General features: G+C 31.7%; 2 protein-coding genes across 3 annotated transcripts in view; both read right to left on the reverse strand.

Annotated features, from left to right (window-relative positions):
* Positions 1–1,104: 1,104 nt before the first annotated feature.
* LOC107446147 (putative inorganic phosphate cotransporter) lies at positions 1,105–43,279 on the reverse strand. Of its 2 annotated transcripts, XM_087160609.1 has the most exons (10): positions 43,111–43,278; positions 37,012–37,235; positions 31,245–31,478; positions 20,810–20,993; positions 18,545–18,672; positions 17,095–17,244; positions 14,461–14,593; positions 8,356–8,511; positions 7,099–7,184; positions 1,105–1,580 (listed from the first exon to the last, which is right to left on the reverse strand). In XM_087160609.1, exons 1-10 carry the CDS (start codon positions 43,121–43,123, stop codon positions 1,386–1,388), a joined length of 1,503 nt encoding a protein of 500 aa, XP_087016735.1. In that variant the 5' UTR covers positions 43,124–43,278; the 3' UTR covers positions 1,105–1,385. The 2 variants fall into 2 exon arrangements, with proteins under 2 accessions (XP_087016735.1, XP_087016736.1); XM_087160610.1 differs by lacking the exon at positions 8,356–8,511 and having other exon boundaries at positions 43,111–43,279.
* A 3,567-nt stretch (positions 43,280–46,846) lies between these two features.
* LOC110282098 (putative inorganic phosphate cotransporter) overlaps positions 46,847–72,089 on the reverse strand; it is a 33,234-nt gene continuing 7,991 nt past the window's right edge. Inside the window, exons 4-10 of the mRNA XM_071186065.2 lie at positions 71,006–71,189; positions 70,782–70,909; positions 68,420–68,569; positions 66,723–66,855; positions 64,299–64,454; positions 58,855–58,940; positions 46,847–47,190 (exon numbers count right to left, since the gene is read on the reverse strand). Coding sequence (XP_071042166.2) covers positions 47,002–47,190; positions 58,855–58,940; positions 64,299–64,454; positions 66,723–66,855; positions 68,420–68,569; positions 70,782–70,909; positions 71,006–71,189 — 1,026 coding nt within the window. The 3' untranslated portion in view covers positions 46,847–47,001. The remainder of the gene's footprint in view (positions 47,191–58,854; positions 58,941–64,298; positions 64,455–66,722; positions 66,856–68,419; positions 68,570–70,781; positions 70,910–71,005; positions 71,190–72,089) is intronic.

Raw genomic sequence — 72,089 nt, forward strand, 5'->3', positions numbered from 1 at the left:
GCTAGTTTGGCAACTATATGTATAAATATGTCAAGACCTCATAATGTTAAACATATGCGCGATGTCATTATAGGCGTTACATATTTCCTAGCTTTTAAAACTTCTTTAATTTCTTAAATGAAAATTTTTTAATCATTCTCAATCTAATTTTAATTAAATTAAACCAATTATTAAATTACATTTTCAAGAAGAAAAAAAAAACAAATATAAATATTTTATTCTCTTTTTAATAATCAATGTAACGGCTAACTTTTTCTTTAATTCAATGCAAATGTATTACTTATTAATTCACTGTCACTACTAAATCGAACATCAAAATCTATTTTTAACTCTTTATTCCTTCTGCTACTTTCAGTTACAGGGTTACATTAATTCTTAAGGTCCTTTTGGTGATTAGGCTATAGCCAAATTATGTTAACTTTAATATTAATTATGCAAGGTTAGCTTTGTTTTTGGCTGTTTTATCTTTCGACAAATCGCCAATTATGGATCTCTTTCTATGTTTCTGAGTGACCATTAGGAACAATGCAATCACTTTTTAATTTCAAATTTTTAACTTTAGGACTGGGGGGTTTAGTTAATTTACACAGTTAGTTTGCTAAAAGCAATTCTATCTCTTTGAAGATGTACCTCAATTATACGCATTTGAAGCTTACTATTTTCTTTTGCTTAATTTTATGATGGAAAATATGATTTAAATTACAGCATTTGGTGTTTGATATATTGTTGGACTATCAATTCTTCCCAGGAGCAAATTACTATAATCACGCCTTCATAAATCAGTTAGAAAACATGATTCCTTATCACTGGACTAAACACCTAAATCTGGACTAAACACCGCCATATTACTAATTACCTGTGTGTAATTGTTCATCATCTAGATGATCATAACATAAATTCAAAATGTATGGTTGGCCATTAATGTATTTATATTCAACTAATTTTGGCGTTGCAAAATAGTAAATTAAGTTAATACCAAAGAGAAAAAAGTTTATACTATTTTATCTACTCTGTCACTCTTATAATAGCTTTTCATTGAAATCACGCTGTAATTCTTACTAAATTATTACAAGATATTTAGGACAATTAGAACAAACTAGGCAGTTACAAGAAGATATTATTTAATTTATAAAAACATTTATACACTAATTTCTCAGAGACAGTACTTCTGTACCTACAATTAAAATTAATCAAAGTATAAAGTGTTGACATTTAAAGATTTTTAAATAGTTCAAGCAGAGGTTTATGAGTTGAAGTTTGTGCCAAAATTTCTGTTAGAATTTTTCTGCTGAAAATAACTTTTTGCAGAGTAGAAGATATATGTGGATTAGATTCTGTCTAACTTCAGTTGCAAATTCCACTTGTTTTGATTGAATGAAAACTAGCTATAGTTTCGTCTGTAAACTCTTAATATTTATTTCCATGGGTTTCTTTACTGGTTGCTTTTCTATCTTTGACTCATCATTGACAATCGCCCATGGCTGTATTTCAGCTGATGCAAATATCACGAATATCGAACCAGTAGTTATATATACAGCAGCAGTCGTGTAGAAGACTTTGCTCCAGTTTGCAAGTGTAGCCTGAAAAAAAAATGGATAAATTTTATTTGCAAACAAATTCACACAAAACTTAAATGATTAATCTATATACTAACATAAAGTTTGAACTGACGAGGGTTTGTTGATTTGTATTATCCTGTGCGAACACATTAACTGAGTTGACTAGTCAGAAAAATTCGTAAGGAGTTAATCTGCAGACGCTAGTATATAAGAGAGATGAGGCAAAATTTTAAATGCATTATATTCTGATTCTGATTAAGAAATATATAAATCTACATGTAATTTTTTTAAAAAAAAAACTTTGCAACTCCAACAAAATTCTCCAACACCACCATTAAACGGAGATTATCTGCTTTATGATTGGTCAGAAATAGTTCTATCTAATTTAGCATTAGAAGGCAAACTGGTCACGTGACAAGAAACGTTCGCAACGCTACAGTTGAGTCAGGAATCAGATGTGTTTACAAAGAAATCGAGCAGAAACCACTGGTTCGATCGAATTTTGTTTCAGTTGCGTATGGGTCCTAGTGTGCGAAGATCCGATAAAAACTTATTCAGTATTTTATTAAGTCAATTTTTTATGCACTATACAATTTAGGAGTTCCTAAGTGATTTTGTCTTGAACTGGATTCGGATCCCAGCGATGACTGGTCAATACGAATTTCGCTCCTGGCTCGCTCCGACCACAGTGGGACGTTTTCATGGGTTAACTCTCCATTTAACTCAAATGCGAGTTAGTTCCATCAAAAAGTCCTCGACGAAGGCAAATTTCTCTCACCACTTGCTCCAGTATTTCCCTTGTCCAGAGATGCCAACTGCTCCGGACACGCCAAAATAATTAAGAAAACTGTAAATAACTACAAAATTTATTTTGCAAATATTTGACTATTTTTGCTTGCTTTTTGAAAGGTGTAGCAAGCGATTTCGGCCAAACGAAGGTGAATTATATAAGCCTATGAATTATTTAAAATTAGTGGTGAATAAAAATCTACTAAATTGAATTTATTAAACCAAGAATTACAATTGATAAACTACCACTTTAAAATATATATTTGCTGTCCGGAGCAAGTAGGCATCTCTGCTTGTTTTCTGGATTGGGTTCTAAGGCTACGGACATTAACTAGTAGTTGAAAACCCAGAAGCTGGGTTGGCTGTTCAACAACTTTACAATATAGAATTTAGTGAACTTATTTCGAAATATTTTCCGCATCTACCTTCATTATAAAAATGGTAGCAGATACTTATTCAACTTTTCTAAACTGGAAACTTTATGTCATGCTAACTGATATAATTTTAAAAGATTTATAACTATATATTTATTTTGAAAAGTGGTACATTTTAAGATTTAGTATTTATTTTTCTTAAAATATCTCCACCATTAATATAAAGAAGTCAAAACAGAGAGGACGTTTCTGTTTATTATGCTGGTTTTGACCACCCTGTGAATATGTTTAATATTAAAGGGCTGCCATAACAGAGATGCCACCTGCAGTCGGTACCACCTGCAGCACCACTTTCAGCGGGTTGGATTTGAGATGTCGTTCTCACAAACATGAGTCCAGCGCCCAACCAACCAACCAGGAAGATTTATTCTAATAAGTTCGTATCCTACAAAATTTAAAAATGAGTATATTGATTAACAAAATCAGAGATTTCGAAGTTTCAAAATAAAAGATAACTAAAAGGAATTAACAACTTCTTTTTAGCAATAGTGGCGAGACTTTTTACGAGTTCATAAAAAATTTCAAAAAAATGGCGCTACTGCAGTAAAATAATACAATTCGTCGTAAGGCTTTTACTTCTGATTTGACTGAAGCAAACAGTACTGCATTTTATAAAAGTGTCCATAGATTTTTGAAAAATTATGATAGAACAAATCAATTTGTAGGCCTGTATTACAATATGTTACTGCGAATGACCGAAATTGGTGGTTGTTGACTTCAACCGGTGACTGTTGGTAAGGTCTGAAGCATATCGTAGGTCTAGTTAAGTGCCATTTCCTGGTATACATTTGTCCCGTATGCCTTACACCAAAGTTTGTTTAAGGTTCAGTGCCACTTACTCGTATACAATTGCCCGGTATGCCCTACATAAATGTTTTTAATATCAAGTGCAACAGCCCAATAAGCATCTAATCGGTACTCTGAACACTGATGTCTCTCCTAATCTATCTTCAGCAGATATTAAAATATCGAATAAATATATTAATATCATTGAATAAATTAATATCAAATCAAATATAACAAATATTACGGATATTCACCAAAGCGACTATGTGATTGTTGACATTCACCGGTGAAAGTCGACATTCTCTGGATTTCGGTCATTCGTGGTAAGATATATACCACGAACTCAGTCATGTTTTTATAACTCGATTGGGCCCTGTGAGAGAATTTTACTACCTAGTATCCGACCCGTGTTTTTAGTCTCAAGACCCCGTACGTGGTACACGTACCAGCCCTAATCTATCATATATTCACAGTCAGGTAACACACATTTATATTCGACTATAGTAACCTTACAACTATTCATCAAAATAATATTAGTTTTCGAAAACCATTAACCCTTTGCACTCGAAGCTCTTTCAGCTGTTAAAAAAATGGACGCAACCACTAACATTTTGAAAGAGTTTTTTACAAACTTACCTTAAAATACCCGGAGATCACTAAATGAAGTGGTAACTAAATATTAAGGTGAAAAAAATGTCACATTTAGGGTGGTGGGTACTTTACAGGTGACAAAGGTGACTGACAGTCACCTCTCGAGTGCAAAGGGTTAATTTCATCAGTTTGCTAATAATAAAACCGAAATTATTGGTTTAGGTACGACATATTTTGCTCTATAGCTCAAGAAAAACTTTGGTACTTTGTTTCTTTTTACTTTTGAAACGTGTCTGCGAATGATAGGTAAACGCTTACAAAAAAGACATCTGAATAAATAAAAAATCTGATGGTAAGAACTAAACTATCTTAACAAGAAAAATCCACTCAAAAAATTAATATTTGTAAATATTTATTGTTTTATTTATAATAATAAAACAAATTGAATTATTAAGCTGTGCATTTCGTTCATAATTTTTAAAGTACGCAATTTTATATGGCAAACTACAAAATTTGAATGAAATCGGTTGAATAGTTCTTATGAAATAGAAATTTAAAAAAGTCGTATATCTAATAGCTTAACTCGTGTAAGTCGTAATCAGATAACTGCAATAATATGCTTTTCTTATTTGTGTTTGTACGCTTAGAATTTTATTGAAGTTGGACAACAGTTGAAAACATATTTCTTACAAATATGACATTAACTATTTTATTGTTAATATTAATTTAGAAATCATCGAAATATATTTTTCTCTCCAGAAATAAAAGATAGTTTAAATCAACTAGTTGTTCCAACCAACATTTATAAGTAAAATCCGCAAACACCACACCCATTCTTTTCCTTACTCTTTCGCCTCAAGAATATTGTTGTTAAAACGTTGAGTACCACGCTAATTTTACATGGCTTGCCCATCTGGCCACGGTAAATAACTACAAGCTAAATTTGCAAATATTAGACGAATTTTGCTATTTTTTTAGAAGCTTTATCATGACACATCAGATGAAAGTTGTGAATTATATAAACCTACGAATTATGTAGAAATAGCGGTGGATAAAAATCTACTAAATTGAATTTATTAAGCCAAGAATCACAATAATTAAGTAAAGTTTGAATACATTTTCTGCAAGTCCATAAAAGAGTATAAATTTTATAGTTCTAATCGTGTTATACGCTGTCAGCCAGCTGTTTTTCACGGCTTATGTTAAAGGTCTGTGTCAGCAAGCGGTGGCAGACGCAGCCTGAATGTAATTGCAGTTTCAGCCACCGGTGGTTGACGCGGCTCTCAACATGTTAATTTATAGAACGTTCTCATAAAAAATGGCTTTGCCTAAAAATAATAAAACACAAAACTATGTTTTTTTAATATATTTTCTGTAAAAAAAGCTCTTATACAATTTTTTACTAAGAACACTTTAAATGCAGCACTTATTATGAGGAAAAATATTCAGAATGCAAATATTTTCTCTTAAACACTTCTCATGGTATTCATTATTCAAAAACAAAACTCACGGTAAAAACGCAGTTCATAGTGACACTTTTGACACACGTATATTTGTCGTTGTCCAAATGTTACATAGCAGTAAACAAAAAGGGAGAGCTTTTATTTCCCAAAAGGAAAGAACAATGCAGCACAAGTATTTATCTACTTTGTAAATGCCAGTTCTACCAGTTTTTTCATATATCTATTTTTATACGTTGACTATTTTCTTGACAGGGCATTATTGGGTTAAAAAATGCTTTAATTAACTTGTTATTTTACTACAAATTTGAACAATATACGGAACTAGATCTATGGATATATAACATCTCCGCTAGGGCTCGACCCCATAACCATCATCAGCTCAACCAATCCCTGAAATTAACTTATCTCAACTTCTATCTCAAAGCACAAAGGATAAAAGCGAGTAGACCGGGACCTCTTCATCACTTTCAACTCAACGCGTTAGGACTCGATGAAAAACTCCAATCCAATAAAAAGTTGAGGCGAAATTCTCAAAAAAGAAAAAGAACCCCTTTTAAAACTTCCACGAATTTTCTTTTTCTTGCTCCATTTTGACGTGATTCATCTCCGAAATCTCATTGAGCTATATAATAGACTTATAAATATTATGGGGCTAAAAAAATTCAATAATGAACTCTTTAGTGGGCAGAAACATTCGAAACAATATTTTTTTCAGTTCAACTTCCCATGAGGTGAACCGGGTTCGAATCGCTGCAATGGCTGGTTGATTCGAATTTCGCATCCGGCTTGTACTGACCACAATGCAGACGTAAAATATCCTCAATGCTAGGCGGATGATGCATTAAAGCTAAGCGCGGGAGGCTGTCTCTCATTTGTGAATTACGAAATTATTCCATAGTTATTTTTGGCACCCATATATATTTCCAAATAAATATTCAGTGTGCGTGAGTGTGTGTGTGTGTGAGAGAGAGAGAGGGAGAGAGAGAGAGAGAAAGAGATAGCTTAAAGCATTTCACTTTTGCTACCACTTTAAAAAAAATTTGCAACCTAGGGAACCCAGCAGTTGGCAGGTGTGTCTAGACAAAACTTATTTAAACTAATGAACATCACTAATCCCAATAGTGATACCTGGGATGCCTCAGACGACTAAAAGTATAAAAAGTGGTAGAAACTCAATTCCTTTTTATTTATTTATTATTTATTTATTTATTATTTATTTATTTATTCAATAATAATTATCACTATGACTTACATTTCAGATTATTTGTATTTAAAATGAAAATATTATGCGTGTTCACTTTTAATAGTAAACTGAAAAAAATATGCAATATGAAGTTACTAATTTTAATCTCGTTTAGTATGATTTTGAATTTTATTAGTTACCACTTATTGCATTTTTAGTCATCCGTAGCGATCCTGTGAAACATTTGTGCTGTTTTTGAGAAGGCTGTTAGGTTGTAAAAGATGAATACTTACTCCTTCAGCAGTATATATTCCAACACTCAATGGACCTAAAGCACCAGCAATGTTTGCTATTGAGTTTGTTATTCCAAATAAAGTTCCTGGAAAAAAATTGACAATATAATATATGATACACCGGATTAGAGTTACCTACCCAGAAGAAACGGCTCAGGGGACAGAGCGTTTGCTTTCTTATGAAGTGAACGGGTTTAAATCTCACTAATGGTTGGTCGATACGAATCCGCATCGGGCTTGCACCGGTCACAGTGCTGGCGTGAAATATCCTAAGTGGTTGACGGATCATGGGTTAGAGTCCCTTTGCCGTCAGGCTAACCGTAGGGGTTTTTCCTCTCCTTGCAAAGCAAGTGTGGGTTAGTTCCATCAAAATGTCCTCCACGAAGGCAAATTTCTCCCAATACTTAATCCATGAATTCCCTTGTCTTCTGGATTGGGTTCAAAATTACTAGGTTACGGAGTTGATGATAAGTAGTCGTAGACCCAAAAATTGGGTCGGCTGTTCATAATGATATGTATGGCTGTGCATAATGTATAATGGCTGTGCATAAATAATAAACGAATAAAAACAAGTTTTATTATGAAATTATTTTAATTATAAAATTACTTTTATTTAAATATCTAACTTTAAGCAGATTTTAAAGTAATTAAAATGTGTAAAAATCTTACTCAAAAACCGTCTTCGCTCGAAAATAATAAAATGATTAAATATGTATTTATTTAATAAATATATATAGAAAGTGTACGTTATCACCGCCCCTAATATATATGCCATATGCCTTATCCAAATCTATGAAGTGAAAAAATGTAGCCATATTAGTTTTTAAAATTTCCGGTATAGTTTCACAGCAGGTTTTAAATTTCCAGTATGGTTATACTGGTTCTTGTATCATTTTTACTGGTTTTTGATACTGGCATTTTCGAATTCTTTTTTCGAATAGGGTAAAAATTTAAACGAGATCTTTTTTTTCGAAATTCTCATTAGTTCGAATGTTATCTTAAATTTAAGCGCATTTTAATGTTTTTTTTCTTTAAATATTGACGCTATTTATCCACTGTTGTAGAAAATTTATTTTTCCCGCACGAGATCTTTATTCCTTTGTTTTAAAAGCTTTTGCTCGAATCGATGTAAATCAATGGTGACAAAAGAGATAGGGGTTACATGTTGACAGGCATTTAGAGTTATAAGTTTTTGTATACTTCTTACGAATGGCTCAATAATACATAATATTTTTTTCTTAAAAAAATCGAAATTACCTGCAAAATCAGGGCACATATCCATATGCGTAACGTTATATCCAGATAAACCAAATCCACTGAAAGTCATCGCTATACATAGCAGAACTATGATGATTAACGAGTTACAGCCAACAAAAGTTGTAACTATCAAGGTAATAGCTGGACCAAAAACGCCTACACATAAAGGATTGAAAGTTTAATAAAACGTTATAATAAAAATTATTAATAAATAAGTAAAGCACTTCATAAAATTTAAAATCACCTGAATTTAAACTGCCTTTTAACACTGGTTTAATGTTAATCTTATTGGGAAAATAAAATATATACTCCATCTTTATGATCTCGAGGAGCATGACACCTCAGATCGTTCTACGTGAGCTGTTTCATCGTGCACCAGTTACCATTTACTAACCGGGGAGTTGTCGACCGGTTGGATTCGAAATCCCGTTGTAACTAGCATGAGTCCAGCTCCCTTCCAACCAGGCTATCTCGGCTTCAACTTCTTAACGCAGGGATAACAACTGCTCCGCTTTCAGTAAAACTTATAATAAATCGTTAGCGAATTAAATTGTAAACTCAGGGTCATTTTCATTGCATCCATTGACGGACCTGCGAGGATTTGTGCCCATCAAATTCTAAAAAATAATTGTGTCAGAACTGAGTAACTACTTTAAAAAAAAGTTGCACACTACACTAAAAACTACGAAAAAAAAGTAACGAGTACAGTAGTTTCGCTATTTGTAGTGCGCTGCTTTCGACCACTGCTCAAAGGGATGCCAACTGTTCCGCTTTCTGCAAAAGTTTTAACAAATTGGTAGAATAAGAATAATTACGCTCTCTGTTTAGAAGTGTCAACACGGGGGAACTGCAATACTTTAAATTTTTTGATCTGTGGTAGTGAAAAAATAACTATGAATGAAGAATGCCAAACTTAAAATAAATTTTGTAACTACAAAAATATTCTTTTTACAAAGCGCAAAACGTTGGCATCTCTGTACTTAGCTCTAGCCCAAAAGGGCTCTCCGCAGAGAGGACTTTCCGGTAAACCTAATGTCATTATTTTTTTTTTATACTTAGCTACCAGTTACTGCAAGAGAAAAAAGATTTTAGAGACAAATGTGGAATTTAGAATCATTAAAATTAGTTAGAGCCCCTCGCGGGGCTGATGCTAATATAACTACCACATATGAGTATGAGAAAATCATTAACCCTTTCGCGCCGACTGTCACAAATACGTGACAGCAAAAAACCGTATCAATCAGGGTAAGAAGATAAAACTGGTAATTAAAGTATTTCTTTAGCAGTTTATTTGTGGGCGGAGTTATAATTTTTTGATTTATTTAATTCACCATTACTTTGTTCAAAATAAAACTATTTAGTTATACTTTGAATTAACATTGATTATATATATGATTAAACTAACAATAATTAAAATAAAAGCAAAGTAAGTCTGTCAAATTAGTAACGACTACATTTAAGTTACCGTTTTTTATTTAATTGCAACTTGATTCTGATTTTGTACGAATGCTTTTCTGAATCACCCGTCCCCAAGGGGTTAAACTATCAAAGTGGATTAGGCATGTCTTGCTTACCCCACATATTTGTAAACAAGGAGGCTAATAATGAGTTACCAGATTTTATTTTTTTTAATTTAAAAAAGTAATTATGCATCGAAAATGGAATTGTAACGCTTAAATGATAAATCAAATCGAATCCATTATAGAGGCTTCCCTGGTCGAGTGGTATCACCAACAGCCAGACGCTCGGTAGCGTGAGTGTAGCAAGTCGATCGACATCTAAAAAACTATTGAAATTTATAACTTGTAATAATCAAATTAAAATGCTGCTTAAAGCAACCTGAAATAGCACCCAAGCTTCTTATTTCGTGTGTTTTCTTTGGTTCACCGTCTCTTTGTCTGCGCTTACATGGAGAGGAAAACCTTCCTGGATTAGTCCGACTGTAAGGGTATTTTAACTCATGATCCGTCAGCAAGGAAGAATATTTTACATCACCACTGTAGTCGGCGTGAGCCGAGGGTATGCCACCGCTGGGATCTGAACCTGATAAATTTCATTAGGAGGTTAACTGTCTTGGCATGAATTTTTTTTTTTTTTTGAAATTCAAACTTCAAGATTTATTAAGTCGAAACACTAATGTTGCTACCACTAAAAAATTAGTTTTAAATGCCCGAAAATGCTGGCAGCTACATAGATACAAACTGTCCATGAGAATGAAAGATTTAAGACGAGAGTTAAAAATCAACAAAATAGATGAGCACATAGCTGAACTATGTGCAAGTTTCTTCAGAGATGCACTCTCTTGTCATACGTGCAATTACTTCAAAAATTTTGATTTTGAGCTTATCAAAGACAACATAAAATATAGCCCGGCAACCGCCTTTTTCCTATCCGACGGAGTTTTGTCCCGTAAATTTTGCAAATAGCTGTAAATACTTGTAAATAATTTTGCGCATTTATTATGTATTTCCCCTTTTCCCTGGGGCTATGTGGCTACTGTGCACCTGTGAAGCTCGGGGTAATACCTCGAAGGGAGGCGAGGCAGTCTGCCACAAAACCTCTTCTCTCTCTCTCAAAACTTGTTTGTTCAATCTCACTACTTCATTTTAATTTTCTCTCAGTAAAAGATACTGAACCCCAACTTTCACCTCTCAGTTGCGCTTCGGCGATTTATTATTTATTTCCACTCAGATGAATTAGTTGGAGCCCCTAGCGGGGCTGATGCTAAGATAACCAACACATATGAGTATGAGATACAAACTGCTATATTTATTTTTGCCGTGTATGTTTCTTAGTCTAATTTCAGGATGAATGGGAAAAGGGCCGTAAGGCCTGAGACGCCCAGTTTCACTACAGCAAACGAACGAAGGATGCAAACTGCTATGGATTCTACAATATATTTTTAGAAATGGTCAATTAAAAATCGCTGTTTTTCGGTAACTTTTCAAATGGTTTATCCCGTTACAACTGTAATAGAGTGGCTTTTTAGATGATGATGATTTATTTACAAGCAGTGGTGGGTAAAAATATTAATAAATATAAATTAATTTTGCTAAAATAAGAATTATGCTTTCATATTCAAAGGCTACCGCTAAGAAATATTTATCCGCGGTCCGGTGCAAGTTGGCACCTCTGCAAACTGGTGAAGAGGCAGACGTTTGTTTTTTGCTAAAAAATTAGTGGTAGCTAAAACTTAGTGAATGTTTCAAATAAAATAGATTTACCATTCTAATGGTTTGTAATTATTTCAGATTAAGCGTTTCCTGGACTGGAAATTGTGTAAAAGTATGGATCTCCGTATCATTTGATTTAACTATTCGTGTGTGATGTATATTAAGCAACCAAACATTACGAACTTAGTATTTTTATTTACATTGTACCTACCACCACGGAAAATGGTTAGCAGATACTTTTATAAAGTTTTGATAACTTTTATGCTTCTTCATAATACTACGTTTTAAAAATAAATATAATACATATATTTTTTAATTTAAGGTGGTTGGCACTTAATCACATAAATGTATATATATGCATTACGTATACCATTAGAGGGTACGTTTAAATGGAATAGGAAGGAGGGTACGTTTAAATGGAATACGTTAAAGGAATGACGTATGAGTTGATATATCAATAAATTGCTACTTTTTAAAAATTAAATTAATTTTCGCGTAGTTTTACGACTTTATTGCATTGTATAGAAATGGTGCAGGAAAACATTAAGATATTTATTTAAATAGAAATTGACAATATGAAATATGTTTGGATTTCTTTAAAGCTAATAACTTACTGTAACATTAATCTCTATTTTTTCAATAAACAGCAATATATATTTAAATACTGCTTCAAATAAAAATTGATAAAAAAGAAGTATTTTCCAATAAATAATTCTTACTGTTATTCATCATCTAAATTGAAATATTTATGCTCTTTATGAGTTCAATAGTATTTTTTTGAATTCGTTTTTTCCAAAGTACATTTATTTATATTTGCTTTTTTTCCAATTGCATTGTACTATTAACACACGGTTTTATCTTTCACCAGAAAAATATAATTTAAATTCGACGTTACATTAAATTTTCAGCTTTATTGATACAATTTTCTTTTCTGTTGATTAGACATAAAATACAGTTTTTTCACCAGGAGTTGGCACTTGGCTCCGCCTTCATCACGTGGTATCGGATGATACTATTTCGCTATTTTGGGGAGAAGGATGTGAACAAGACTGCTATTTGACGATAGTATGACAAAAATGTTCATTTCGCGATCTTCATGTGCATATTTTGAACATGTGCATTTTATTTCATAAACTTGTTGATATTTCTCTCTTTTTATTGAATAGTTTGTTCTTTTTGAGATATTTTGCTGGGAAAAAGCTTTTTAATATAAATAAGCCAGAATAACGAAATGTATAATAGCTGATGATAAAGTGAAGTAAGTGACTGAAAAAGAATTCACTGTTTGTGTTTGGCCATCACCTTCTATATCAGAAAGCCTCCACACGGTTTCTTATAAGTAGTCTGCGCAGACTATTTAAAAAGTGAACAGTTTGAGTGCATGAAACCAAGTTCTATTTTAAAAGTGACTGAGAGGAATTTGTCATATATATTTGAGAATTGAATCTGTAGTGGTAGACAAGTAAATAAGACAAACTAATCATATTCAAAAATTAAACAAATTATTAGACATATATTTGCTACCACTTTCTTATTTTTACTAGTATTTCTATTAAAGGGCTTTTTCGTAAACTGGTTTACCTTCATAGTGGTATGATCGGACTACCAATAAAAAACCGTGTGGAGGCTTTCAGTTGTAGGAGGCCTTGTATCTCTATAGACAGGTATTTCTGGTAAGTCTAATATCATTAAATTTTTTTTACTTAGCTACCTGTTAGTGTAAGAGAAAAGAGATTTTAGCAACAAATGTATAGTTAAGAATCATTAAACTATCAAAGTGAATTAGGCATGTCTTGCTTGTCCCATGTATTTGTAATCTAGAAAGCTAACAATGAGTTAAAAGATTCTATTTATTTATTTTGAAAAGGTGATTATGTACCGAAAATGGAATTGTAGCGCTTAAATGATTAATCATAACTTACAGAGGCCTCCCTGTCCGAATGGTATCACGCGTAGCCAAACGCTCAGTAGAGGGAGTGCAGCAAGCCTGAATCCCGCCGTACCGTCTCCCATCAAAAACTTTTGATGATTTATGTTGGTTTCAGTGTGATTCATGATGGTTATCATCATCATCCAACATTTTTCATTATGCGTTCATGATTTTTGATATGCCAACAAATTTCCATGATGGAAAATGCTACTTTAATACACTGTGATGGCTAATAATCAAGAAAAAGTTGAATTCTCATGGGCTAACCGTCTATAATGATCCATGATGGTTCAACTGTACATTTCCATGATGGTTTAATGAGAATTCTTGTTGATTTTCAGGATTAAACCATTAAAACAATTTGTTTGTTTTTTATGCTGGTTCATCAAAAATCAGTCCGAATTCCTATATTGCGGTGATGGTGGTTCGTGATTGAGTCAACATTTGATCAAGAAACTATAGTGGAAATTTCTGATATTCAACATGAAAAAAAACCCATCAAAACAAATTGCTATTCTGATGTAGGACCATCATAAATCAGCCCGAATTTCTAAATTTGGGTGATGATTACTTAAGTTGGTTATCATCAAAAAATATAATGGCTTATGATGAAATTATTGACGGTTGCCATCAAGACTGTTTTGGTCGATCAATGGTCAACCATCCAAAATTTTGACTTGGGCTGTTTTTCCCTGAATTATTCTTCTACTCGACAAAGGCTTATCGATCTTATTTGAGCATACAAGCCTGCATATGTTTGGTGTGCTAATAAATAAACTGTTATTTCTCAGAGATTTAGTACCATTCTTCAAACTGTATAGAAATTTAAAAAAAATAAACTACAAATTTTATAATTAAACAATTTCATGTACAAATAAATGTTCATGTCTTTCTCTTACATAAAAATCAGTACTTACAAATCAAACCAGGTTTAAAAGGGATAAGGAATATCTTATATATTTTTACAATTTCAAGTTATTAGGAATCTAAATAAGATCTAACCTATTGAAGTCATCAATTTTCTGATGGCGGTTATGGACATTTTGTTATACTTCCTTAAGTAGTCTGCTATAAACGAGGACACCCATGAACTGGCAACAAAGAATATAAAAGGCAATGTAGAAAGCAACCCGTTCTGCAAAGAGAAAGGTGAATAAGAAAATTGTATATCTTAAAAAATATCTTTTTTAAAAAGACTACAAATCACATTAGATATTTAACTTTAAATTGCACAGGTATTAAAAGTTACAATTAACTTTTAATATTTAGCTTAATTTGTCATGAATTGGCAAAAAAATTTCTAGAAGTAAATGTTAAAAGCAGTCCCTAAATGGAACATACAACAGGCAGGGACGACACATGAGACTAAAAATGATAGAAACTGAATTAATTTTTAGTTTTTATTATCTTTTTAATTATTCAATCGTATCTACCACTATGACTTACATTTAAAATCATTTATATTTAAAACAAAAATACATATTATTAAGGCTACAGCAAATTTAATTGGAAAGATCACGTCAAAACAGTTATCAACAAAGCACAAACAGCCTGCCACAGATTACAAATCCTTCTTCAGAACCCTAAAATGGAACTCAGACTTAAACGTTTACTTTACATCTCGATGATCCGTCCCATCCTGACTTATGCATCTCCAGCTTGGAGCAACATCTCCACATCACTCCTTAAAAAACTCAAAATATGCCAGAATAAAATCCTCAGGAAATTATGGGTATGAATAACGAGAGTAACAATTATGTAGTTGACTTTTTCATATATTCTTTGTTTTATATTTAAAGCGGTAGAAATCTTTTTTTTTTTTTTTTCGCATCTGTGATAAAAAAAATTCATTTTGGTGCGATTCTAATTACCACAACGCAGAAAGAATTTACGCGCATTAAAAATCTTGACAGTAAAAAAAAATATTCTATTTTACATGACTCAAGGAGGTATGATAGTGACTTGGCTAAATGCATATAGTCTAGTTTATATGGACTGCACAAACATTAATCTAGAGAGATGCCAACTTGTTCCGCTCTGCAAAAAGTTTTGTCTAGTGGTAACGAAATTTAAGTTATTTCTAGTTGAGTATTGTCCATTTTAAGTCATTTTCCCCCACTACATATCAAAAATTCACTGTATCACATAAAATGCAACTTTCTTTAATGCAATAAACTATTCGAATATATATAAAAATTAAATGCAGACTTCCGCGATAAAGCAATAAAATGCATCGCAGCCAACTTTAATCAAATTCCAACTTTAATCAACTTCGAAAACTATGAAAAAGACGAAAAACTAAGACCAATAGCCAATCATTTCACCTCCGACGCCTCATATCACAACCATCAGCATAAATAATAGTCTTCAAACCAAAGCATCAATAGTCTACAGCATCAAATACAATACCATTACTGAAATCCTGATCTACGTTACCTCACGTTGACAATCAAACTACAGCCATCTACAGTTTACAGCAGGTTGCTCTTATTATTTCAGTTATACAAGCAAGGTGCTTGTCTCCCAGTAACAGCCACCCCATAGACTGCTGAACTCAAACTGTTTTTAATTTTAAATTTATGTAATATTACATGATATATATATATATATATATATATATATATATATATATATATATATATATATATATATATATATATATATATATATATATATATATATATATATATATATATATATATATATATATATATTTATGTATTTATATATACATGGCAAGGAATGATAATTTCCAATACATTATCAGAAATAATGAGCATACGGATAAGCAAAGCTAAATTTTAACTGTGCGGAGCCGACAAAAATATTCCTGACAATGTGAATAATAATTATAAGAGTAGACTATTATTTGAAGACGATTATACGTTGATTAAAGGTTTTGTACACCATAATTACAGAGGAAAACTTCGATAAATGACATGATGATTATTTATATGTCTATTAATGACTACAAATGTCGATTTATAGAAATTAAGAACAAAAAATGAATTTTTCATCCTCTATTAAAAAACCCATTTTCTTGTGCGCCATCTGTACTCAAACAAGTTAAGTACGAAGTTTACGAAAAGTATATTGAAAATTTACGAAAGCTTTTATAAAAAATTTTTTGAATTACGTGCAATTCAAAATGATCTTGATGCTATCTATTTTTTTTAATAATTAATTTTTTTTCCTTCTGAATTTTGTCCCTAAATAATATTCCGTAAATTTTGAGTCAACACTGTGCTCGGTGCGAGCCGGGTGCGGAACTTGAATCAACCAGGGATTCAATCCCGGGTCACATTATTGGGAGGCGAGTGCTCGATCTCCTGTGCCATCGCGGCCTTATAAAGTACTTTTTAAGCAAAAGTCTGCGATTCCTTATATTTAATTTTCTTCTACATTAAAAAATATTCAGATGATATATTTTTTTTTCACAGTTGCAGTTGGCTATCCTGGTGTAATACTGCAAATTACAAAAAAAGCAATGACTTATATATTTTCGTTACTATAGCAGTTCTAATTACGGATTACAAGACACAACTCTATATTCACACAGTTACCCATATAAATAACTTAGAGATAACGGTGGGGCACCTTTCGCAGTGCAAAAGGGTCAAAACAAAAGTTGCTTACCGATTTTAAATCAAAGTTAAGAGCTGTGTTTAGATAAGTGGGCAACTCTGTCAGTAAAATCAAAAATCCATAATCAAATCCAAAATGTATTATTGAAAGAGCCCATACAGGTACTGACGTAAATATGCTTTTCCAAACTTGTTTCGACATCTAGAAAACATGCAAAATTATGAAACATTTTTATTATAAAAGTAAACATGAATTTGTATGGTTTTAAAAGTACGCGTGAAAGAGGACAAGATGAGCAAGCGTACACAAATATGGACAGGTATGTTTTTAGCAAGCAAAATAATATGAAATAGAAAAACTTAAAAAATTTTGATAGTCAATTATTTAGAAATTGTCCCGTTTTAAAATTCTTAAGTGCCATTTTTTTTTAACTTTGCAACAAAATAGCCAGACATGGTTCTCTTAGAGGGAGGGGAAATAATTAATTCTACATTTCTTTTTAATATGACCTGAAGAGTCTAATTAACGCTTTTTTTCGAAACTCTGTCGTCAAGAAAAATGAAAAAATGCCATAGTTTAAGTGCCCTACTCTTAAAACAATGCGATGATGTAAGACATTCTTGCCGTGAAAAATTGTCTGGGCATTAGAACAAAGAAATAACTTAAATATTTAAAAAACTATTTAACTTTTTTTTAAAAATCGCCAATTTGGCGACATTTTTCCACCTACTTGAAAATTATCAAAATCGCTGTCTTATTCTCAGTGTTTGCTCATTTTAATGAGCCCAAGTAATGCAGCATTGGAATGAGTTTCCAAATATTAAAAAAATAGACCACAAACGCTTTCCCTTTTTTCAAAACTGTGACTTTTCTCCATATAGACGTTTTGCACCGTTTTCTCAATAAGCGTAGATAGCACTGGCTTTAGATAGGCAAAACTTGACATAACAGTAATGAGTAACAATTGCAAATTCACAACACTTTTATAAGGAGAATATTATTCGCAAAAAAGCACCATGTCATATTACGACGGAGCCTTCGAAAAACTGTGATGATTGTCCCCAATTTGTTAGCAAAACTCGTTTTTTCAAAGAAAAACATACTAATTATTTAGGTGACTATATTATATTTATTTACTAAATTGAACAATTTTGTATTTTAGTAATGAGTAAAGAGTAAATCTTCCATATTTTGTTTTTTTAAGCTTAAAATGGCTAATATTTTCCAATTTGGGGTTCTACTTAAAATAACTGAATCTAAATAAAGAAAAAAGTCTTGAAAGCAGTTATGCATGCTAAATTTGAGAAATAATTCTTTGGAAATATTTCATTCATCCGCTGCTCCTTTTATTGCAGGTGTAACACAATTATTAAATTCTTTTCTACAATTTACATTAAATAAATTCAATTTCCACAAACCATATTTAACTTAAATTAAAATTTGTTAAAATGTCTCTGAAAAAGAATCCTGTTAGAATAAAGTGTAATCGATATTATATAACCTTTATCTTTCGTTCTGTTTTGTTTTCTTCGATGTAAAGTAACTCTTCTTTTGAGATGGCAGGATGTATTGCTGGACTTTCATAAATTAAAACACACCAAAATACAAACCATATGCAACCTATTGAACCTGAAATTTAGGAAATTGTGTTTCAAGAAAATTATGTATATAATTGCTTTCTAAATAGATTTTTAACTTTTTATGTGCATGGAAAAAAGGTGCAATGAACTAAAAATTATACTTTTAATGCCTTTGATCCCAGAACGTGGTATCGTAAATTTCTTTTTTCTTTTACCCTTTTCGGAAAAATAATTTATACGCAGCTGTTTAGATTGTAGTAAAATGCAAATATAAAAGGCCATTAAACATTCAGAGGCGATTAGTACACTTTCCCCAGAAAAGAAAAACTGTAAAACTACTTGCTCTGTGAAAGAGTTTTCTATTTGTCTTTGTTTCTTAGATATTTTATGCCCTTTTCACTCAATAAAGCCATAGTAAATAAGTACTAAAACATAGTAAAAATATATTTATTACTGACTTTTCAAAAAAGTTTTCACTTGAAATATAAATTGTGATCACACAAAATTATTTACTAAAAGACGTTTCGTAGAGACATGTTGAAATTTAAAATTTATGGGGCAAACACCTTGTAAAATAGCAAATTTTACATAATTAAAAGAAAAGAAAATCTAAAAAAAAAATTAGATGAAAAAAGTTTAAATAAATCTGAAAAAAACTTAGCTTAAGATAATGAAAAGTCAAAAAAGATTTAAGCAATAATGTATATGTTACGGTGAATGACCGAAATCTGGAGAATGTCGACTCTCACCGGTGAATGTCAACAATCACATAGTCGCTTTGGTGAATGTCCGAAATATTTGTTATATCCAATTTTATATTATTTATTCGTTGATATTATTATATTTATTTGATATATTTATATTTATTCTATATGTTAATACTTACTGACGATAGATTAGAAGAAGCATCAGTGTTTGGAGTATCGGGCAAATATATACCGGGCAATGACACTTGACCTTAAAACATCAGTGTAGGGTATACCGGGCAAATGTATACCGGGCCGTGGCACTTAACATTAAAAAAACATCAGTGTAGAGTTAAAATATCGAATAAATGTAATTATATCCACGAATAAGTTCATATAAAATCGAATATAATAAATATTTCGAACATTCACCAAAGCGACTATGTGATTGTCAACATTCACCGGTGAAAGTCAACAACCACCGATTTCGGTCATTCACCTTAACATATACATACATATTTCATTTATCCTAACTGGCAACCTTCCCAGGCTTGTTGATAATTGGAACATGCAAATCTGTTTTGATATTGCTCGTGGATTATAAATTCCGTAAATCAGAATAACTGAGAAAAGCTGAACTCAAAACACTTTTTCAATTTACTATTGAAGATGAGAGCAATGAATGCTTTTGCTTTAAATATAAATAATTTGAAATGTAAGTAAGAGTAGCAGTTACGATGGAATAATTAAAGAGATTAGGAATACATAAACATGAAAATGGGGATTCTATTAAAAATATAATAATTAGCAACAGTACCTAACAGTTGGAGTATCTGGGTAAGTACTAGGTCTACTGGAAAGTTTTATCCGCTAAAGTACAAGCCTCATTTACGGAAATGGGTAAGATTTTTCCATGAAAGAAAGTGGTTGGATATTCATCCTCTAACTCAGGAGCTGATCCAACTTAAAGCAGAATTGTCACAAACTAAAAACACACAATGTGGCAAAATATAATCCAAAACTTTATTAGAAGAGATAGAAATAGGCAACTTTCTCTATCATGTATTTTTCGGATTTCTATTGAAAGTGAATGCGAGAATTCTTTTTCTTTAAAATGTGAATAATTTGAATTGTAAATCATAGTGGCTTACGATTGAATAATTAAAACAATTATAAATAAGTAAAATAAATTGAGTTTGTTTCATTTTTCGCAATTTTAATAACCCGTGACATTCTTGTATTTATGAATTAAATAGTCAATAGTCGAAGCTTTAATCGTTCATTTCTCGTAACGTAGCAAATATTTTTGATCTATCATAATTTTTAAGAGATTAAAAGCAATTGGTATGTATATATCTAACTTCCTATTTTTATTTCAGGAGCTTGAAATTTTAAATAAAAGAAGTTTCTGGTTTTCGTCTTTGAAATTCTAATGCTTATAATAGTTTCGGTATTTATTTATTTAACTTGAGCTTGAATTTCATTGTGGTGTTAACTTACCAAATACGTAGAACATGGATGGCCACCCACCGAAAGCATCCGAAGTGCACAAAAGTCCAGCGATCGGCATTCCAATGATGGTCCCAATAAGCATTCCTGAAAAAATAATAGCCGAAGATCTGCTTCTTTCATTTGTTGGTGACCACTTACTGATGGCAACGTTTATAGCTGGGAATGTCACACCCTAAAAGAAAACCACTATGAAAATAAATGCCTCTAAAAAGCAAATCCGAAAACAGAAAATTACGAAATTTGGGTTCACGACTAATAATGTTCAACTCCGTAACCTTGCTTGTTTAACCCTATCCAAAAGACAAGGGAACTCCTGGATCAAGTATTGGTAGAATTTTGCTATCGTGGAGGACTTTTTGATTAAACTTATCCGCATTTGTATTATATGCAGAGGAAGACCACGAGAACCTCCCATGTTTAGCCTGACTGCAAAGGGACTATAACCCGTGATCTGTCTAACACTGAGGATATTTCACGTCAGCACTGTGGTCGGTGCAAGCCGGAGGCAGATACGTATCAACCAGCCTTCGTTGTAATTCGAACCCGGTTCACCTCATTGGAAGGCGAGCCGTCGCGGCTCATGGGATATATTTTTGATGAAACTAACCCGGATTTGTGTTATATGAAGGGAAAACCACAAAAATATTCTGCGATGAGCCTGGTGAGCCAGGGACTCTAACCTATAATCCATCTACCCCTGAGGATGTTTAACCTGCCATCGCTGGGATTCAAACCCGGATCACCTCATTAGTAGGCGAGTGCTCTATCCCCTGAGCCACCACGGCTCATTATATTTAAATTGGTAAATTTAATTCATGCAGTCCTGCAGATAAATAAAACAATGCCTTTCGAATTTACAGCAGTGGTTATATATATATATATATATATATATATATATATATATATATATATATATATATATATATATATATATATATATATATATATATATATATATATATATATATATATATATATATATATATATATATATATATATATATATATATATATATATATATATATATATATATACTTATATATATGTAATACAAAAATTAAATACTTTTGTATTAATAAAAGCATTAAAACTTCATTCGTTTTCATAAAATATCTTTGGTAAAGGATAAGGGTAGAAATTCTATTTTGGGATTTCAAGGCTAAAAACATGCCAATGAATAATAATTAGATTTATACTTCAAAAGAGAAGTTATTTTAAGATCTTTCACTTCCATATATGGAAAGATTAAACGATTTGCTATGAGTAATAAATGAATTGATGAGGCGTAAGAATACAGAAAAATGCAATATGACTAGCCTCTTCACAACTTTTTATCATCCTATAAAATAGAGGAGCAATATTTTTGCGTGTGCTTTTTGTTGTTTATCATGCTTAAGTAAAATCCGTCTGCTTAGACGGGACATAGGTCTCCCCCCATCTCCAGCGGGAGGAGGCTAAGATGTATGCTTTCACCATCGCTATTGAAAATAAAAGATTATGCCGAAACTGGACTCCTTAATCATGCTGCTTTGACTACTAATTAACTAAAAAATAACGGTGTGGATCCACCGTTATTACAAGCCAGGCAGAATGTTGGCTTCGCGGTGGAAGCTAGGCCTAAAGTGACTGCTACTTCGTCGCCTTAGAACTCCCTTTTTCACCCCCTTGAATTGAAGAGAAAAACTTCATTGGACTCCTGAGATTAAAAAGTTTTTGATTGAGAGAAATAAAAATGAAATCGCAAAACATATTTTAAATTGTTTATGTGATTTTAATTACTTAAAAAATTCGATTGTAAATGAAAATCCCTCCGAAGATGAGGAGGAAACTACTCAGTTTGAAAGTAAACAAACTCAAACTGATTTTGAACCACATTTACCAACTAAAACTTATGTAAATAAATTTACTCAAACTAATTTAAATTCTATATGTACAAAAAGTAGTGTTGGTGAAGATATGGTATCCTATAGTCAAAGTTCTAGTAATAATATAAATAGGGAAAATGAAACAAAATTAATAGTTAGTTTTTCAGATATTGAAGCAGTTACCCCTATGCTTAATGGAAACAGCTTTGATAATATAAATTCTTGGTTTGAAAATTTTGAAACTCATGCTAATTTATTTAAATTGTCTGATATGCAAACATTTTTATTTGCAAAAAGATGTATGAAACATAATGCATTAACTTTAATTAGAAGTGAAACTCAGTTAAATTCGTATGAAAAATTAAAAAATCTTTTGCTTGAAGAATTTGGACTTAGTTGCAATAGTGCAGAAGTACATGCAATGTTGCAAAAAAGAAAACAAAGATATAATGAAACTCTTCAAGAATATTTCCTAAAAAGGAGAGAAATAGCTACTCAAAGTGATATTGATGACTTAGCTCTAATCACTTACATAATTCAAGGAATACCAGACCAAACAAATAATAAAACAATTCTTTATGTAGCCAGTAATCTTTTTGAATTTAAACAAAAACTTAAACTTTATGAAAAAATTAAAAGTGACTTAGATGAAAATAAATTTCAAGCTAATAAGGGACCATATGTGAAGAAGTTAGAAAATCCGAAATATGACATTAAGTGCTTTAAGTGTAATGCACCAGGACATAAAGCCCCGGCTTGTCCTAAAAATAAAAATGTAACCCCAAATGTGACAAAACCCAAAATACATCATACAACACAGGAGAACCCATTAAACCAATGTAAATATTGCTCAAAGAAAGGACTTTTGAATCAATTTCACATGGGCTCCACGTGTGTAAACAACCCTAATAATGTGGTTGATGTGAACGTTCAAAATATGACAAGTAATCAATAGCAATTACTAATATCCGGATATATAGTTGAAAATGAGTACCTAAATGGATATATACTTGAAAATGAGTACCTAAATGGATATATAGTTGAAAATGAGTACCTAATTGAATATAAAGTTGAAAACTAGTACCTAAATGGATATAAAGTTGAAAATGAATACATAAATGGAGGTAAAGTGAAAAATAAATACCTAAAGGGACGTCCAAAACCAAAACAAAATAAAAAGGTAAACAAAAAGATATTATTGAATGTTGATACCGGGTCAACATTGAATGTAATACCAAAAGATTTGGTGTTAAAATTGAAAATTCCTATTAAAAAATCTGAGGAATTAAATGTTACCCAAACGAAAGGACAACTAACACTTAACAAAATTTGTGAGTTTCCCCTTAAGATAGGCGAAATTGTTAATTCAGTTAAGTTTTTTGTAATTGATACTGATTTACCATATGCTTTACTTGGGTTGCAGACTTGCAAAGAATTTTGTTTGTTTATTGATTGTGTCGGGCCAGTTGTTACTCAATTTGGTAAGAGATTGATCACCTCTGCTAATTCTAACAATGACAACTTATCTTTGCACATTAGACAGCAAAATTCTCAAAATGTTAAGGGTAAAAATGTTGAAAAAATAAAAGTTGAAGATGTTTCAGTTAAAGTAAACATTGAAAAAAATAATGTAAAGGGTAACAAAAATAAAAGGAAAAGGACAAATAGGAAAAAGAAAAGATGTCCAAAAATTTCAAATGATTCGAAGATAGATCTAGGTAATGGGTGCAGACATTATCAGGTTAATATCGACGAAAAAATAAAAAATGAAAGCGAGATAGAAAATGTGGACTTTAAAGAAATTTTAAAAAGTTATGATGATATTTTTGCGAAACACAAACATGACGTAGGAGAAATTAGAATGGAATCGCAAAGAGTCAGGTTAACCTCAGATTTACCTATATCTCTAAGGCCGTACAAAACTTCCCCAAAACAACAACAAGAAATTGATTTACAAATAGAGGAATTGTTAAAAAATAACATTATAAAAGAAAGTTCATCCCCTTATGCTGCCCCAGTAACTTTAGTTTTTAAAAAAGATGAAAATAAAAAGAGTCGTTTATGTATTGATTTTAGGAAATTAAATCAAATTACAAAAACAGATTCTGAACCTCTACCTTTAATACAAACTTTAATAGAAAAATTGTCTAATAGTAGTTATTATTCCAAAATAGATTTATCACAGGGATATCATCATGTTCGTATTCATCCTGATGACACTGAGAAATTAGCATTCGCTATTCACAATGGTCTATTTGAATACTTAAGATTACCTTTTGGCTGGAAGAATGTCCCGAGCATTTTTCAACGTACAGTTCGTAGAATTTTAAATAAACATAAAATTAAATTTGCTACAAACTACTTTGATGATATCATTATATTTTCTAATTCTTATGATGAACATTTAACCCATCTTAAAAAGATTTTTGATATTCGTAAACAAGAAAACTTAAAATTAAAACTTTCAAAATGTTCATTTTTGCAAAAACAAATAGAATTTTCAGGATATGAAATTAAAAATGGAATTGTATCATCCGATAACCATAATATTGAAGTGATAAAAAAATTATTGCCCCCTAAAAATGTAAAATCATTGCAAAGATTTCTCGGATCAATAAATGTTTACAATAAATTTATTGATAGTTATGCGAGTATTCGACATCCTTTAAATAGCTTGTTAAAGAAAGATGTAAAATGGGTGTGGTCAGAAAAATGTCACCAATCTTTTGAACTTTTAAAGAATGCTATTATTTGTAAACCAATTTTGAAAATTTTTAACCCTAATCATGAATGTCAACTTTTTGTTGATGCATCTGTGCTAAAACAGACAGATGAATGTGGTGTATTGCATCCTGTAACTTTTCATTCTCGTTCATTAAGGGACTATGAAAAAAAACTATGCAATTACAGAACTTGAATGTCTTGCTATTGTCGATTCTCTAAATAAATTCCATCATTACCTTTTTGGACAAAAATTCACCATACATACTGACCATGCTGCTTTAGTTTGGCTAAAAAATGTTAAAAATTTAAAAGGTAGCTTATTTAGATGGTCATTATTGTTAAGTATGTATGAATATGATATTAAATAAGAAAAAGGCTCTGCTAATTTTGAAGCAGATTGGCTTTCGAGAGATGCAACACATTCAATTGTCCAAAGTAATAGTAAAAATAATAATGTTTATGTTTCACGTTTGTTAAACTTGACGGAAATTGTAGAAGCGCAAAGGAAAGATAACTTACAAGGTAAATTTGTTGATATCAACAATGTTTTGTGTGTACGTAAGAAAAATTTTACTAAAATAGTTGTTCCATTTTCGTTAAGATTAAAACTTCTGCAAAGTGCTCATTATAAATTTAATCATCCAGGAGTTCAGAAAATGATTAACTTAATAACACCTGTTTATTATTGGAATAACATAACTTCAGATATAACAAAATTTTGTAAACATTGTCATACGTGCCAATTAAATAAAAAACCGCGACAAAAAAGATTTGGATTATTACAATCCTTACCCCCTGTTAATCAGTCTTTTGACTCACTAGCAATATATAGTGTTGGTGGATTGAATCACTATAATTCAACAAAAAATATTTAACTTTAATTATTGACCACCTTACGCGATACATTTGGGCTTTTGCATCAAAATCCATTAGCTCAGAAACTTATACAAATTTTTTGCATCAAATTTTTCAAAATCAAATCCCTAAATCCTTGTTGAGTGATCGAAACGCTGCCTTTACTTCTTCTCATTTCAAAAAGTTTTTGAAACATAATAAAATTCAACAATTATTGACAACTGCACATCATCCGCAGTCTAATGGCAAGGTTGAACGCCTTGGTCAAACAATAATTACCCGTTTAAAATGTAAAATTAATGAAAAACCTAATAAATCTTCCTGGCCTGTTTCGTTAAAAGATATAGTTAATACTTATAACTTAACTCCCCATTCTGTAACAAAATTTCCACCTGCATACCTCATGCATGGTAGACTCCCCTACGAAAATCCCTTAAATGAAAAAGTCTATCCACCTGTTGAAGAAGCTAAAAAAATAGCAATTCAATGAACTAGAGAACATCATGAAAGAAATAAAATTTATTATGATGCTAGATTTTTAGATATAGACTTTAAAAATGATGAATTAGTTCTGTTTGAAGAATTTACGTATCCTAATACGAGGAAGTTGTCACCTCCTTTCAGTGGACCGTATAAAATTCTTCAAACAATTTCAGAATTTAATTACAAAATAAATAAAATGAATATTTTGAGTAAACAAAATTTTGAAATAGTACAGATTTCAAAGCTTAGGAAATATCACAGCCCACGAATGTTAAAATTAAATCATGAATAGTCACCAACAGAAAATTTTTTACTTTCTTCAAGGGAAGAAGTAACCCCTATATTTTTGAGAGATCCGAATCGCGTTGTGTGGAGATGTTTACCGCAGCATCAGTTGGGAGTGAGGGCGAAGTAACATGAGCTTTTTTTTTTTCTCAACACAGTGAGAAAATCTTTCTAAACTATTTTTGTTTTATCCAGTCTGGATCTCTCAATTTCACAGTGCTTCATGAAACTCTGTTTTCCTCCATTTTAACGAGGAATACAGAATTTCATCAAGTAAAAAACCCCATTAACCATACAGAATCTTAAATTCTGATTAAATGACACTTGTTGTCCAGGTCGTTTTGCATAAAAATTTTGTATATTTTTGTGTGAAAATTTTTGAAAAGTTTTTTAGAATAGTTATATAAAATGTTTCCTTTTTTCTTTCTGTTTAGTTCACTAAACAGATAAAGTGCATTATCATGCTTTTATTGTTGTTGCTGTAAATAATATTTTTCACATATTGGAAAAATGTTAGTTATAGTAGGAAAGAGGACAGTCATATCAACGTAAATTTTATAAATTCATAGTATTCTAAATTTTATTACTATTTTTTTTGGCTTACCAAAAATTTTTTTGGGGGGGGATGTAATACAAAAATTAAATACTTTTGTATTAATAAAAGCATTAAAACTTCATTCGTTTTCATAAAATATCTTTGGTAAAGGATAAGGGTAGAAATTCTATTTTGGGACTTCAAGGCTAAAAACATGCCAATGAATAATAATTAGATTTATACTTCAAAAGAGAAGTTATTTTAAGATCTTTCACTTCCATATATGGAAAGATTAAACGATTTGCTATGAGTAATAAATAAATTGATGAGGCGTAAGAATACAGAAAAATGCATTATGACTAGCCTCTTCACAACTTTTTATCATCCTATAAAATAGAGGAGCAATATTTTTGCGTGTGCTTTTTGTTGTTTATCATGCTTAAGTAAAATCCGTCTGCTTAGACGGTACATAGGTCTCCCCCCATCTCCAGCGGGAGGAGGCTAAGATGTATGCTTTAACCATCGCTATTAAAAATAAAAGATTATGCCGAATCTGGACTCCTTAATCATGCTGCTTTGACTACTAATTAACTAAAAAATAATGGTGTGGATCCACCGTTATTACATATATATATATATATATATATATATATATATATATATATATATATATATATATATATATATATATATATATATATATATATATATATATACAGTCAAACCCCGCTATAGTGAACCTTCAAGGGACCGAAATTTCGGTTCACTATAACCGGGTGTTCACTATATCCGTTACGCAGATAATTTACCTAATGGTTCCCAAACTCCTCCCTTTTATTGCACATTATTCAAATAAATAACTGAAAAATAATATGTAGTAGCAAAAAATGTGTTATTTTTCATTACTCTTCGTCTTGCGTACAAAAAAAATTAGTAATCTTTAGCTGATGAACAATCCTCAACATCAGTTATGAAAACACTTCCCGACTCTCAGATAATTTTTCCTGAATTTCTGTTATTCCGTTTTTTAAACCTGTCTAACCAGCCATTCGAACACATGAAAGTAGTCTCATAAAAACATTTAGCAAATTCATCCGCATTTGTCCAGATACAGGAAAATTGCTGCCTCTTCGAATGGTGAACCACTTCAGTAATGCTTCTTCATCATCCTTGTGATCTGCTTTTCTCAACTTATTCTGACATCTAAATTTTTTTCATGAGCAGAAATTATTAATTGCCTATTTTTCCATATGTTACAAACTTCAGATTTGGATAGTTTATATTCCCTGAAAATATCAAAAAAATGAAGAAAAAAAATCAGTCGAAGACAGAAAAAAGTTCATTATATCAAACTTTCTCACTTTTTTGGTTCACTATATCCACAAAAAATGACATTATGTGTGTATAGCAAGGCAAGGGACTGAACATTTGGTTCACTATATATATATACCAGCCCGGAAATCCTATCTCCACGCAATATTTAAAATTCAAAGATAACAACTTGCTCCGAACAGTGAATAAATATTTTCTAGCATAGTGTTTTAATGTATGATTCTTGGTTTAGTAAACTCGATTTTTATGGTTTTCAATCACCACTGCTTCTGAATAAATCAAAGGCTCATGCTAAATGCCACTTTATAACAGTTATTTTGTGTTGAGCCTTCTTAAAAGTTGGCAAAATTGAAAGGAAATCTGTAAATTTTAGTTCATAGTTATGTACAGTTTCTCAAAATATTTTTTAACCGAATCCTGAGCAGTTGGTAATGAAAGTGGTAGCAAAACATTGATTAGAGTTAAAACATTTTACGAAAAAGCATAGAAATTTAAAAAACGAAACTGGTATTATTTTCATTGAAAAGTGCTTAAATTTTGTATATTAAGACGCAAAAAAGTTTCTGACATGAAAAATATCAAAAGAAATATAATGGTGCATTTATGCAACATTGGCCTAATGATTAGACAGATTAATTAGTTTTTTTAAGGCATTTGTGTTCAAAATTCCCTGAAGAAATTGAAAAAGGAGACAACTATCATGATCAGTGGTCAGAAAAACTCCATTATTTTTGTAGTTTACAACAACTATTTCGTTACATATGTAGTTAACTACAACTACCTTTCTTTTAATTGTTGTGACTACAAACTACTTTGAAATTTAGTAACTACTTCACTCATTTAAGGAGACGAACTTTCATTGAGAACTTAATTTATACCCTTGTTCAATATGGTTTTTAATAAGAAACTGGCTCACATTAAATATAAGGGAGTAATTAAGAATTACTTACTCATGTTCATATGAACCAGTTTTTTTTTTCCAAAACACTTTTTTTAAAACTTTGTTCATTTAAACTTCATTTTTATATGCCTTTTTTATGCAAGGAATATTTATTTTAAGAAATGCAAAACGATCAAATACTTCCAGTTTAATTGATTATTTAATGCTCTTTTATTTCCTCTAAGATATTAAGTACATCGAAAATACCTTCTCTACCTTTGAAATAACATGAGGACGAAAGACATTGACAGCTAAGCATTCTCCACCACACCAAATGCGATATAATAGTAAATTTGGCGGGGGGTAAAAATAAATAAGGGATAAACAAAATTTTATTTTGTCGAAAGTATTGGCGTATGGTTTTTTTCCACTGGAACGGAAATATATTTTTTACTCAAAAATATATATTATCCTCAAAATTACATCAAATTTATTTTTCCAAACAAATCAGTACTTTTTGTTCGATTACAGTAATTTTCGGTAGATGCACCGCATTACCAATTAGAATTGGGTCCAAATAACATAAACCTGCAACAAACTACAGTAAAATAGTTCCCTATGGGAAAAAATTAATTATAAAAAATTGTTAAGATTTGCATTTGGAGAACTTTTGAAAATTGGCGAAAAGTATTCACATTTGGCTAATTTACTGGCTAATATTTTGAAATTCTAAGAGCTGGCCCTTAATTCAGATTTTAGTTTATGATGGGACCCAAGTCTGCGGGTTCGATCCCCGGCCCAAACACCGGATTTTCGGGATGCAGAAAATCCTCAGCGGGCCATGTCGTATGATTATGCGGCATGTAAAAGATCCCTGGAATGCCTTATTGGCTCTAGGCAGAATTAAATTCCTTGTGCACTTTAGGATCCAAAATAGAGTCTCGGTGCTGCCATCTAGTGAGGCAGAAACTAGACGTCCAAATTAACATGGCCAATGGTATCTCACCCATTGTGGTGGTCCTGAAAGAGTGGATACCACTTCTGGAGAACGCACTAGGTCTGCTCATCGGGAATACTGATTGTGCAGCTCATTGGAAATAAAAAGAAAATATAAAAAAAAGTTTATGATGGGATACGTTAAAGACAGATGTTTTTGTCTTAAGTGTTATGTTCAAGGTTGCAGACAAGTGTATATAATCATATACTCTCATTTTAAACTTGCCTATTCTGACCAGAAATAAAAGAAATTAAGAATATCATTTTGAAAGAAAAAAAAACTGTAGCATTCCGAACAAATCTAATTTCAGATTTGAAACTTCCACTCCAAATTTATGAAAAATTGAAATACTTGTCTACATGCAACAAAATAAAATTGTTCCCCAATGTAATTAATTGGTTTGTCCATTAATTCAGCAACTTATTTAATAACAGCGTATTTAATGAAACTAAAATTGCCTGCTTACGTCTCCTAGACCTTGAATGATCCGATTTACGACAACAGCAGTGTAACCCCATCTGGCGACCAATGGCGTCAGCAAGTAAACAATGGCTGTCAAAAGTATTCCTCCGCCATAAACATATTTAGCACCAACTTTTTCAGCTAATATTCCTCCGATCAATTGGGTAGCTATGTTACCATAGAAATATGAACCCAGAATATGAGATTGTGCTCTGATATCCCAATTGTAATGTTCTCCCTAAAAACAGAAAAAAGTTGGTTAGAATGAGAAAAAAAAACTGCTTTTTTTATGTTTTTGAAAAAAAATAATAATAGTTAATAAAAGTACACTGTTTATTCAGAGATATTTTAGTATAGGAAAATTATAAAAGTAAGAAAAATTTATTTTATTTTTTTCTTTTATGAAAGGAGTAAAAAATAAACATTTTCTAACTGCCACTCCTTATTAAAAGTTGTAATCAATGTTTTTTTTTTTGGTAAACTCTTATTTATATTATAGATTGCTTTCTTATAATTATTCTTACCATAGTAGTCAAAATATATTACTAATTACACAAGTTTTGAACTTCAATACTTAAAACATTTTTAACTAACCTCTATTTTCTAAAAAGCATGAAATTCAAATATGTCTCTTTACTTAAAGTATACGGTGTACAATCATTAAATAGCTGTCAGTTTAAAATTTTAATCAAAGATTGCTCATTTAAGTGCGTTTGACGAGCTTATATTAAGTGATTTAGTGCTTATATTCAACAGAATTTTAATGTTCTTGGGATACAAAAGGTTAAACCTAGCATCATTAGAAAAACCGGTGATTTTAGGAGATAAATTCACATGACATAAGGTTTAATAATGATAACATTGTGGAGTAAGTAAACGATATGTTACTGTGAATGACCGAAATTGTTGGGTGTTGACTTCTATCTGTGAATGTTGATAATCACATAGCCGCTTTGGTAAATGTCCGAAATATGTATATACTAGGTCAAGTTAAGTGCCACTACCCAGTATACTCTACACTGATGTTTTTTTAAGGTTTCGTGCCACTACCCGATATGCCCTATATCAATGTTTCTTTACACGTTGAACGCCACGCTAATTTTACACTGTAAATGACTACGAACTAAATTTGCAAATAATAACATATTTTGCTAGTTTTTAAAAGGTTTAGCATGACATATCATTATTTAGTGGTGAATAATATATCCCTACGAATTGCTTAAAAATAGTGGTGAATAAAAATCTACTAAATTGAATTTATTAAACCAAGAATCACAATAATTAAGTAAATATTGAATAAATTTTCTGCAATTCCATAAAAGAGTGAAAATTTTATAGTTCTATATCATGTTATACGCTATCAGCGAGCTGTTTTTCGCGGCCTGTGTGAAAGGTCTGAGTCAGCAAGCGGTGGTTGACGCAGCCTAAATGAAATTTCAGTGTCAGTCACAGGTGATATTGACGCGACCTAAATGTAATTTCAGTCTCAGCCACCGGTGGTAGACGCGGCCTAAACATAATTTCAGTGTCAGCCGCCTGTGGTTGACGCTGCCTAAATGGAAAGTCCAGTGTCAGACACCGATTGCAGACGCGGCGCTCAACGTGTTAAGGTCGCGTGCCACTGCTCAATATGCATTTAATCGGCACATCGAACACTGATGTTTCTCTTAATCTATCCTCAGCAGATATTAAAATATCGAAAATAAATTAATATCAAGTCGGATATAACAAATATCTCGGACATTCGCCAAAGCGACTATGTGATTGTTAACATTCACCGGTGAAAGTCGACATTCTCTTGATTTCGGTCATTCACGGAAACATGTACAGGTCGGACTAAATCCCTATTGCGGAACGCATGACGTGTATACACGTCATGTAAAATAAAAATTGCTATTCACTATCAAGATTCGAAATTTCCATGAAATGAAAAAAAAAAAAATTTTTTTTTTTTCGTTGTATGTTTATTTTATATCACAAGCCGAACTACTAAATATTTTATATTGAGTGGTGATAGTAGTGGAAAGAATCGTGGGCTGAAACTAACTTTTTTTTTTAACCTATGAACTATTTGTCACTAACTTTTTTTAAATATCTTGGGTAATAAAACAGTCATATGTAACTGTTAAAGAAATCTTGGTAGTAAGATTTTCGTAACATTTATAATAGGGCCATTTGCACTGCGTTTTACATGTATAAATACACGTCACTGCTTGGTTTTCACGAGATACCCGCAAGTGACGTAGTGTTGGGATTCTCGAGAGACTGATTGCTTGTTGAAACGAGGCATTTGTTTACGTTAGCAGCTCTTCTTTCCATTCTATTTCGAGTAAGCCATGCCCATCAAGTATCAATTCTATTAAATGACGCGCATTCTATATTCTTTCACAAAGATTTTAATTCTTTCACTATATATTTCTTACTTAACACAAAGACAGGTATAAAGCCATGTACAACATAAACAAATAGATCATGCATCCAAGTTGTCAGATACACAAAACAAAAATATATCACTGTTACAATAAAATAAGAAAATAAAAAATCTGTGCTAGATAAAAGAATGAATTACATTTCAACTCATTCAATGCGTGATGCGGCGCTTTATATAAATAACCTCACGTTAATTAACATTCTAACTCATACGGTGAAACTTATGAGGAGAAACACTTAGCTCAACTTTAACACGCCATTTTACTTATGAACAATCAGCTGGCACAGATTCAATACATCTTTTTAAATTTCAAGTACCCAATTACACACACTTGGAAGGATTTCTAAAATTAAATCCAGGTTAATTGGTCAATTATTATCTGTTCATTATTATTCACTCAATTCTGAATTGCACACTAAAAATACTGAGAAAGTGGAGAATAATAAAATTAATTAAAAACGACCAAACTGAGCAACTTTTAATTGTATATTTTTTCCGTTCCCTATTGAAAGTGAATATGAAGAGTATTTTTGTTTTAAATGTGAATAGTTTGAAATGTAAAGTTGGTACAATTGATGGCCTAGAATAACAGAAGCCGTAGACAAAAGGTTAAATCCGTGCTTAATTGGTTAAAAACACCTATTGAGAGCTTTTCTTCTTCTCATAAGTACAAATCACGCCGTGTCCACATTTTTATGCACGCATTGTAGGAATTTTGACATTTTCAACGTGCATTTTTGTTCAACATTTAAACCTCTTTCATTTTTTAAAAGTTCTGTCTAAAATATAATTGTTCGTGCTGCTACATTCTGTTGACCACAAATGTTTAGTTTCTCCAAAATAAATTTCAAGAATAGAGAAAAAGCGCTACAAGTTTTTATTTATATTTACAAAATTCATCAATTTTATAGTGCCATCATTTTATTTTGGAGTCCTATTTAAATTATAAAAAGTGGTTTGAAAACTCCAATCTTTTTCGTTAATTTTAGTAAAATAAGAAAATGGCAAAATATCCTTGTTAACTTACTTACATTTTTTCTAAAACTGACAAGTGCTTCATATATACATAGTTTTCAAGTGTGAGCTAAAAGTTAAATATTTTGTTAGCGTTATAGTTACAACTGATACACTTTTTAGATTTCTTTCCCGCCAAACGTGCTATGGAAGAAAGCTAGAAAAAAATTAAATATGATAAGCAATAAATAACACTGAGGATTATTTTCTCTGTTACAATCGATTTTGAAACAGTTCTTTCAGATGTTTTCACGTCGCTGATTTCGTATCTGAAATTCGTTTCTCTTAACGAGCTACATTTTTTATGTAATTTAATAATGCATTCCTAACCAAGATTTTCTAGAATTGCCTAAAGTGAAGAAGCAGAAAAGAGTCTCCACTTTTTTACTACGTGGAAACTAGCAAAAAAAGCAATAAAATATTTTCGTTTACGATGTGATATGTGGTCAAAATTATTTACTAAAAAATTCCATTACTAAAAAAATTCCTTTGTTAAATTATATAATTTTTCCATGTGCAAATCCATTTCGGGCAAATCCGTGGCTAAAATTATGTACAAAACAGGCAATTCTTGTTCCTCTTTTCTACTTTTTTCTTAAATAAATATTTATTTTCTAAAATTATTTATGGTTAACTTCCTTAAATTATCCCGTATAATATTACCTTGCGCACATCCATTTCGGGCCCATCCTTGGTAACTTATAAATCAAACGCACTTTAGCAATGCAGTAATGCAGCAATCTGGCAATCTTGTTGCGAAAATCTTTTTATTAAAATCGTTCTTGAAAAATTTCCCGTTCATGTAAGTACATTTGAATTCGCAACTCGCTTTATAGTTAATGTTTTTTTCTGTTTTTTCTTTTTATCTTATTTTATTTTCTGTTCTTACGTGTTATATTTTTATTTATTTTTACTTATTGTGTTCGATTTTATTTGTTGTATTTCTTGTAAAAAATTTTTTTGGGTGATCCTCACACTATTGTATTAATATATTTTGCTTTGGCTATATTGATACAATATCAGAAAGCACCCTTTTTGCGGATATAATCGTGTGGGCTTATGAAAAGATCATATCCCTTATTTTCCGAATTTTTTAAAAAATTTCGTGTTTTTTTTCCCCCAGTTGTTTGTTATTTTTTTATTATTATTTTTCTTTCCCCCCCTTTTTCTCATATGTCTATAATTTTCCTTTGTTTTATCTGAACTTATATATATATATATATATATATATATATATATATATATATATATATATATATATATATATATATATATATATATATATATATAAATGCAGGTGATACGTGTATACTTTAAAATTATGTAAGGTTGTATGAATGAAGAATAAAACCTATAAACGGTTTCTATTCCTGTATGCAAGCTCTGATTTTTAAATAAGTCACCCTATGAAAGATGGATATGTGTATTCTGTAAAATTATGAATGAAGGATGAGTCTATAAACGGCTTTCTATCCTGACAGACTGACTTTTAAATTAATTTCCCTATTAATGATTTTTTTTTATTTATTTATTTATTTTTTTATTTATTTATTTTTTATTTTTTTTTTAAGACTGCTAATTTATTCAATCCGTTAAACATTTTTATTATTATTTCATTTTTATTACCTTTTTACTAATTGTTTCTCATAGATGGCAGCACTAATATTTTACCTAAACATTTTTTTCTTCTTCTTCGATCAAATGTTTTCTTAATTTTATTATATTCGATTCAAGCTATAAGCAATTTTTTACATCTTCGCGATTTTTGTTAACTGTTTTATTATTGTACTTTTAAACCTAAACCGCGTTTTAATTCACGCCGGTAAGTTTGATTTCCTTTTACATTTTTCTTTTATTTCATGATTTTTTTCAAAATAAGGTTTTTTGCGATATCGACACATATAAAGAATAATTTTTATCTTTGGATAATTATTCTTTATTCAGAAATATCGCATTATTTATGGCAATTAGATGTGTCTTGAAAACGACTATTTGCTTATACCATTCTTGTTTCTCTACCATTTAGTTTTTTATTTTATTCATGTTTTTCATGTTAATTTGTGTATATATATATATATATATATATATATATATATATATATATATATATATATATATATATATATATATATATATATATATATATATATATATATATATATATATATATATATATATGTATATATATATATATTCATAAAAAATTGTTTCCCAATGTAATATTTTAATTTAATAAAAGTCATTTTTATGCAAAAATGATAATTCTTCGGTTCAACAGTTTGAATAAAATGTATGTTTTTTTTTATCCTGTATAAATCAGACTTACTTTGTATTCCATGTCCACTCTGCTTGTTTTATTGTAATATTCAAAATTGGGACATCCTGTTATGCTATTCGAAGAGCTGTTTCTTTCGGTCCATATAGCTGTTTGGTTCACCATTGCGACAATACCGACACTTATGCTTGTCCGAATAGCGTACATGCTCGTCGTCCCCACGAGAGCAACAAAAACAAAAATATATCTTTTTGGAAAATAAAACTCGATCCATTCTAAGGAAAAGAAAAATAACACTATGAGATAAATTAAGAAATACAACGGTTAGCATCATGTAATTCTTTGAAGTTGATTACTAATGAAAATCCACATCTTAAATTTTTCAGGATTCTCTCACACTGCTATTAATGAAATTATAGACGATATTCAGATGGAAACAACAAACAGGATTATTTATTTGAATCAAAATAAACTATTTTAAAATAACGTAAGATGAAATTTGTCGAGTCGACCAGCGATCTAAATTGACCTCTATTATCAGGACATGAGTTTAACTTATATAATAGAATGAAGCAAAACATTTGTAACCAGACCACTGGTCTATCTTGTATGTTGATCACTTAAGTAAATCAAATTTGTCTAATTAAGGAAGAACACCAATTGGATTTTGATAGAGCGGTACAGTTGGAAATGTCTTGTCTTGGTGAGGGAAGTGTTAATACCAATGGAATATTTCATCCATAGTCAATGGTTTTCGGGATAATCGCATTTAAAAAAAGGAGAGCCATTTCCTCATAGGATTCATATTTAATCCTTGTTCTCCAGTACGATGTAATTGCAGGCAGAAACATTACACGGATTTCTGACTGTACTTTTTCTGTCACTAGAGGAACACCAAGATTAAAGCGGTTAAATCAAAAGTCTTTTCCGTTCTATGTTCAAATATGATTGTACTATCTAGAGGTTTCATTTATATCAGGATAATTGGTTTGTTTTCCCATTTTTTTCATGATAAGTAGATGAACTGCTATTTTACACTCTGTGTTTCTCGCATCTTCTGTTCACGAATCCAATATTTGAAATAGGCTTAAGAAGGAAGAAAATAGAATAAAAAATATTTTTCTCAGAAGCATTAGCAATACGTATGAATACCTTTATTAACATGACCTAATTCTAAGCTGCTCTTAGCAGAGAAAAGGAAAACATGGGCTGGGCCTATGGGAGAAGACCCATAGATGCTTAACCATGATGAATTATAGCAGTAGTTAAGGTACGTGCTCCTTCGGAAAGGGTGGCATTCACCTCTGTGACATACGAAGACTGGCCCAGCTCTGAGGATGATGTTAACGGTAAATCTTCAAGCCATAATGTGATCATTAAAAAATTCATGGTAGCTAAATTAATTGCAAGAGATTTAGCTAAACATTTTGAGGAACCAGAGATGGAAGATTCAACATTTCAAGAAGGAGTCATTAGTCATAGTTTGTTCAAGTCAGTGTTAGAGTTGTTTGGATCCATTTATATATTGATGTAGAGTCACAATACTAATAACGAGTTAGATAAAAAAGTAGCAGAAGAAGACCCAGAACCTCTAATAAAAATGCAAGTTAAGGTCAATACAAGAGACACGGAGTATCAGAAGAAATAAGGAAAGAAACAATCGATGCATATGAAGCAGTTACAAAAACAATAAATCGTGGGATACGTAACCCCGTTGCAAAAAAAATCAAAATCATAAAATAAGCGATCTCAGCGATAGCTGGTCGATTCGAATTCCGCATTCGGCTCGCACCGACCACAGTGCTGACGTAAAATATCCTCAGGGGTAGACGAATCATGAATTAGAGTTCCCTTGCCGTTAGGTTAACCGTGGAAAGTTTTCGCAGGCATTCTCTCCATGTAATCAATGCTGGTTTGTTGCATCAAAAAGTCCTCCACGAAGGCAAATGTCTTTCAATACTTAATCTAGGATGACTGCTAGGATGTGAAATGACTGCTTTTATATAAACTGCTAACTTTTTTGCATCAACACACGTGTATTTTTTTAAAAAATGTAGACCATCTGGCCCAAAATAAATGAGACAAGAAGGAATGAATATAAAGGTTCATAGAAATTTAAATATTGCACATACAAAAAAAACTATTTTTCTATTATTGATCATAAATATTTTCTTATTCCATTTACATTGTTTTTTCTGTCTTGAACAAGGAATTCATGACGCAAAATATAATTTCTTAATTATAATTCTTCTCTTATTATTGCATCTTTATTATGAATGCACTTGTATTTAAAATCTTTATCTTGCACAATTCACAATCTTCACTAAATTTTTAAAAAAGGAAAAAATGTAACGCGTAAACGTAACAAAATGCGAATACTAAATTTACTAGTTCCTTATATTTCTCAAAACGGACCCTATATCTTTTAAAAAAATATAAAACAATAGAATAAGTTCTACAGGAAAAATAATTAACAATATTATCCTTTGTTTTCAAATGACCCATAATATATAAAATACTAAAAGTATAAAAAATATAAAGTATAAAAGTAAAAATATATAAAATAAATAAATCGTCAAAATTATAAGAACCAAAGAAAAAGACTAGAAAAAAAAGACTATGATGGCAGAGTCAGAAAGAATAGCGGTAGTACCTATACTATCGAGTTAAAAAAGAAAATAAGATTAAATGAGTCAGCAATATATTTCTGACCAACCGCCATTAAGTAAAAATTGAGATCGCTTAATTGCGATCACTAGCTACCCAATGGTCAAATGCTTTTTTTTCTGGATTAATTCCGATAAACGCCACAACATTTCAAATCATGGGTTGCAAAAACTGTCTCAATTGATGTTTGTCGTCAGATTGATTTTAAAACATAGAAGTCACGAAGACGTATGTAAGACGTCACGAAATACATTTCCTTCTTCAGTATTCATATTTATATTAAAATCACCGTCAAGACAGTAATTATACGTTAATAATGAAAATAATATAAAAATACTTTAAATTATTATTATGATAATACATTGAAAATGCCTATTGGTGAAAATAAAAATACGAATTCTAAAAAAAAATATCAAATAGCAGCGATCGCCATAGCAACGCATGCAATGACGCGCACTGCTTACTATTACTCTCGAACACAGTTGAAAAGTGTGATGACGTCCAAATAAGATGCACACGCCATCAAACCCAAAACAACACCCATTTTGCCAATGGGTATAAAACAAACATATTACATGAGTTAATAATTAAAATGGTTTGAAGAAATAGATTGGAATTATACATTGATTGCTTTTATAAACGTAACTACGCAACTGTATGCGTTTAAGCAAAAAAAAAAAAGGAAAAAAAAAGAATCACGGGCATCCCATTGAACAAAAATGTGTCTAATAACACACTGGTTTGCCTTATTGATTCCTGAATTTTCACTTTCCTGTAACTGTCCCAGCGATTTTATTGTAATTTTGTATAATTTAAATTTACATATCTTAGAATGACGTAAAATTTTGCATTAATAATTCAAAATGTTTTCGATTATTAATTAATAAAACGACAAAAAAGTACTAAACAATTAAATTATTTATTAATTCAGTTTTGGTCAAACGAGTTTCATAATTGTATTTTGATCCGTCCGATTAAAAAAGACTTTAACCATTGGGACTCTGGATAGGCTTTACAGTTACCTCCCCCTCCCCTATTTTGAAAATCCCAAACCTCTGAAAAAAGCATCGTTTATTCAGACAAAGTAGTGTTTTGTGTCTGTTTTAATAATTTATTAACCCCTTAACTGCCGCGGGCGTATATATACGTCTCGGCCAGACAATGCGTTAACTGCCGCAGGCGTATATATACGCTTTCCCGAAGTACGATGCTTTGCATTGCGCTGCTATAAATAGAACTACACCCCCTACTTCAGAATGCAGTAAAATGGCCTTGAAAGTGTTTGTTTTGCGAATGTATTACTTATTTCAAGGCTAAACTCGATCTGCCGTTCACACGCTGGCCAAGCGTCAGCGGCAGATCGAGTTTAGCCTTGCTTATTTTGAAGGAGGGGGAATGGGAAAAGGATGTTATGGAAAAGTGATATCGTATTAATCGCTTGTGTGTATTTATTTGAGTAAGGTCGGGTTTATTCTTTTTTCGCTTTTGTTTCCCGTATGTATTTGGTGCTTTTTATTCTTTCCATCAACGTCTTCAAAGAAAAATGCATCACGAAAATGCGCTGTTTGCTCAAGAAAAAAAATTCGTGGTGAATCCCGCTATCAGTGCAATGAATGTGATGTTGGTTTATGTGTCCAACCATGTTTCAGGATTTATCATACAACAGCTAAGTTTTAACATCTTTTATATTGTATTTTTATTATTTAATTTAAATTTTGTACTTTCATTCTTTCCTATTTCTTGTTTTTAAATTACAAAGCGTGCATCATTTTCTCCACCAAAGCACCGTGTAAGAAAGTGCACTTGAGCGAAAAACCGTGGCACTGGGGAGTGAATCACGTTAATTTTACTCGGCAGTTAAGGGGTTTGATACCATATTTGCTATCAACAATTTGTATCATAAGATTGGCTCCCATGGGTGAAAGCCCTTATATAGCAAGACGGAAAAGAGAAAAACCTGGTACGTAAAACATTTCATTCCAGCATTTTTTTCGAAAAAAATGAAATATCTGTAACTATCAAGATTTCTTTTATAATTCTGGCATATATATAAAACTGCTTCTTTTCCAAGATAAAGTAGATATTGTTGAAAAATTTAAAAAAAGAATAAGTAAACTCCTCCCCAAAACTAGCTATAACTGGAAAGGTTTTACTACCAGCCTTTCCTCGTTTCCGTCTCGCTTTCACCCCTGTTGGCTCCTAATTCGTGAAAACCCGATTATTAGAAAGTCATTTGTTGAGGTAATCGTTTTTCGCTACAAAAAACAGAGTCTAGCATTTGTCTGTAAAAAATTTAAAAAAACTGTTAGTAAAACTATTTCTTTTGTACCCTTTTTCCGGGTGAAGCTAACTGGATAGAACTACTACTATTTCTTAGCGCATACATTTTGTTTGTTAGCCTATATTTCGCATATATCTATAGCATATATTTGTTAGAGCTACTGCATACACAATAAATATAGAAGTATATTTCCTCCTAGTAGTAGAAGTCACGAAGAATATGCCTTTCTCGAAATGAAGGTAGAAAAAAATGTTCTACAATATATTCGATAAGAACAATCTTGATGAATATAATTTCATACCAACCACTTTCGGAAGGGTCGTCGAGATAAATATTTTTTAGGGTTTACAACAGTGCAACCTAAAATTTAATCTAATATCTACCACTAAATAATAATAATAATGTGGTTTATATAAATTAATAATATTGATTAAATAATATTATATTTGCCACTTCAAACTGGGCGCAGGCCTGAAAGCGGGACGGAAAAGAGAAAAATACTGGTAGAAGAACTATTTCAATATTAAATAATACTCGGGAGGAGTTAATCTATTCTCTTTAATAAAAATTCACTGTTAGGAAATTTATCATGGCGAAGAAGCAATTCGATATAAAAATTGCATCCGTTAAAAACAATTGGTAGTTATGGATTTTTATTATTCCCGGAATAACACAAAAAAATGAAATTTATTTGTTACCAGTTTTTACACTTTTCCGTCTCGATATATATATGGGCTTTCAGCCCTGACTGGTGGTAGAGAAATATATTTCTTATGGGTACCTAAATTACAATTAGTCTAGGATAGGAATTAAATAGGAATTTTACAACCTAAAATTTAATTTTTAATGTTTCAATGAGTTTTGCTAGACTCACTACGGCAAGTCAATAAATTAAATTTATATGCATAAAATTGATTAATTTCGGTATAATGTAAAATTCTCAAAGGTAAAAATCAAAATGTTCTTATACGGAGAGTATAGGAAATGGAACCTTTCACCAAATTATAATTTTAAGTTTTACTTTCTATTACAATGAAAAGCTATCTCTCAATCATAAAGTAATATGTTGGTCAGTCAGTTTTATAATACTTTTTTTTTATAAAATTAAAGTAAAATCAGTTCAATCCGAAACATAATTTCATACAGAAACTAAAATGTTTTTGCAATAATTAGAATAATAATAATCATAAGCAATACCATACCTTGGTTTTTCATTTAAAGAAATTCCGATGTCTGATTCATAAATGATCTTTATTTCTGAAAATGCATTAAACTGGTTTCGAAATAAAACAACCCTTTTAACTCTAGAATTCCTTTAACTAAACAGAATTACGACAAGAAATTTTAAATTTGTCCAGACTAAGGTTTTGAAAGAGAATGATAGAGGTGTTAGTTACCACACTTCCGGTAATCACATTTGGCAGTGTTATCCTGAAATCGTGCTTTATTACTCGACTAAAGAAATTATAGTAATAGTGTTTTTGAAAGTATTTCGCCAAGCAAAATAAAAATATTAGAGTTAAAGTACCTTACACTTTAGACAAAGCAAGAATTTATACTATATCTATCATATTGCGCTAAAAAATTATCTGAGCTTTTTAACGGACAAACAGTTTTAATATTTTAAAAGACAGATATTTAATTTTTAAACAAACAAACAACAAAAGAAATGCCAATTCTGTGGAATTTTTCGTCCTAGATAAAAATTATCAAAATCAATTAAAAATTCCATGAACATAAATAATTAATTTTTTAAATATTCAAAATTAGATAGCATACCCTAATAATTTTGGCAAAACTGAGCTTTTCTTCGTATACGAATTTTGCGACAATTTCAGAATTACTATGGAGAGCGCTTGCAAAAAAATATATAAACTAAGAACCTAACAGTCGTGAATGACTGTTGCAAACTTAAATCAATTATGAAAATGTTATTTATTATATAACCGATCTAATTTTAAATTTAGACTACTAATGTTAAACTCTGTAGACTTGTAATTTTAAACCCAATCCAGAAAACAAGGGAACACCTAGATTAAGTATAAGAAAGAATTTGCTTTCGCCAAGGTCTTTTTAATGAAACTAGCCCTCCTTTGCGTTAAATAGAGAGGTAATCCACGTAAACCTCTCATGGTTAACCTGACGACAAAGAGACTCTAACTCACGATCCGTCTACCAATGGGGATATTTTAAGTCAGTACTGCGGTCGGTGTGAAGCATTAGCGGAATTCGTATTGATCAGCCATCGCTGGGATTTAAACCCGGGTCTCACCTCATTTGGAGGCTCATTTGGACGCTCTATTCCCTGAGCCACCAGGGCTCTAATTATGAAAAGTGTAGTGCATGGTTAGTATAAGTAATAGCATTTTATTCCGATAGATAGCGCTCGGTTAAGTTTAATTAAGTGGAAAAGATATAATACGCCGTAGATTCTATGAAATTAAATCAAAAATATTTCTTGAAAGATACTTTTATATGATTTTTAAGTATCTAGCAAATCTAACTCTTTTCGACTACACATTTTGGTTCTGGTTTTAAGCAATAGCGATGTCTGACATAGCTAAGTATTTTTCTTATTTGAAACATTTACGAAAGGATTATTATGAAATTTTCGACACAATTTACACTTTTAATTATGAAATTTATTTGCGACTGTCAGTCGCCCAGCTGTAAATCAGTTACATAATTTGTTTTCAAAATTAAATAATACATTTTGTTATATAATATTTTGTTTTCAAAATTATTTAGTAAATACTGATTTTTATAGATTACAGTTCATCATTATTTTTAAAAGTAAACATTTCTGTAAGTAAAAATCAAATCTAGCGATTTTTATCAGTTTAAAAAGGCGTGATACAGTCATATATATGAAAAATTTAATTTTATCAAGAAATATTTGATCGAATGAGTTCACCATTTCGATCGATTGAGTATTCTACCATTTAAAAATGCGTTTTTTCAAGCGAATCCTGGCATTTTATTTTATTTTATAACCGTTGATGAACGCCTTGTAATTTTGCATCTATTCCAAAAGACTCTTGGATCAAGTATTGAGAGCCTTCATGGAGAACTTTTTGATCTAACTAACACGCATTTGCGTTACCTGGAGAGAAAAACTAAAAAAAGTCCCACGGTTAGACGGCAAGAGGAGTCTAACCCGTAATCCACTGAGGGTATTTTACGTCAGCATTGTGGTTGGTGTGAGCTGGGTTTGGAATTCGTATCGACCAGTCATCGCTGGGATTCGAACCTGGTCACCTCATAGGAAGGTTAACGCGCTATTCCCTGAGCCACCACGGCTCTCCCCCAATATTTAATAAAATAATGTAAAGTAATAATTAATGATATAAAGTAATAATTAATAATAAACAAATTTTATAATAGCGGGATCGCTTATCGGTTCGCTTATCAAACATGAAAAAAAAATTTTTTTTTTAAAAAATGAAAAGAAATATAGAAAATGAAAAAGTATAGTAACAATTAAAGCAGGTGAAAATGGATGTAGTACAGAAGTATTTAACGAAAAAAAAACAGGTTGAATCATTAGGCAGCTCATTCATATATCTGGTACTCTTTAGTATTAATTATCATTAACCACTTGGGAACGGGTGATTCAGAAAAGCATTCGTACAAAATCAGAATCAAGTTGTAATTAAATAAAAAACGGTAACTTAAATGTAGTCGTTGCTAATTAGACAGAATTACTTTGCTTTTACTTTAATTATTGTTAGTTTAATCATACATATAATCAATGTTAATTCAAAGTATAACTAAATAGTTTTATTTTGAACTAAGTATTGGTGAATTAAATAAATTAAACAATTATAACCCCGCCCACAAATAAACTGCTAAAGAACTACTTTGGTTACCAGTTTTATCTTTTTACCCTGATTGATACGGTTTTATGCTGTCACGTATTTGTGAGAATCTGTGCGAAAGGGTGAAAATCAAAATAATACTCCAAATTAATATATTAAATGCTTGAATTGACAAGCATTACTAAAACAAATAAATGTTGAACTGGTTGTTTGTTTATAAGAATTGATAGCTTTCATCTTCCGTTTCTTTTAAATTCATATCTCAATTTGTTTAAGTTCATTGTTGTCAACACGCAATAGGTTTTGTGTTAATAGGGAGATTTCTCACTTTTACGATAGCTTCTACAAGCTCCCGAGTCTAAGATTGAAGCAACTGTTTATTTCAGGTGCTACGCATCTTTACGCTATGTTGGTGCGATTTACACTACAAAGACAAAGATACAAGCACGCTATTTGTAGCAGTTAAATGTTATTTTCTGTTTAAGCCTCTCTTCGAACTAAAAACATGGACCTGGAATGCGAATTTGAAGAAATGTATTCATGAATATTAGAAATGAATCGTGTGATCTTACAATTGGTTCATTCAATAAGAATATAATTGTATTCGCTTATTTCAACATTATGGTTATATTATTTTAACATTATATATTTTCGCTATTTCAAAATTATAAATTATATTTATTTCAACTATACAAGTTAGTTAAAGTTAAATAATCAATAGAAGTTCAATAATATTCTTTTAAATAATAATAATAAGCTGCATTTTTTATCGCTGAATTCATCTATAATCTACCAAATTTTTCTGCACCCAGATCCGCAATTTTACGAATAGCAAAGCATTCTGAATCGTGTTCTTCTGCTTTAAAAAAATAGTTTACATCCATTGTGAATGTTTGTTTTGATTTTGTGGACAAAGTTAAGATTCTACAATTAAAGTTGATATTTCACTACGTTACCGTTTCTAATTTACGAATGTTTGCTAAATCTCTTCACTTACGTAAATTTGATATTTCTTCACGGATGCGTGCGCATTTCATCAGAGCTGACGCATGCGCAGATCTTTGATTATTAATTCTGAAACGGACTGGATATGTACTACCAAATTGAAATAAATGAACAATTCGACAGACCTTTTTTTAATTATACTGTTATTGCGACATGATTTCAATAAATATATGAGATACAATTTAGTAGAATGCAGTTTTTCCTCCAAGAAGAGGTGGGTGGGATGTAACTCTGTTTAGATATAAATTTAAAATAAAATATTAAGAGTTCTCATGTAGGCTCATTTAAGTCGTCAACATGTATCACATTATCTGGATACATTTCTGGTTTCTTCAAATCACTCTTTGTTGATTCCCATGGCTGTAATTCAGCAGTTCCAAATACCGCAAATAAAGTACCACTCACTAAGTAGACACCAGCCGCTGTGTAGAAGACATTACTCCAGTTAGCTAGAGTAGGCTGAAAATAAAGTAAACATAAAACTTTTTAATACGGAACCAATTTTATTTTGTAAACTTTTAGTGTACGTTACACGCTTAGCGTGATTTTGAAAAATGCCGCCAACACCAAAATGACACGCTGACGCTTGCCACTAACGCCAAAATGTCGTTTTTACGATTCTTACCAGAAAATAGCTTGGACAAATATATACACATACCATGAGAAAAGCATATAAATCATAAATTAATAAACATAACAGGAAGAGACAAGCATTTATATAGGAAGAGACAAGCATTAATATGAATTTCAAGTATTGAAAAATTATAAAAATCATTAATCCATTGTTAAGCTCACTAATTTTTAAATCTCAAGTTCAAAAATCTCATCATGAAATCCAAAATGCTAAATGGCAGCAACAACCCCCAGAATCTCGGCAAATCTGTTAGTATGGATTGCAAACTTTATCACTTTTCAAACATTGCCACAGTAGCTGAATCCACCGTGTTACGGATACCACCCTTATGGAACTGAAACGCGGTTTTTGGATTCGAATTTTTCGTACCCGTTCTATCGCTATTCGATGGTGACCAGTTTCCTGGATGTAATAGGTGGTTGACTGAATGTAAAAAATAACAAGCTTTCCAAAACCGGAAAAAATTTAGAGAACTTCCGGTGTATCTCTCCTCTAATGTTATGCTAACGAAAGCCTAATATTCTAGAACAGCCTAATATTTTAGAAAGTTTAATTAATGTGATTTGTGTTTAAATTTGCGCGTAATTTTAACATTCGTAAGAGTTTTGCAGACAAACTTCGTACGGGAAGTATAAACTTTGTTTTTCAATTATTTTTAACTTTTATGTGTGAGTAATTCTACAAATAAACGCCAATTAGGCGGCCAAAAAAAAATTGGTGGGCACACTATTTCTACATGAATTTTCTTCTTTTTTACACCCTAAAAAGGCAAGAAAAAATCGTGAACATGAAATTGTTTCTTTGTGATATACATTAAATGTGACATACTCTTTCTGACATACTCAGATAAATCTGAGCCATTTATTCAGATAAAACGATTTTTACATAAATATAATATTATTATACTCTCTAAAATGTATTTATAGAGATTTCATACTATAATATTATATTTTATTATAAAAATTGGCGTTTATTTATAGAATTGATCCTATCGTCGCTTTGAAACTAAACCGTGGTAATTCAAAAAAGCAAGTTTTTCAGGAGAGCAATTTCTAATTTCCCGCGCTAATGCTAATCGCGCGAAAGCGATAACGATTTATCTGCTCTCTAAATTAATTTTATGGAACTATGAAGATAACACTTTGTTTCTCTAAAAGGGTGATTTTTTTTAACACAAAATGACCCAAATATCTCATTTTTCGATTTTTTTGAATTACTACGGTTTAGTTTCAAAGCGACGATATGAGCAATTCCACAAATAAACGGAAATTAGGTGGCCAAACAAAGAAAAATTCTTTGGGGGGGGGACACGCTATTTCTACATGAATTTTCTTCTTTTTTATACCCTAAAAAAGCAAGAAAAAGTATTAAACATGAAATTTTTACTTTAAATGACAAAATACCAATTTTAAGTTTTTCCCGATTTTTTCAATTTAGGAACTTAGATTAAATTTTTTTAATTTTTCTTTTCATACTAAAATAAAATCTTATAGTACGAAATCTCTATAAATACATGTTAGAGAGACATTATAATAATATTATATTTACGTAAAAATCGTTTTATCTGAATAAATGGCTCAGACTTATCTGAGTATGTCAGAAAGAGTATGTCACATTTAAAGTATGTCACAAAGAAAAAATTCCATGTTCACGATTTTTTCATGCCTTTTTAGGGTGTAGAAATGAAGAAAATTCATGTAGAAATAGTGTGCCCCCCCCCTCAAATATTTTTTTTGGCCACCTAATTGGCGTTTATTTGTAGAATTGCTCATATATTTGTACTTATTTATTTTATATTTGTGCATTAGTTGTTATAATTATGTACTTTCAAATTACATTACTCTTGACGATAATTACTCGGGTAATGGTGAATTAAATAAATGAAACAATTATAACACCGCTCACAAATAAACTGCTAAAGAATTACTTTGATTACCAGTTTTATCTTTTTACCCTGATTGATACGGTTTTGTGCTGTCACGTATTTGTGACAGTTGGCGCGAAAGGGTTAATGAAATAACTTATAGCCGGAAAGCTAGAGTAATAAAAAATAATACAATTTCGAAACATTTTTTTTAAAGAGATGCAATTGCTGCGGGGAAAGTAGGTCTGCTATTGCCAAATATACTAACTACTACCAAATACTCCACCAAATTCTATTAGGGCATTTTATGACGTAGTAATGCAAATTTATATTAGACCATTTTTGTTTGGAACAATTCTTGGATATTTTACTCATCACGAAAATTATCAAAATTGATATGATTTTCCTACCAGTAATTGTTCTTTTCTTCTTGATTTATTAAAAAATCTTCAGCTATGATTTTAATGATTTTTTTCATTTTCTGATAAATTTTATATCGAGAAATGCTGACACTTGTTGGCATGATGCAAAATTATCATTCTAATCACACTAATTTTTGTTTTGATGATTTAATTAATTCTCACACATGAGTGTTTGAACCAGGTAAATTACATTTTCAGAGAGTAAAAGGGGAAACAAACATACGAACAATTTTATTATAGATTTATTAAAAATTCAAATATCTCCAGCAACTTTCTACTTTCTTATATTTGCTACTATTTAATTTCAAGTAAAAATCATACAAGCATCGTAAAAACTAGTGTGTATTAGTATAGTTAAAATTAAAATGAGAGCAAAATCAGTTCTGTTACATTAAACATTTCTCTAATTACTACGTCATGTTATTTTTCCTATACATTAAATATCCCTGAAGCGGGATTAGCCTGGTTGGTAGGGCGCTGGACTCATTTTCATGAGATCGGGAACTCGAATCCCGCCGGCCGAAGACTCCCCGTGTAGTAAATGGTGACTGGCGTACGTTAAATCTGCCAGGTCAAATAGTCCTTCATGTTTCCATAGCAAATTATACCTCTGGGAATATTGGAATGGAGACTAATTATTCTCTGGTTCAGGTCAAAAATTCGATCCGTGGATGAATGAATGACTGTATGTATTGAACCACACTATAGATGGGTGTGGGAGAAATCGAATTCTTAGCCATAGATGGCGCCACTGGAAAACTAGAACAATCGCACCCCCATAACCTTAATGGTCAACGACAACAGCACTAAATACCCTTGAAAATGTTATGTACAGAGCTGCCAACCATTACGCTGACTTGTGTGCATAAGGACTGTAACTAGCCGGTATCCGACCGATGACTCGTTTACACGAACGCTGTAATTGACCGACCTCCACCCGATGACTTGAGTGTATGATAATTCTAATTAGCCGGAATCCACAAGATGACTTGTGTGTACGAGTGCTGTAATTAACCGGCATCAGCCGATGATTTGTGTGCACGGGCGTAATATTTATCAAACAGCCATGCAATAGCCTGTTTGTACGTGCTCCTTAATAAGCCGACATCCATCAGATGACCGGCGTGAACTAGCGCCATAATTAGCCGGCATCTTCTGTCTGGCTTATTTCAGAATGAAGTATTTTCTAGCTGCATAGGTATAATGTAACAAGATATCGTAACATGCAATGTGCGGCACAATGCACTGTTTAGTGGCGTCGTTTCAAAGAAGTCTACTTCTGTCACGAAAAAATTAAAAGCGAGAGAGATGGATTCAAGTAGCATCTCATATGCACTTACGAAACAAACAATAATACATTAAATTTAGCTACCACTTGAAGAAATCTTTCATAACACATTGCTTACCGGCATCTTTTCTGAAAATTACCCCATGTGCCCGGCTATAGCTTTGAAAGCGGGTGTGGAAGTAAATCAATAAAAATAAACTTTAAAATTTTTTGAATTTTTAATGCCGTATGATAGAAATTTAGAAATCACCTATGTGTAATGATGTACCACAAATTTTGCAAATATAGCGTATTTCGTAAATATATGATAAATTGGTATAGAATTAAATAGTAAAACTTGAAAAGTAAGGAAAATTACGCCCACTTTTTAAAATAGTCACCACGAGATCACTGATAACCAAAACACGAGTTAACTCGTGACCGGTCAACAATGTGTTAAAAGCATAGAGAGTTGGCAGCCTTGCACTGACCTGCTTCGTCCATTAAGCTTTTCATATGCATCATCAGCATGGGTCAACAAGTCAAAAACGCAAATAAAGGAACTGGGCACTTTTCAAAATTAACTTCTGAAAAAAAAGTAACTAGTGCAAGCAAGTTCCCCCGAAAGAAAGACCCCATAAAGATCATAAAATAAACAGGCTCGACTACCACGTTGACAATTTAAACTAGATATTTTTCTCTCAAAGCTTTAAAATGCAATAGAGCAAGCTTTAATGACATTTTTCAGTACCAAAACTTAGATGGAGATTGATACAACAGACCGATTTCGACGCAATTTTTCAGTGATAATCAACTCTTCAATATTCTACATTCATTTCAACAATCGTTACATCCAGCCTAAACGAAAGAAGTAAAGATATTCTCACATTTTTTTGTATAAGATCTTTTTACACAATTTCCCAATCTCACTCACCATTATAGACATGATGAATGGACAAAGATCATATTTGGCTCAGGTACCCTATTCCACTTGAAGTGCGAAGTTCTTTTGAATTATGGTTTCTCTTTCAAAACAGTCAGAAGTGGTATCTACTTTTCAATTAACATTTTTCTTTCAGATAGTTTTTGACTGCTATAATACCTAAACACATTGTCTAATTTTTAATGGATTGCCGGTCTGGCCGAACGGTAAATAACTACTAAATAAATTTGCAAACATTTGACAGATTTTGCTAGTTTTTTACAAGGTTTTGCATGGCATTTTAAAGTACATGTGGTGAATTATATAAGCCTACGTATTGTTTAGAAATAGTGGAGGAAAAAAAATCTACTAAATTGAATTTAATAAACCAAGAATCACAATTAATAAACTATCGCTTTGAAATCTCTGTGTACATAAATAAAACTATTTTTGTATGTTCTATATTGCATTAATTTCTTCAAGCCATTTCAGTAACGATAATAATATAAAAAAAATTAAAATTTACTCGAATTATGTGTCTCTAATAATCTTGGATTCGCCGGGCACTGGTGATCCTCGTGGCGCTACGAACAAACTCAGTGCCGGTCACCGGTGACCTCCATGGCATTCAATGTGTTAATAATTCTTTTTTCTTTATTTAGATCTGAAGTCATCACTCACTGCATTAAAAAAATTGAATTCATATGTAGCAGACGCTGGAATGAAACAGGCGTTTAAAGATGTAAAAACTGAATTTCAATTTATTTGATTATTCAAGCATAACTTCCACCCTGTCATACGTTATAATACTTATTCATTATTTAAAACGAAAACAATGTCTGCTCTGAATTTTGATGGTAAACTGAGAGGAAAGCACCAGAATAATTTGCGCAATTTAATAACTTATAATAGATTTCCGCTTTCTTATAATCACCACTTTTAACATTTTTAGTCATCAGTGGCTTCTTTGCCGGTGGATCTAGCACTTCTTTATGGATGTATTTTCAGCATCGCTGAGTAGTTTCTTCATCATCAAAATTTATCTTTAATCATCAAAATTTATCTCACCATAATTATTTTCACAATTTATCTCATCATCATTAAAATTCAATACGCCTGAGGCTGTTAGTGGCTCATTTCTTATTTATCTTGAAATTTTATCTTTAAAAATATCTCTTTCTCGTAATTGGAATGAAAAGAAAATTAAATATTTGTATTTTAGATAAAGTTACGTCACTACAAAAATAAGCTGCCACTGTATTGAAGCTTATGCTTTATCGCAAGTTTTAAAAAGTAAAAATTTCATTAAAAACTGCGGTGTCACAATTTATGGCCTTTTTATAAAATTGGCAATTTAGTTTCACAATTTGTAAATCAAGAAAGGTTTTGTTGATATCGTAATTAATCTGAGTAATTGATTGTTTTTTTCCATTTATTATAAATCTTTTATTTTGATATTTAAAATGGTAGTAAATTTTATTATTCAACTTCAGAGATACCAACTGCTCCGGACACGCCAAAATAATTAAAAATACGGTAAATAATTACAATGTAGATTTTGTAAATATTTGACTATCTTTGCTTGCTTTTTAAAAGGTATAGCATGACATAAGTACTGTATAGTGGTGAATCATATAAACCTGCGAATTATTTAGAAATAATGGTGGATAAAAATCTACTAAATTGAATTTATTAAACAAAGAATTACAATTGATAAGCTATCACTTTAAAATATATATTTGCTGTCCGGAGCAAGTTGGCATCTCTGCAACTTTTATTATATACTAGGGGGCAAAGGCTACCGCTCACCAACCCCAATGATTGCTTCGCAATATTTGTTTTTTCTTGGCAGAAAAAAGTTTTCTACTAAAGTTAAAAATATTCACTTAACATCTATGTACTGAAAGGAATTCTGTTTACTTATGCTCTTGCGCCTCTACTTCCCACGTCCAAATATTACTATCTATTAGCATTATAAACATTTAGATCCCTTGGTGAACAGAAGTGATTTTTTAATTATCATTTTTTTTAAGTAACATTTATATTCTTAATACATTATATTGTTCAAACAAATTTGATGAGTTCTCAACCATAATTTAAAATTTTCGCTAATAATAGCAGTGCTGAAAAATAACTTTAAAGGAAAACAATACCTTTACGACTTTTGTTAATTTTATGCTGATGACAACCTAAACAATATGGAAATGAATGGGGGAAAACTGGATCCTACCACGTGATTTTCTGGCCAATGAAATGCACCGATAACAATGGAAAACTACGACACCATCATTAAAATTTTATCTATAGTAAGATTTAATAAATTTGTTTCGGAATAATTTTGTCCACTACTATATGCAAATAACTTGAACACGGCTCCCATGACTTGGAAAAAGTAAATGAATGGTAGGTAAGATTTTTCAAGGGGACTGAAAAATGCTCACATTTATCTTTCATTTTCGAATCCCGCAATTATGTACCCGAGTTATTTTTTTCACCCATATATATTTCCTTTAAATTAAATATTTATTGTGTGACAGCTTAAAATATCTAGATATACATCACTTTTGATACCACTTAAAAAAAATTTCCAGGAGCCCTGTTAAACATTGATAAAAAGAAACCCTATTAGAGGTGCAGAGATGACTAGAAATGTAAGCAGTGGTTAAAACTCAATTCATTTTATTATTTAATTATTCACTCTTTACTAGCACATTGTAAATTATTCATATTTAAGGCAAAATAAAGTTATTTGAAAATATGCTTGAAAAAGTTGCTAATTTTAATCTATTTTAGTAGAATTTTGCTTTTTATCACTCTTCACTTTTTACATTTTTAGTCGACTGAGACATTCATGAAAGACGTTTTTTTATGTGATCTAAAATATACGCATTAAGTTTAACTTAAATTGTCAGTTGGCTACCACTTTGAATATTCTGGGAAAGCTAGAACTTCCGGATAGGCTTCTATGTAATGTGGATTAATATTTCAAAGTATATACACTATCCGGCCAAAAGCATCAGGACACCCAGTGATATGGATTTATAACGTCCTTAGGCCCACATTAAAATGATGTTGGTCCCCCTTTTGTATCGACGATAGCCTATACACACCTGAGAAAACTTTACAAAAGTTTTTGATAGGCATTATCTTCTATCGCAGCTGAAGTTAGAGCTTGCATTGAGGTTGGCTACGTAATCTCTGCTCTAATTTGTCCCAATGTTCTGTGAGATTCAGATCGGGGCTCTGAAAAGGCCAGTCCAGTTTTTGAACACCCCTTTCGTCAAATCACGTCTTTTCATGTCTCGATGTGTGAATGGAGCAGTTATCCGACTGGAAGAGAAATGGGTCTTCCCTGAAATATTGCCACAGAGTTGGGAGTGCAGCATTGTCCATATACATCTCAGAGTTTATTAGTCCTATCATAGGAACTAACGAACTTAGGCCAAGACACGAGAAGCATCCTACACCATTATGCGTCTACCACCATAACAATAGGGTGTCCGGATACTTTTGTCGAGATAGTGTATTAGATCTACTTTAACCTTTTCAATACGGCGAAAAATCAGTCCTAGTGCGCCCCAGTGACGGGATCAGTTACTTCTCCTCCAAGCTGTTATTAGATAAAATAACTTTTATGCCTAAAAGGTTGAAGGTCTTGGAGACGCATAAACGTCCCCATAAAAGCGCAACATCAATAGCAGTGATTTCACAAGCTTCATTGATGGGACAGCATATGTTCCGCCGTAAGGCCATAGCATCTAAATCCCGGGACAGGGTATGTCCCGGCAGGAATTCTAGAGTCAATAACTCATTTTTATTGACATTTTACTTAAATTTTTGATGATTTTTTAAGGCAACGTTCTTTTTATTAACATTTTCATGTACATTTGCGTTAACATTTTTTATTAACATATTTATTTATAAACACTTTTCGAAATTAACAGTTATAAAATAAGAACGGTAAAAAGTAGAAAAAATTGAAAGTAGTGGAGGAACAATAGTATCTAAAGTCTGGGATTCTTGAGGGTATGGTAGGGCTGGAAACAGTTCTTGCTCACAGTGCTACGTTGCAAGAAGTGCACACTATTTTCGAGCGTGCTTCTTTATTCATTTTTGCGCACCATGCACATCTTCAGCACGTTTATTCCCTCAATTGGGGGAAATGGTTTCCAACATTGAAAAGTCTCGCTAACTAGTAACTAGCGGCATTCGTGGTGCAAAGTTAGTTGGATGACACCATAATAATGATGGTGAATTCTGATTCTGGAGCTCAACTTCATTATCAACCAAATCATTGTTATTGGTGAAACGACTTCATTGTCGGTCTCCTCTTCGGTGCTTTCCTCGAATGTGGACTCAGTGTTTTCAATTTCAGAACACTCAATAATATAAGCGAGCTGTCTCAAATTGTTATCAGGGTAAATTTTCTTTCGACTCTTCAACAGAGGAAGAAGCCTTCGAATTATTTAGAAATAGTGGTGGCTTAAAGCCTAATAAATTGAATTCATTAAAACAAAAATTAGAATTAATTAACTACCACTCGAAAATATTTATTCGCTCTCCGGAGCAAAATGTCGCTCGCTTGATTAGATTGGGAATGATTGACACGATGGACTCAAAACGATGAGACGACCTTAAAATTGTTTGGAGACCAAAGTGGGCGTTATTTTCGGTCCTAGATATTTTTTAGTAACTGGGACATATGTTGCCCCAGCCGAGCCGTAATATCAAAAGTTTACCAGATTAGGACAGCACTTGTCCCGTCCGGTGCGAAAGGGTTAAAATACTTTTCGAGAAAGAACATGGTCCGTTTTTTTACATAGCAGATAGTTATTTACCTTCAAATGTATTTATGCTTTTCTCCTGTAGTTATGCTAGCTGGGCACCAGGGCCACAAAGCGGAAATGTATGTATCAACATTTAGCTGCCAACTTATACGAGAGTTGAGAAAAAAATTTCTTACTGGTAGCAGCATCATAGTATTTCGGAGTATTAACCCTTTCGAAGGCCGTGGTAAGTATACTTACCACCACTTTTAAAGTCCATGGTAAACTTTTTTACCACTTTTAATTTAGGTTTCCACTTGTTAATAACTTCAACTTTCTTGAAGTGGGTTTGAATAAATTTGGTAACCATTTGTTAGTTTAAGAAAACGTATAAAAGTTATAAAATACATAATTCCCTTTAAAGTTTTTAGCAGTTATAAAATTTATTTTATAAATAACGAAAAATAAAAGTCAATAAGTTCCTAATAGGTCGTGATAAATATACTTACCACGAAAACAAATAGCATTAAAATTTAGATTAATTTTTTATAAGCTAAATTAGTTTTTTTCCTTGTATCAATTACTATTCTTAGATCAATTTCAATTCCAAAAATACTTTAATTTACCTTTACTAGAAATAAATGTCGCATTAAATGGTTAAACCTTCAAATTTGAAGTTTCAAAGCAAATTTCAAACTACCATGATAATTCAATAATTTAAAAAAAAACGCATAGATGTGATCGATCTGATAGTTACTCTTTACCTCATTTACATTCCACAGCCTCATCGAAGCACCACAAAGATCAAGCTAAAGATGAATGGGAAAAGGGCCGCAAGCGGCCTCAGGTTCCCAAATATTTTATACATTTTAAGATTAACTGATAGTTACTCGGCTCTGAAATGTTGAAGCAGTTTAATATTTAGATAATATTTCTAACTTTTTCTAGTTGTTTTCTTGCCACTTTGTAAAATCTTTTTCATCGACCATTCAAGTTGGTAGGTATGCAAATGTATACTTTCGTTACAAGTTTGAATATGTATGCATATGATCTTTTGTTTTGCGCCATGTATGCTGGGATGCCAACTGGCTCCGATTTCTGGATAGAAGAATTGATGTTAATTCTTGGGTCAGTTGTCCATTCCTACACTTTAATAATTAAAACATTATTATAACATGCCATTTCATTTTAATTATTTCTTAGCGAACCTTTAAAGCATTGGCAAAATTAAACAAAATTTGTTTTTAATTCTCTACCGCTTCAAAATATTCTTTGTCGAAAGTGGAAGTGACATACGTCTATGCAGTGTCCCTTTAAGCTAGAACATTACCATTTGTAAGTACCATAATACTTTCTGGTATAAAAAAATCTTTTATATAACTGTAAAATTAGACCGTGAATGGAGAACCCATCATAAGTTTAGTAATCTTCATGACTTGTAAGTACATGATAACCTAGTTTAAATGAATCGGTTGGTGGAACTTCGCGCCAAATACGGAGCTCACACCAATATTCAGCATTTAGCGTAAACAGAGACACAACATAAGTTTTTAGATTTCGTGACTTACCAATTACATAGAGGCTGAGATTCGAGCTAAATACCAGGCTATCAAATATCCAGTGACTTTGACAATGTCTATGGAGTTATCTTCCAGTGACTCTTTTAAGGAGTGAGCGTAATTATCCTTATTTTGTAAGTTTTAACCCTTTGCACTCGAAATCCTTTTGACAGTCCAAAAATGGATGCAACCACTAACATTTTGAAAGATTTTTCACAACCTTACCTCGTAATAGCCAAAGATCACAGAATGAAATGGTAACTAAACATTAAGATGAAAAAAAATTTCACAATTAGAGTAGTGGGTAATTTATAGGCGACAGTGGTGACTGACAGTGCAAAGGTTTAACCCTTTGCACTCGAAGTCTTTTTAACAGTCAAAAAATTGGACGCAACCACTAACATTTTGAAAGAGTTTTTACGATCTTACCTTTTAATACCCGGAGATCACTGAATGAAGTGGTAACTGACCATTAAGGTGAAAAGAAATTCACATTTAGAGTGGTGGGTAATTTATAATTGACAGAGGTGACTGACAGTCAGCTCTCGAGTGCAAAGGGTTAATATTTAATTCGCTACAAATTTATTAAAACATTTGCAGAAAGCGGAACTGTTTCATTCCTGTGTATACTTGCGAGGGCAGAACTTTCCGTTAACTCTGATAAGAGTAAGTGTTAAGCAAGTACTTACGCCTCTGAAGGTAAAAAATCCGACACTCATTGGACCAAAGACGCCGGCAGTGTTTGCCACTGAATTTGTTACTGCATACATAGTACCTAAACACATAAAAGAAAATTTCATTTCATTATACAACTCAAAATTTTTTATTCATTTTGCTACAACGTTTTTATTACTACGTGAAGACTACTACTAAAGTGAAGACTACTAGAAATATCAAAAATGTTGTTAAATTTAATTCAGACATTTTAAAATGTTCATAATAAGAATAAATAGGATATTTTGAAACGCGCTCAATATATTCCGACCCAAAAAAATCACAAAAAAGTAAGAAGAATAGTAATAATAATTTTTCTCGTTAATTCTAGAATTGTATTAAAAAAAATGCAATATTCCAATACAATACATGAATTGTCGAGGAAGAAATTTTTATGAAATAAAGATTTTTAAATTTTTAAAACGACCACTGTCTATGGCAGGTACTTTATTTACGTTGCACTAGAACTGCACAATGGGCTTTTGGCGACGGTCTGGGAAACATCCTAGAGGATGATCCGAAGACATGCCATCGCAATTTTGATTCTCTGCAGTGGGGATGGCTCCCCTGCTTTGGTAGCACGGCGACCTGTGCGTGAAGCCCAGCACTTCACGGTAGAGCAGTTTCACAAGAACCGATACAGCACCCCCACGATCCCTACGCAGGCAGATCAAAGTAGTCACCCACCCGCTTACTGACCGCAGACAGTGATCAAAGCTTAACTCTGCCCCCCCGGTCAGGGGCGTCCGGAAGAGAATACTGTAGATTCTAAGTGCGCGCGCGTGACCTCTCACAACGCCTCCTACGAGTATAACTGAAAGTCTTCACTCGGTTTTTCATGGGTAGTCCGATCAGACCACTGTGAAGGTTATCCACTTACTGAACGAGTCATTTAATACAGAATACAGTTAAAATAAGAAAGTAGTAGAAAATATATGACTAAAAATTTATTTTATTTATGAATATTATTGGTAATCACTTGGTATTCACTTGGCATTCACTTGTCAACCACTACAGATTTAATTCTCAAATATATAAGATAAATTTCTCTCAATTACTTTTATAAAAGGTTTTGGGTTCATGCGCACGAGTGGTTCACTTTTTAAACAGTCTGCGCGGACTACTTATGAAAGACAGTGTGGAGGTTTCTTGATGTAGGAGGTGATGCCTCTTAGCAAAAGAAAAAGAGAATTCAAAAAGTTATATTTAAGGGATACTCTAGAAATACAGACTGTATTGTTACCTCATTAGTAGAAATGATGGCGTACTTCGGATTGTTGTATATGATAAGTTTATTTCTTGACAATATTAGTATTAATATTCATTAATCTTAGTCGTTTTCTGTGCCAGAAACGGTAAACCAACAGCTGTCGTAAAAAAATTCGACCAGTGAGAACTCATGTAAAATTACTGAGCTGGCGAGCTGGAAGGTCACTGTCCTTTAAATAACTAAGAGCAAAAATAATTCTAATTTCGCACTTGCCTAAGAAGAATTTTTAATCGAAATTTGTTGATTCGGAAAGGGTTTACCACCAATAGAGCCCCAGTTTGCAAACAGTGACGTTCCCCTCTCAACGTTGTTTCTGTAAGACGAACGCAAGTTTGAAAGATGCATGGTCTTTGATTTCGTTTAAGATTTAATTTTCTTTTTCTGGCGTTTTCTAGTCTAGCTAAAATGCCTGTCTAAAAAATGTTAAGATGAAAGTCAACCTCAGAAATAATCCTTGTTGAGAGGGTTTTGTATCGTTTGAGGCCTTCCTATTTTGAAACAGTAATTGAAAATCGTTCCTTTTCAGGTAGTTGAAATTAAATCATTTGCTAGTGAATCTCTATATTGGTGGTAAGTCTCGAAATTATAATGATTAGAATCTTAACACATTGCTGACCGGTCACGAGTTAACTCGTGTTTTCGTTAGCAGTGATCTCGTGGTGACTATTTTAAAAAGTGGGCGTAATTTTCCTCACTTTTCAAGTTTTACTATTTAATTCTCGACCAATTTATTATAACTTTACGAAACCAGATATATTAGCAAAACTTATGGTGTACCATTACACGCAGGTGATTGTTATACTTTTTATCATACGGAATTAAAAATTAAAAAAGTTCTTAAAGTTAATTTATATTGTTTTACTTCCACAATCGTTTTCAAAACAATATCCGGGCACATGGGGTAATTTACAGAAAAGTTGCCGGTCAGCAATGTGTTATGATTACCGTCACATAAAAAAAAGAAGTTTTTTTCATCTATATAGTTTAAGATACTTTCAACAAAAATAAGTTGATGATAAGAAAAAGACATTCTATAAATATAAGCTTTTATGAAACAAAATTTTTATTTTAAAAGTCTAATTAGATTATTATTAATAATCAATGACTGTTACACAAACAATGCTGTATTAAGGTTCTTTGATAAAAGATCAATGTAGGGAATACCGGGCAGTGGCACTTTACTTTGAATAACATCAGTCCTTAGAATATCGGGTATATCTATTGCTGAAGCCCTTAATTTTAAAAGAAAACTACAGTTTTGCAAATAAGGAACAAATGTATACTGAGTTTAATCTTTAGAAAAAAAAACAGTGTAGATAACTTCTACATTTTATACACTGGTGTTTTATACTTTTTCAAAAAATATTTTATAACAGTTGTTGAACAGCCGACGAAATTTAGGGTTTACGACTGCTGATGTTCTACTCCGTACCCTTGTAACTTGAGCCCAATCCAGAAGACAAGGGAGTTCTTAGATCAAGCATTAAGGGGAATTTGATGAAACTTTTTGATGAAACTTACTTGCATTTGCGTTACATTGAGAGGAAAACCACTAAAATCTCCCACGGTTAGCGTGATGTCAAGGGGACTCTAACCCATGATCTATCTACCACAGAGGATATTTTACGCCAGCACTATGGTCGGTGCAACATGGGTGCGGAATTCGTATCGACCAGCTATCGCTGAGAAAGCAAACACTCCATCCCCTGTGCCACAACGGTTCGTCCTTTCTTGTTGTAAGAAAGAGGAAAAAAAACATTGTCTTAAGTAAAAAGGAAAAACTTAATATGAAATCATATGTGATATTATATTTGGTGCAGTATTGTATTTCGAAATTCTCTTAATACCAAATTGGTTTGCATTATTAAATAAGAAACCCCCACCTCAAACTGGAATACAAAGGGAGTCAGACTTTCCCCTCCACCTCAAACGGGATAATTTCATCAATTGCCTGCGAGACAAGACATCATATTAACCCTTAATGAAATAATGCCACCTCATAATCGGATAGGCGCTTTATTTTCTGAGTATAATGAGACTTCTATGTCAGCAAGAATAATTATGGTAGTTTTAAAACACTTCTTATTATTACTATAAATAATTATGTCACTTTAAATATGTAACTATTAATCGATCACATAATTATAGTTATTAGTATCATGATATATGATTACAATAATGCATGGGGGGAAGTAAATTTGAAATACTCCCGGGTTAACACGCCAAACAAGAAAAGGATGAGATAATATTCACGATTAGGACAAAATTAATGAGAAGCATGATATTTTTCTCTTCACTTTATATGAATTAATTTTAGGTGCGTCATTAAAAATCATCCATCCGAGACCACAAAAAAAAAACTAATTAAATGTATAGTTTCATTTCTTCCTTAAAGATATCAGATTGAATTCAACACAATTTCTCTGAGGAAAAAAAGGCTTAGTTGAAATTTTATTTATTTATTTATTTGGTAAACTGGGGTAAATTCACTTAATTCGCTTAAATTTATAAATTTAAAGTAGAGTTTAAAAATTTGTAAAATATTTTGTAAATTAAGGGCAAATTTGAGCTCGAAAACTCATGCCACACTTAGAGCTCTACAACAAATTTTAATGCTTACATTTCAAAATAACTTTTTTCTAGATGAACAATGTGTCTTGAACTATACTCTTATAAGGATTGTCGAATAGACAATGGAATGGAACGAAATATATGAAAGAAAAATTCTAAATATTCTTATTTAAAGTGTGATAAAAATTACCAAGTCACACTTAGACCTTATCTTATAGTAGAAAACATCGCTAACATAATACAAAATTTGCATGCAAAATCTTATAATAAACTTTTTTCTGTGATGTATGTTAACGTAAAATAGTTATTATTTTCAAAATGAACCCTCTTCGGAAAATGCATTAAAAGTACAAGAAAATTCTGAACATAAAACTATCTAGTTAATTGAAAATTCTACAAATGAATTTTATTTGTCATAAAATAGAATTTATTCAAAATAACTTAAAGGATTAAAATACTCAAAACATAGCAAAGCCACTTTCGTTTCGTTTTCGTGAAAATCGTTTTGCTTTGTATTATAATTTATTTGAATAATATAATTTATTCCAATAATATAATTTATTTGTCTTAAAATATCATTTATTCAAAATAGAAATAAATAGACAAAAATACTCAAAACTTTGCATTTTAGCTTCGTGTTCAAGAGTTTCATTTCGGTTTCTAATGCAGTTTCTTCAATTAAAATATATATAATTTATTTGTATAGAAACATATTTCATACAAAATGAAATAAAAGATTGAAATACTAAAAACACATAAAAAAACATTTTAGTTGTGTTTCTAGGTGTTTATTTCTGGTTTTGATTTCACCTGTCAGCATACTAAAAAACTTCTATGGATATCGTTCACAGTGGTCTGATCGGACTACCTGTAAAAAACCGTGTGGAGGCGTTGCCTAGGTAGGTTTTCGTTGTTCTCTTCTCCACGTAACGCAAATGCTGGTTAGTTTGCCTCAATACTTGATCTGAAAGTTCTCTTGCCTTCTGGGTGGGGTTCAAGGTTACAGCACTACGGAGTTGAAAAAGTTGTAAACTCTGATTTGAGTCGGCTGTTCAACTTCGGTTATAAAATAATGTATGGATGATAAAAAATAAATCGAAATTTTCGTTGAAATTACAAATTTTCATCACCTTATAACTTAAGAAAGTGAATAGGTTTAACTTTATGTGAATGACTAGTGATGTGATGCAAATGTGATAAAAAAAAAGTGCCGCTAAAAAACAGCATCCACACCGACCGCAGTGCTGGCTTAAGATATTCTTCAGTGGTAGATGGCTCATTGGTTGGAGTCCCCTAATCATCAGGTCAGCCGTGGTAATGTTTAGTGGTTTTCCGCTCTGTCTAACGCAAATGTGAGTTAGTTCCATCAAAAAGTCCTCCACGAAGGCTAATTTCTCCCAATATTTGATCCGGGAGTACTGTTGTCTTTTGTAGAGGGATAAAATTTACTAGCCTACGGAGGTGAACATTGGTAGTTGTAAACTTAAAATTAAGTCGATTGTTCAACAACGGCTATAAAATAAAATAAGTTAAAAATAATTATTTTTCTAAAAAAATAGAATAACAAATGTAGATTACCTGCGAAGTTGGGACACATATCCACATGGGTTACATTAAAACCAGCTAAAGAAAAACCTAAAAACGCCATTGCTACGCATAGAAGTGTTATTATGAGCACTGCGTTGCAACCACAGAAATTTACTCCTATCAATGCAATTGCCGGTATAAATGAACCTGAAATATAATAAGTATATAATAGAAATAAAATGTATATCACTCAAATAAATAATTATACAATTAAAGATTATTTACTTGCTTGATATTTATAAATGTGAAGCGCTACATACTACATAGAGCCTTGGAAATAACTATATTCCGCCCTAGTTTCCCATTTGTCTATCTCGGAACTTTTGGTTTATTTTTCATTTTTATTTTATTCCAATTTTTTCATTGGCATCGTTGCATTTTTATTTTAAAATCTGTTTTAATTTTCCTAAGTCGCTTCTTTTGAGTTTGAAGAATGAGCGCCTTTCAGTCAGAGCTCGAAGTACAGTGCGCGTAAGAAAAAACGGACCACCATGCATAACTTCTGATTTAATGATCTAGGACTTGATTCTAACGGTTCTAAGGGGGGTGACTTCAAAAATGCTAATCAATCAGTGCTGACGATGTTTTTAGTTACGAAATCAGACACAATAATGTACTTTCTCTGAATAAACATGACTTTTTCTCGACAGATTAGGATTTCTGACCCCAAAATATAATCTGGGAAATATGCTCACCATGGTTTGAGCAGGAGGTTGTCCAAAGTTTCGACCCGTTAATGTTAATTTTACTTTTGCTCATTTCACCATATCTCGAGAACTTTTTATAAATGAATTGAAACATTTCTGCACATTAACATAAAATTTGTTTATGTTAGTGTGCGCTTGTTATATTCATTTCAAAGATAATTCCAGGAAAAATATAACTTTTAGTAAATATTTATTATTTTATTTAATGCAGAGATACCAACTGCTCCGGACAAGACTGAATATTTTAAAAAGTGGTTGAGAATTAAAAACTAAAATTAACCGATTTTTGGTTGATTTTGCTGAGTTATTAAAATGCTCGACGCAGCTCAATTGTTTCAAAGGGAAGTATAAATTTTTTAATTAATTAGAACTAGCCTTTGAATTAATTAGAAGTAGTTGTATGTAAAAACCCTATAAATGGAATTTATCAAACCAAAAATGATACATTAAAAGGCTACCACTCGAAAATATTTATCCGCTGTCAGGAGCAAGTTGGCATCTCTGTTAATGCTGGTTGAAAATATTGTGAATTGTAAGCGATACAATTGAATTGTAAGGAATATAATTTCACAAGTCAAAATACAAAATTTGGAGGAAATCGGTCAAAAAATCGAATTTTAAAGAAGCCGTATGCTTAAAATTCGATTTCGCAGAAGCTATTCGACTGATTTCGCTCAAATTTTGTATTTTGCCTCGTAAAATTAAGTTCCTTGAAATGATAAAAAAATATTGTAGAATTTACTATTCAAAGCTTTTTATTATTTTATTTCCAAATAAAATAATAAATATTTCCAAATAATTATAATTTGAATGGAATTATCTTTGAATAAACAAATTTTATAATTGGAAGCCGAAATTTTTAAAATCGCTTAAAAAATTCACGTGATATAGTGAAATACACAAAAAATAAAATTAACATAAAAGGGTCCAAACTTTGGACCGTTTTCCTAACCAAACTATGGTGAACATTTTCCCCAGATTGTGGCTATCCCCAATATTTTGAGGGTCAGAAATCCGATTACGTCGAAAATCAGGTATGTTTATTCATAAAAAGTACGTTTTATGAATTTTTTGTCCTTTTTCTTCATTTTGTGTACTCTACATCCTTTTTTCATCTTAATAATTTTTGAAGCTAAAGAAGTTTTCAAATTATCGGATAAGCTTTGTTATGTGTTTATTTTTTAAAATAATACAAAATTTAATTTATCCTAAAGGCTCCAGAAATAGAAACCTCGCTATACCTGGTGATGGCTCTGAAACAATCACATGAAAAATGGCCTTTTCTTTCTTCTCCTTTGAAACTGTCCAAACATGGCTGAATCACAAATTAATATTATAAAATTAGAAAAATATATTTTGGAAACATAATTGTGTCACAAAATTTGTCGAGTATTTTAGAACAGTGTTATTGTAAGTAACATCAATTTTTCAGAGCAGACAAGATTCAACATTAGGCAAAATAATTGTATTACGAAATCTGTCGATCATTTTGAAACAGTCCTATTGGAAGTAACATATTATTTTTTTAGAACAAGTGGGATTCAACAGCAAATGCAAAACAACTGTAAAATACTAATATGCAGGATGTGATATAGATAACTAATATTAGTATATTAAGAAAAATATGAGAGTTCATTTATCTAAACTATTAAGTCAACTTCCTGATATGTGTTAGAGAACAAATTATTAGATCATAAAGAGATCTCACCTATGCAAGTCATCAACTTCCTTATGGCTGTTATAGAGAGCTTATTGGATTTTCTTAAGTGGTCAGCAATATAGGAAGACACCCATCCACCAGCAGCAATAGCAAAGAAGGGGAGAGGGGATAAAAGACCATTCTAAATAAAGAAGTTTAATTTTGCTACATTTTAAGTTTATTAAGACAGTCTCAAAATAAATTATTAGAAGAGGTCCTCTCTATTTGAATAGTTTCACGGATTCGCCAACTGAGGTGTGCGAGTAACGAGTTCAAATCCAGAGGTAATTCTAGATGCATCTTTGTGATGCCCTTCTCTAACATGTGCTACTATATGCTGTACTACTATATCTTGACAAGGCCTTACGAGTCATACTTTGTAACGAGCGCATAAGCCTAAATACTGTTACGAATTTGTGAATGTGTGTATAATTTTATGAATATCTTTTTATTATGAGGCTGAGATTTGTAACGAGTGCATAAGCCTAAATACTATTACGTATTTGTGAATGTGTGTATAATTTTATGAATATCTTTTTATTATGAGGCTGAAATTTGTGACGAGTGCATAAGTCTAAACACTGTTACGAATTTGTGAATGTGTGTATAATTTTATGAATATCTTTTTATTATGAGGCTGAAATTTGTAACGAGCTCATAAGCCTAAATGCTATTACGAATTTGTGAATGTGTGTATAGTTTTATGAATATTCTTTTATTATGAGGCTGAAATTTGTAACGAGCGCATAAGTCTAAACACTGTTACGAATTTGTGAATGTGTGTATAATTTTATGGATATTCTTTTATTATGAGGTTATTATGAGGTTCTTTTATTATGAGGTTATGAGGTCTCAAACGAGCCCTAAATAAAAAGTTTAATTAGAAATATTGCAATAAAGTTGGTTAATTTTAACGTAAATTCCAGATAAAATAATGCGGAAGATACGGTTTGGTGACAGTTTTTGCTGATTTGGCAACAAGATCGTAGTCCTGGACAGTTTGAGTTTCAAAGCGATGGGACTAATATTTACGAAGCTATACGAGAATTGTCCAGTTTTCGTCACTAAGTCCAATACAAATAGGAGTGTGCCTCCCGGAGTAGAATAGGAGAAATTATTAGTCTGCTTATGATAGCAATTGTGTTTTGATTTAAGAGCCTCTAGTGAGCTTATTTAACCGTCTACAGTTGTAATATCTGTCAGCTACACTGTTATTTGGTGCATTGTCTGTGGCGCTGTCGGTGCGAAATTCGAATTGACCAATCATCGCTGGGATTAGAACCCGGGTCTCATCATTGGAAATCCATGAGCCACCATGACTCAACTTGATGAGCTTGTAATAAATCAACAACAAAGGTTACAGTAAAAACTCACTTTGCACTGCACGTTTCGTTTTTTTTAACTTGTTTTTTAAGGCAGCCACAACAGATAAAAATTTAAGCCTGATGTAAAAAGATCGAGGAAAAAGTTTTAATTCATTTCTGCATGCCAAAAATAGTTGTAAATTAAATATATTTGTTAAAACTAACCAATAGAGATTTTAAAATTAGAGATTAACATGTCCGCCCCTCAACCTGGGGAAATATTAACACCCAGTTTTTAAATTTGTTTAGACTGTAACCCTGGTTTTTCAACTTTATTTTGCACTAACTTATATTTGTGTTCAATTAAAATATATACTTAATTTAAAAGTATATGAAGATTACCGATTTCAGATTATAATGAAGAACAGTACTAAGGTAAGTTGGCAGCTCTGTCATCAGTATCCAAAAACCGTAATCGAAACCAAAATGCGCTGTCATCAATGCATACATTGGTACTGATGTAAATATATTTTTCCAAATTTCTCTTGACATCTGAAAGAATAAAAAATATCAAATCCTGTTACAGTTCCTAAAAACACAAAAATATTGGCTAAGTATCAACTGGCTACTACGAGAAAAACCATTTAGTAAAGCTTTGCCAGGAAATGAAAGGAAAGAAATGGTAATTTAATTTTTAGTTTGTTTTCAAATGGAGAAAACTACATGACTGCAGCTTCAATTTTGTCAACTTTAAAGTTTTCTTTCTTAATTCGGTTCGTTTTTCTTCATTTAAGTCTGGAGAGTCTAGAACAGGTGTACCCAAATGGTACACCTGTAATATGTACCAAATAATTTTTTTTAACCAGTAAGGACTTTTGAAACCTATAATTATATTCTGATAGAATCAGTAATCGGTTACTCATTTAATGTTTTGATAGTCTACATGAAACTATTCAGAGCAAAATGCCAAAATTATTTTCAAAAAAATTATAATGCAATATTTTGACAATAATATCCTGACTAAATTATGAAAAGGTCACGGATTTATGAAAGCTTCATTGATATTTCCTATCGCGCTTCTCAAATCAAAATATAATAACTAGATTCGCTTGTAAAAATAAAGTTCCTTTAATAACCGTTTTTTGACCATTCTTTTTAGTTTTAAATTCAAAAAACATAATTCAGCTTATGTATTTTAACGAAAAATAAATTCTGAATAAAAATGCAAGCAGCGTGAGGATTGTTTTGTTGTTGTTGTTTATTTACGCAACAATAGAACTGCACTATGGGCTATTGGCGACGAAACATCCCCGAGTATAGTCCGAAGACATGTCATCAGAATTTGGATCCTGTGCGGAAGGGATGGCTCCCTCGCTGTGGTAGCCCAACGACCTGTGCGTGAAGTTGAACATTTCACGGTAAAGCAGTCTAACGATGATCAATACCACACTCCTTTGTTCCTTTCGAAGCGGGATCAAAGTGATCACCCACCAGCGCACTGACCACAGTCAATGATTCTTGTTCTACTGGGATGAGGAGTGTGAATTCAACTATCGTATATAATTCTAATTTAAAATTATAAATAATAAAACAATGAGAAAAATCCATTCCTCTTATCAGGGTAAATAATGTAGTTTTTTATTGGTTTATACGCTAACAAATGCCTTTATTATACTTTATTTATAAGGTCGGGATTCCGCCGAAAGATGGTCGATCATTTAGGGTTCCCTAACTGGTCAAAAAACTGAAAAATTCTGGTGTTGAGAATGGGTGCGAATGGAACATATCGACTTTTTAAACGTTTTTTAATGTATGAAGCTAAAGAAGTGCTTAAATTTCAAGTATATCTTTCCACTTTAGTTTCTTGACATCATTTATTTAGCATGATGCATTTGGCTTTAAAACGAGTTCAAGTTTTTTAACTAGATTAAAACATGTTAGCTGAAAATTGGGTACTTGCACTTCGAGAAGAAGACCAAACATACCCACGCATGAGACCTGTGACATCAGTGCCAGCGAATCGTGAGTAAACAAAATGGCGCGTCAAAGTTGAGCTTAATTTTTTCCACATAAAGAATGCTAATTAACGTGAAGTTAATTAAATGCAGCACCCAATAGAACATTGAATTTCTTGAAATATAATTCTTTCTTAGATTTATTATTTGCTTATATATTTTATTGTAACACGTGATATATTTTTGTGTTGTGCACCTGGCAACTTCGATGCAGAATTAGAGTTTGTATGTTCTACATGACTTGTTGGCGTTAAGTAAGAAATATGTGTTAAAAGAATTGAAATCGTTGTGAAAGAATCTTTGAAGGATTTTAAAATGTAATCTTTAAGAGAAAAGATACTTGACGGGAGAAGTTAACTCGAAATAGAACGGAAAGAACAGTGGCTAACGTAAACAAAGACGCGTCTCAACAACCAATCAGGCTCGAGATACCCACACTACGTCACTTGTAGGTCTCATATAATTTTCAATGAATTTTGTAAACATGATTTAGCTTGATGTTCATTAAATTAAAAAAAATTGAATGATGAGAGATGCTTTAAAGGTAATTGTTTTCCAATATTGCCGAACCAATTGCGGAGAAACTGTTTGTAATTTGAATCATTCTAATGTATAAAAGCAAAAAGAAAGAAATATAATAAATGAAATATTTTTGAAAAGAGAACTGAGCTGGTTTTAATTTTAATTTAATAAAACTTATTCGGCAATCTTCTTGCATCAGAACTTGTTGCAACTGATTATTTCCTAACCTTTGATTGTTTTTCTTTCTTGTTTTCTTCAATGCAGGATAATTCTTCTTTTGAAATGCTCGGATGTGCTGAAGGTTTCTCGTAAATAAGGAGCCACCATAATGCAAACCATATGCACGTGATTGAACCTGCAATTCAAAACAGAGATTGAACTTGAAAAATTTACTTACTATATGTATCGAAAAATTAAAGGTTGAAATAAAAATAGTAACAGAAAAACGTACCGAAAACATAATATACAGATGGCCATCCACCTAAGAAGTCTGTTGAACAAAGTAATCCTGAAATCGGCATGCCAATAACTAAGCCAATCTGCAGACCTGAAAAAATAATCGCTGAAACTCTGCTTCTTTCATTTATGGGTGACCATATACTGATCGCTGCGTTAATTGCTGGTAAAGTTAAGCCCTACAAGAAGAGAAAAAAAGCACTATATTTTCTAGTTTGAAACAGGAGCATTGATAGAAAGTTAAAAAAATGAACAAAATTAGCCTCATAGGACAGTTTTCTTATCTATACATTAATATTCATAGATATTTTATAGTTTAATAACCGTCATTGTACAGCCGACCCAATTTTGAGTTTATGACTACCATGGTTCAAATCGGTAGCCTTGTAATTTTTTGCCAAAACAAGGGATCTCCTCAGTAAAGTATTGGGTAAAATTTGTCTTCGCGGAGGACTTCTTGATGAAACTAACAAGCATTTTCGTCACATGGAGAGGAAAACCTTGAAACCCTCCCACAATTAGCATAACGGCAAAGAGACTCTAACCCATGTTTCGTCTACTCCCAAAGATATTTTACGTCAACATTGTGGTAGATTCCTGGCGGGATGAGGAATTCGTATCGAACAACCATCTCTGGGATTCGAACCCGGTTCACCTCATTTTAAGGCGAACTCCCTATCCCCTGAGTCATCACGGTTCGATATCAGTTACTGAGCAATAGTTGCCATCAGCAAGACCAACTCTTCGTGCATTTAATAGACGAACGTATGGCTGCCGAATACGGCGCATAAATTGTCCGTAGTCACCGCCACGGGTCCAGAGGAATGGCTAGGAGAATTCTTACTTTACACAAACTATAGAACTATTTAAATAATACTAGTTTAAGAGGAGAAATAACAATAAACTGTTCATTCCTATTAACTTCTTCTCAGGTAAGATATATATATATATATATATATATATATATATATATATATATATATATATATATATATGTAAAAGTATTTAAACGCTTTTATATACAATCAAAAATTTGCAAACTTTCAATTAATTTGAAAACATTTTGATAGGGGCAACAC

This window comes from Parasteatoda tepidariorum, chromosome 4 (assembly GCF_982258835.1).
Source record: "Parasteatoda tepidariorum strain Cologne lab strain chromosome 4, Ptep-v5.0, whole genome shotgun sequence".
Classification (NCBI taxonomy): Eukaryota; Metazoa; Arthropoda; class Arachnida; order Araneae; family Theridiidae; genus Parasteatoda; species Parasteatoda tepidariorum.

Coding starts and splice junctions, on each gene's coding strand:
- LOC107446147 (XM_087160609.1), bottom strand. Junction 17,245..18,544: donor AAACAGAACGAAAGATAAAG/GTTATATAATAT, acceptor CATGTTTTCTAG/ATGTCGAAACAAGTTTGGAA. Junction 8,512..14,460: donor AAAATTGATGACTTCAATAG/GTTAGATCTTAT, acceptor CTTTATGTGTAG/GCGTTTTTGGTCCAGCTATT.